Consider the following 72,089-nt stretch of genomic DNA (forward strand, 5'->3'; position numbering starts at 1 on the left):
GGGTGGAATTATGGTTTAATGAATATGCTCTAATTGTTCTTTTATACGAATTTAAGTATGACAACATTGAATTTAACTGTTCTATCTGTATAACATGTTTTTATATCTAGCTCACCCTTGCATTGTTTTGTTATGTGTTGTTTGGGCATGTTTCGTTGGCGATGATCATCCACTTGGATGGGAGCAGATGTTGTCGTGGAGTTTCCCTTGGAGCCATAGCTGGAGGTTGTTGATATTGCGGAGTAATCTTCTTAGAATTTCTTGATTAAACACTTGTAGTGTTTAATCCTTTCAACTGTTTAAGTTTAAATTTTAAGTTTCTTTTATTTCTGGATGACTGTAATACCACATTGAATTACCCGTCAAAATTCTGACTGTTCTCTATATTTGAATGTTAACGTCCTTATCATATAATATTGATTATTATATAATCGGGATGTTACAAAAATACCCGTTACCCGTTACCCGCGAATAGTAAATATCTACAGATAGTTACTACCTACCGCGGATTTTATCCGTGGATATCCATGCCCGCGGGTAAAATTGTCATCCCTACTCTATAGGTTATAAACTTATGCTAGATGATCTATATTGACTTATAAATAATGCCCAATATCTCCATTTTGTCATCCATCCTCAACTTTTATTATTACTAGTATGTATGATGAAATAGAACTGGTTAATTAATACTTAGTGTCACTTGATAATAATTGTGATAGTGCATTTTTGGTAATAAAAATTAATAGTTATGAAGAAGTAATGATAATAATAATAAATAATAAAAAAAAATTTAAGACAATAATAAAAATAATGTCATTTAAAGAAAACTATTTGGATGAATTAAAATTAGTTATAAAGAAAATAAATATACAATGTAGAGCTATACAATACATTATCTAATAAATTTGTGTTGGTGCAGTTTCATTTTCAAAAGGTTTATATATATATATATATATATATATATATATATATATATATATATATATAATATATTTTTTTATAAATTAATTATATTTATAAACCCATAAAACAAGTATGTTTAAGTTCATTAATATAGCAAATTAAATAAGCTATACTATAAAACATTTTACTTTAATTTATGTCAGAATTTTTTGTTTGAATTTTTCAAGCGAAACCCATCAAGGCCCATTTTGAATGAGGGGTATAGTTCTCGCAATTATAGGATGGCTAACTAAATCTAGCATTTATTGTACCAACAAATATCATATGAATAACCTTTTTCTTCTATATTCTTTCCAAAGTCCTTATTAGTTATTCAGACACTTGATCAATTAAGTTAGAATAAAATAAAATCTAAAACAACAAAAGGCAAATATGGAAATTGCTTTTATATTTTAAAGACACAAAAATTACATTATTAATATATATATATATATATATATATATATATATATATATATATATATATATATATATATTATTTAATCAGCAAAAAGTTAATAAATTAATATAATAGAACACTAGTGGAATATTTTATTTTTTTACAAAAAAATATGATAGCCTGTAAATAAGATATGCAAAAATATTAATATATATTAATTGATTGTCCAGCAACATAACATATAAGTTCATATTAACTGCCAACCTATAGAGATAGTCTTTCAGATACATTAACACACTTCATTTAATAAGAAATAGGCGTATGTTTGTGGATTAGAAGATAATAGTCATGCCACAATTTTAAATTTTGAGTTTAATTGATTAAGATTTTAAATAATTATTTTTATAAAAAATTATGGGCAAATATTACTACTTATATGATTTTTTTAGAGGGAATTATTATACATATTATATATATATATAAGAATTAAAAAAAATGAGAAGACTCATATTTATATAATTTGAAGGAATTCAATGAAGTTTTAATAAACACTCAAAATTATTTGAGTAAATAATGATGGAAAAAATATAATATTTTGATAACAGAAATAATGAAATTAATCCAGATTTACACTCCTATTTACTTATGGAAACGTGATTGCATAGAAATAATTATTAAAATTTTCAATCATTTTAATTTAAATATAGGCATGTGTATTATATAATAAGTACATGTTTACTTATGTTCTTTACCCAGCTAACAAACTAAAAGTTGGAATTTATTTTATTATTGACATTAAAGTTATCTAAAATCAAGGGTGATACATATGTATAAATAAGAAAACAAAATAGAACCATTAAATACATTAAATCTTAAAATAAGTAATACATTTTCTTTAATTGTTAACTGGGACATTTTCTTACATAAATGACAAAAAAAATTCAACCTAAAACATTATAGAAATTACTAAGTTGACTTACCACTATATTTTCTCAAACATTATATAGGTCGAGTTCTCATATTTATAATTTTGTAGTAACTGTATAAGAGTAAGCTGCTTTAAGTATTTCATCAAGTATATATGAAACTAAACCACCACACAGTATCCAATTTTACTTTGTATATCAATGGATAAATCTTCAAAAATGTGATTTTATTTTCTCTCTTCATTAAACATTTCCCATGGTTAAGATTTATACCTCCAATATCATGTAAATCAATAAGAATGATATTTTAAAAGTAGGACTTAATTTTTGTGTGAGACAAATAGGATTTGTTTGATTGACATGTAAAATAACCAGAGAGTAAATTAAAAAGATTTATAATTTTATATGAAAAAGGCTTTGAATTTGGTTTGTGTTTTAAAATTTATAAAAAATGAGGTGAGAAGTGGACAAAGGTGGTGTCAGAAATTAAAGTATGATCTTTGTAGAGAGAAAGAAAGGGTTAAAAGGGGTAAACGGGTAGGGGTATTTAGGTAAAATGAGAAGGAACTGTCATTCAAGGCTACAGGGTCAAGAAACAGAATCATGTTATTCCCTAATTTTTACCCCTTCAAACTTTTTCCTGTCTCCATCCAAACCTACTGTCCAAACTTTCTTTCCTATTTCCTCCAAAGCCCTAATAACTCTCTTCTCCTTCATCATCTTCTTCATCGTCTTCTTCTTTCTTTCTTTCTCTCTCTCTACCTAACACACAACACAAGAAAGAATATTAATAAAACCATTAACAAGAAACGATGAAAATTTGAGTTTGCTCCACCCTTTAAAGGAAAAAAACCCAATCCCTCAGCAATATCAGAAATCAAAGCTACTAAAAAAACCACAAACACCTACCCTTGTGACCTTTCTAGTATTGCTCAACACACACTCACAACAACGGGCCACTCACTCCCATCAATCTCATCACATTCTCAACATCAATAAATCTTCTTTTGCTTCACCATTTGCAGGTACATGTCTGTCACCTCTCTCTCTCTCTCTTCTCTTCTCTTTCTCACCCATCGAATAAAAAAATACAAAAAACCCCATCAAGTCTGTAACACCAATCAACAATTAATCAGACTTTGTTCCCTTTCCTTTTTTTTTCTTTTCTTTTTTAATAATTTTCCCCTTTAAGGTTGTTGTTTTCATTTACAGTAACTTCTAAAAGGAAAAAAACATTAAAAAAGAAATTATTCAAACAAAAGGACATTTCCTCAACTGTTATCCAAACTATAAGTATAGTAATTGTTTATCTCAATTAACCTTCATCTCTCTCACACTCCTCACTCTGGTCACTGTCTTGGGAACCCTAGAACAGCAACCCAGATACACTATTCCCAGACACACACACACACAGAAAATCGAAACAATTAACCTTGGATCTGCAAAGCGACCACGAGGGGCCATGGATTCAAATATTCAAGACTTTATAGACACATGTAACTCCGACAACACCTGCAACCTCATCACCAATACCACCACCACCAACTTAACCACAACTGCTTCCTCTTCCTCCGCTGCTTCCAACTCCATCGCCAGCAGCAGCCGCTACGAGAACCAGAAACGCCGTGACTGGAACACCTTCGGTCAATACCTCAAGAATCACCGACCCCCTCTCTCCCTCTCAAGGTGTAGCGGTGCACACGTCCTTGAATTCCTAAGGTACCCACATACAATACACACCCTTTTAACCAGTTTTACACACCATGCACCTCTTCTTTCTCTTTTTTTTTTTCGGATGAAGAAGAACATATGTATCTTCCCTGAGAATCAATCTTGCTAGAACCAGATAGTTTTCATCTGAGTTATACCAAGATTGTTTTCCTTCCATTATACATGTGCCTGTTTGTTATGAATACAAACTTTTTTTTTTTGGTAATTACTGCTGTGAGTGTAGGTACCTGGATCAATTTGGGAAGACGAAAGTGCACACACCGATCTGCCCCTTTTACGGGCACCCGAACCCTCCAGCACCTTGTCCATGTCCTCTCAGGCAAGCTTGGGGGAGCCTTGACGCTCTGATTGGACGGTTGCGTGCAGCTTTTGAGGAAAATGGAGGAAAGCCCGAGGCAAACCCTTTTGGAGCTCGAGCTGTGAGACTCTACCTTCGCGAGGTTCGTGATCTGCAATCCAAAGCAAGAGGAATTAGCTACGAGAAGAAGAAAAGGAAGCGTCCACCACCTCAGCAACAACCCATGCCACTGCCTCATCATTCTCTCCCTCCTCCAGGTGCAAGTGCAACTCATTAGAGGAATTCAATTCTCACTCCATGCCAAATTCTACTCTTTTTCTCCCTGTCAAAACTTCTTCCTCCTCAACTGGGGTCTCTTCTTTTAATCCAATAAGCTATTAGAGTTATGGTCTAATTTAGTATCACAACATTTAGGGTTTTTTTTTTCTTTTCTTCTTTGTCATTTTTCTTTTGTGAAAGCTGCTATATCTGGTCTATATAGACTGTTTGTCTTTGGATCCTGTTTGTTCAGGGGGAAGAAAAAGTTTAAAATTAAATTCTGGGATATCATGCATCTCTGCTTAAAAAGCAGACAGTGCGGTACTGGTAGTAGACTGATAGTGCGTGGGAAGTACTGAAAAGTGGAAGTGAGACTGTGAGAGTGAATGGATATACATGGAAGCCATGATCCTTGTGATGAGAAACCAAAAGTATGGTATTATTATTCATAGTTCTACATATTTGTACTTTTCGATGTTGTCAAGCTTAGACTTGTTTATTAATTATGCGTCTTAATTTTATCATGCTTAGCTTTTGGAATAAATATATATTATTTCAATTTTCTATTTTCCAAGGATTCGATTTTCCTACATACAAAGTTGCTAACAATTTCATTCCACAAATAGATGATTGTTTTTGAACCAGAAAACTACAGGTAGGAAGTCACTTCCATATGTTGGATAACATTCTTTTACATTTGGGACATTGATGATCATCATTTTCTCATATCTACAAATGAGTGTTCTTTCTCGACCTCCTTTTTTCCTCACACTTGCCACTTATATATATATGCTTTACTGTCTGCCCCAAACATATTTTTGTGTGAAAAAACAATGATAGTGCCTCTCTAAAACTTAATCATAGCAATAGCAACTTCTGTTTCAAACTGACAAGATTTATTCCCTCTCAATCCCTTCTACGGCTGCTGTTAAATAGATCAAGTTGATTGATGATACTGATTCATATTATATGCTGTAGTGCTGTCATTTCGAATGAAGTGAAATTATAAAAGCCAAGCAAAATTAATGGCAGACAATGTAACAAAAAACTTGTATATGCTTTCTTTTATACATATAGTACCTTATACCTTATATAATGCTTAAAGGATGCATGTCATTAATTCACATGTTTTCGTTTGAATTTGGTTATGTCTGTTGCAAATGGCGAAGTGAGAGCTATATTGAAAAGAAATAACATTTTCTAAAAAGTCTTGAATTTGAATGGTGACACAAAATGGTGGAACTAGGTTCTTATAGTAGAAGACTAAATTATGCAAACTTATATTACAAGTTAAAAGACTACAAATAGGTCATCAAAAGAAAAGGAGAAGAAAGTTACTTTGGAAATTTATGTATTTTGAAAGGAACTGGTTTTATGGTTGACGAGACAATATTTTTGGGAGAATAGTGAAATATGTATAAATTATACTGCAAGTTGTTCAAACGAAACGCAGAAATAGAATCAGTAAAAAAGAAAAAGAACTTGATAACGAATTTGGCCGACAAATCTGTGTAATATTTTTTTGTATTATGCAATTATTTGTTGAAAAGGAAGAAATTTGCGCAATCCCTCTGATGACGAAGAGGCACCTATATTATAGCACCATTTGCACAAGCAAATACCAATAAGACAGTGGGTATATGGTGGAAAGATAAGCTAAGCTTCTTATTTTCCTTTTTGAAGTGATTCTAGTGGGGCATATATGAGACTACCACTTCAGACATAGAGGATCTATTCTTTCATATAATGATTTAGGTATAAATTTCATAAGTACTTTCGCCTGTATATGAGGGCCATATAATTAAAGCAATTTTTACCTTTATCATGCAATTTTTTTTAATAACCACTGCATAATGCAGTTAACATCGTACTAAATTAACTAAAACTTTCATGTTTTATTATTAGTTTTTTGAACTGCAAAGGACTTTTATTCATAAAATATTTTATCATGTAATAATACTAAAGATTTGAAAAGCATTGTAAAAAATAAACTGCATTGTTTTCTTTTGTTGGAGTGAGAGAAAAATAGTTCCGTTAGTTTTCGTCTCCAATTTGGTTAACTTTCTTTTGTCCGTTTAATTTAAGATCATTAAGACTTTAAAAATTATTTTTAATCATTCATACCTTTTAAAAATATCGAAATTCTACTTAAAAGGAAAGATAACACAGATTAAACAAAGAGGTATAAGATGATGAGAAAATTTTCAAATAACAATTATTTCAAACGGATCATGCTTTCTTTAAATAACAACTCTCTCATTCAAAATAGTTCTTTTAAGCATGAGAAGATAAATTTTTTACACTTCTTTGAAAATTTATTTTTCTGATAATACAAAAATTTAATTAGTAGTAAATTTCAGTTACTTATATTAGAAAACTGATTACAAATTTGACAATTCATATTGTTTTTTTTAAAAATAATTTTAATATATTTTATTACTGTTTTTTGTGTTGCCAAATTAATATCCTAAATTAGTAGTTAAAGAGTTAAAAATATATAATGAAAATACGAGGAGTTGATGATATTAAATAATTAAAGGAAAAATATATTGATAAAATATAAATAATACTGGAATGAATCAGATAATAAAGTTGTTTATATTAAAGATAGAAAAGACAGGAGAAACGTCTAATTACAGTAATTAACTGATAGTAGCTTACCAACTTGAATCACTACAGCTATAAAATCACAAGGTTTCTTTCATCAATTCCCAAATGGAACAAACTTCATTATGATCAGAAGCCACAAGGTCCCAAGCAACTTCCATCCACTACTTTTTGCCATGCAAATTTTGTCCTTTTTCATTTTATTTATTTTCGGAACACAGCCCAAGATGTTGAAGATAATGCTCTAAATACTTGCAATAAGAATTGCATAAATAATAACCTTATCAAGCACAAAAGTCAAACCAAACATCTCTACAGTCCAGCAGCAAATCAGCAGAGCGTCTCAGTTTATCAAAACAGTAAAGCACAAGACTCATTATAATGAGATCATAGATATCATAGTGCTTTTGATTTTAACTTCTGCTTAATTAGATTTGTGTTAAAGAAAAAGTTCCATGCATTTAATGTAGAGTGATATTATGTGTTTTTATGATTGCATGTGAGTGCCTATCAGATTTTGCTGTTTGAAAAAAATAATTAAAGAGTAATGAAATGCATGCATAACTAAGCTTAGGTAATTTTTAATAGGCTCTTCTAAGTCAAGTTAAAGATATCTAAGAATGATTATATTATTACTTACTTCCATTAAGTCTTCATTTGAAAAATTAAATTGGTTATAGACAACATATATTTTTTTTGGTAGAAAAATTTCATGTGGTCATACAAAATCGAGTGCATCTAAAATTTCCCTTTGATATAATGAGAGTGAATCATTGCTATAACTATAATTATAAGACAAAAAAAAATTCTAGCGATTTTTTCTTCTCAACAAATTAAGCTCTTTCAACCTTTCTGAATGTCACAAAACTGGAATTTATTCTTATGAAATATGAACTTAGCTTGAATTTTATTATTTTATTAATAAATTTTATTTCACTAAGTTAGTGGAAAAATTGTTAAAAATTGAAATGTGGTTTGAAAATTTAACATTAAGTAAAACAAAAAAGTTGAATAATATATAAAAGATAAATTTTACTTTTCAGCATAGTAAAAAGATACATCACTTTTCAGTCTTTGTTTGTAGTGTTGTTTTATTTGTGTGATCTTTTCTCTTAAAGGGGATTTAGTATTTAAAAGTTTTATACTTACATCTCTTACATGTATTTATTGATTTTGTTTCAACGGTAAAAAATATATTAATAAAAAAAAAACTTGAAGTGCTCTATATACAAAAATTTATAAATTCTAATCTAAATATCCTTTTAAATTCACGAACAAACTTGATATAAGTATCAACAAATTGTTCTTAACAACGTTCGAAGCATGTTTATAAAAGTTTTATACTTACATCTCTTACATGTATTTATTGATTTTGTTTCAACGGTAAAAAATATATTAATAAAAAAAAACTTGAAGTGCTCTATATACAAAAATTTATAAATTCTAATCTAAATATCCTTTTAAATTCACGAACAAACTTGATATAAGTATCAACAAATTGTTCTTAACAACGTTCGAAGCATGTTTATAAAGACTATTTCTTTTTGAAATTAAAAAATGTTTCAATCTCATTGTCCCTGTTTACATTTTTCAAACCATTTCTTAATGTGTGACCTAGCTTCTCTATTGATATTTTTGTATATGATCCCTCACTCCTTATTCTTTTATTTGTGTATTAGTTATTGCTAATAAAGAAAAATTACTCACATGTAATGATATCAAGTCTTACATCAACCAATCATTATGACATCACTTGTATTAAATCTTCATTTGAAAAATTAAATTGGTACTGTATTCGAAACTATTAGTAGAAAAAATTTCACTAACCAAAAGATCATATAAGACAGAGTGCATAAAAATTTATCTTTGATCTAATGTAAATGAATCATTGCTATAATTCTGATTATAGGGAAAAAAATATATAGTGACTTACTTTTTCATACAACAAATTTAACCCTTTTAATTTTTTCTAATGAGAGAATTGGAAAGTTGAAGTTAAGTTTTGTTATTCATTGATAAAGTTTATTTCACATAGTTGATGAAAGTTTTATTACTTAAATATTTAATATTAAATAAAAACAAAAAGTTGGATGATAAATGAAAAAAGTAAAACATATATACTTAATCTTAACATTAAGTTGAAAGTGATTTAGTCATTTTTATATGATTTACTCTAATATTAGAGTGAAAGTAAGCAATTAAGTAAACTATTCTCTCAAATAAATAATAATGGCTTAAGCTAAAAGTTAAAAAGAAATTACAATAAAATAAATAATAAATAATAAATTTAAATAAAGAACATACAAGATATTATTTTAATTTTTTTTAAGAAACTTATTTTAAAATACAAAAAATATATGGAAGGAACTAATACACAAAAAAATACAAAAAATAAAAACACTTCTCTACATATTTTTGGAAAGAACTTGAAATTAGTGTAATGAGAAAGCCAGACATGGAAAACATATACATGTGTTAAGACTTTTATTGAATAAAATTATCCCACAAATTTCTTAAGGTGCACAACATTTTTTACTAAGGAATTTTCTCTTAGTTATCTTCTTTTCTCTTTTAATTAATTTTATTTTATATTATAGTTAATGAGTATATATCATTTTCTGTTTGAATAGAAGTACTTTAAATTTTTTTTTTATCAAATAAGTTTTCTTAACACAAACATACTCATAACAAATAACAACACAAACAAAAATATGAAGAAAAAATAATTATATAATCAAAATATACTAGTACATAATTGATTATGTTTGCACTATTAAATATAATTAAATAATAGTTTTGAATTTCGCATTCTTTTTGTTATTTTTCTATTTTTATAATTATTAGATGAAAAAAGTATTTCTTAAATAAAAATGTAGACAAAATTTTAGAATACTTTATTGTCAAATTAATTTTATCATGCCTTAACTTTTTTAGAATATTTTTATTTATAATAACTATTGATCTTAAAATGATATTAAATTACTTGATAAATTTTCCTTTGTCAAATGACTTCAATCCTTGAAATTGTTTCATTTGTATGCCTAAAACAAACAAATTATACTTTTTCTAATTATTTTTTCTAAATAGTTGTTAATATCTTTGGGGTGTATGGCTCATTTAATTCCTAATTCTCTTAATTAATGCTCAATAAATTGCCATAAATATTATTGATTATTTAAAATATATGGATAACTAAAAAATATTTATGATTTGTCTCTAAGTATTTTTACTATTTTATCTTATTACACATACTTTTAGAATGTAACATTCAGTTAACTGTTAATCAAATGTTAATCTAAATAAAATATAATTAAATTATATTTTCAATAACTTATTACATTAACAAATTTATTTTAATCTAATTATTGAATTTCATACCTTTATTTATTTAGTATAAATTTTTTTATATTATTTCAAAATTGGATTAATATTACAAAATTCAGAATTGATTAAATATGCATCATGTAAAAAATGATGAATGGATAACCTTACTAACATTTTAAATAATTGTGATTATAAAAAGAAAGTACAAAGAATCTCCATATTAAAACCATCTGTCTCTTGATTTATTCCTTTGTCGTTTTGTCACAGATATAAACACGTTGGAAGTTCTTCGGTAATTGTGTATTCGATCTTTATAGCCAACCGAATACAACAACGTTTATGTTTGTGTATACCATTCTCTTTCCTTCCTTATCATTTATTTTAAATTCTTCTTAACATTGAAATACTTTTATATATAATATTGATTTTGGATTGTAGTGGTTTTGATACGATAATATATTATTTATATTTTTATTACGTGAGAATGTTATAATGTAATTTTAGTATTAGGCAGTTAAATTTTATTTATCCAACTTGAGTTAGGTTGGACATTTTAATAATTTAATAAAGGGTTAAAGTATGATTTCATTATATGAATTTTGATACAAAAATAATATTTTTTTAAATAAAAAATTTGGATATATTTTGATATTTAAATTTTAAAAATAATTGATTTAGTAATTTTAATTTAATTATATTAATTGTTTTTACGTATTAACTAGGAATGTCAACAAATGAAGTATTTGATTATTTTATCCTTCTTACCATCAAAATTTATATCCTTTCTCATTTCCAAATACAGTAGATATACAACTTTTATATTATTCTTATTTCCAGTGAGTAACAAATATATTTGTATATCCATACCCATATCTATTTTTTATTGTTCCAAATATCAATTAAATTATTTTTATAAAAAAATCACACCAAATAAATCATGATAATATCAAAATATTCAATATTAAAATAACATATTTTTTCTACAAAAAATCAAATATTAAGAAAAATATTATAGTTACATAAATATCTAATGAGATGTTTTTTTATACTATTAAAAATTTATAATATATCACAAAATCACTCAAATAACAAAATTAAATTAATAATAATTTAAATTTTAACATAGATTCTTCATATATTAAGTTTGAATTAAATTAAATTAAATTAAGGATTTATGTCATTGAACATTTAAAATTAAAAGTCAAATATTTACATAAAATTAAAATAAATAAATATATTATAAAGAGGTGAAAAAAATCTAACCCAAATTTAATTAGATGAAATTGAGAATATTCATTTGAACATAACACAAAAGAAAAAATATGTAATTAAAATTGTGATAAGAGAAAGGGTATTTTGTGTTAAGGAGTGAACTTTAAGCCTAACTCAAGCTCACAAAATTGGCTTGTAAGGTGAGGTTTGCACTCACTTATATACTATAAATTGATTTTATCTCTAATCGATGTGTGACTTCCAACATCTTGAAGATTAAGAGTTTATGTTATTAAATACTTGAAGTTTAGAGTCAAACATTATTATAAAAAATGAATAATAAATAAAAATATTATAGAGAAGTAAAGATAATCAAATGTATAACCGAAAAGTTATTCCATAAAATGAAATTGAGAACTCTTATTTGAACATAACCACACATGAAGGAAAAAATGTGTTATAAAATTGTGATAACAAAACGAAAAGTACTTTGAAGATTTGATTAAACCTTGAAGAACAAACCAAACAATTAAGAGAGTGTGTAGCCAAAGATATAAAAAAAGAGAATTACAAAACTAGGAGTGTGTAGTCTAAATTTGTCGAGTGACATTGTTAGAGTCAATCATCATGCATTCCAGGTATTATCTGCTTTGGAGCGTGAAACTTTGTCATGGTTTTGTTCTTAAAAAACATCTTGAAGTGTGGAAGGCGAAAGGAATACAAGCCCCTCAGTCGAGGTATAAGGGGAATGATTATGCTTATCCAATGGAGGGCTTAAGAGATCAATGATTCGTCTTAGAACCTCGTTATCAGTCTCACATATGGGTGTCAATGTTTTGATCCTAAGTTTGTGGAGTGACACCGTCAAAGTCAATTACTCCTCATTTGAGGTATTGTCCATTTTCGATGGTGGTGCTAAGAACAACACAATAAAACAGGAAAGAGATAAATAAATAAAACAAGAATTTAACGTGATTCAACATACAAATACCTACGTCCATGACTACACTAGGAAGTATATTAATTATTTGGTGTATCTTTCAAGTTTTACAAAGGGTTGCTTATATAGCTAAATAAAGAAAAACATCTCACAATATTAAGTGATGTGAGACTAAATTAAACTCCACAATACTAACAATTCTTCCGCTTGGAGCTTGATTTACATTATCACTTAATGTAGTTGTCTTCATCATCAATTACTCTTGAAGGTCAGTTGAGGCAATACAAAGTCTCGACTTATTTGTTGTGACAATCTTGGTTAACATATTAGTTGGATTCTCTGCACTTAGAATCTTGGACAAAGACAGGTCTCCATCATTTATCAAATTTAAGATAAAATGATAATTTAATTCAATGTGCTTGCATCTAGAATGAAGAATTGTATTTTTAGCAAGATATATAACACTTTTAGTATCATTGAACAATAGAGGGTCATCTTGTTCTTTCCCTAATTCTTTTAGAAGGTTCTTCAACCATATCATCTCGTTCGCTGCTTCTGATATGTATACTCAACTTCAGTGAGAGTGACTCTTCCTTGAAGTTTAGACTTTCAACTGATAGTTGTACCACCCAACGTAAAAATGTAACATGTTGTGCTTTTTCTACCATCTAGATCTCCTCTCAAGTCTGCATAAGAGAATCCTTGTAGAGTGAGATTGTTTCTTCTAAAAGACAAATTCATCTTTGAAAGTGCCCTTCAGATATCTCAATATCCACTTCACACCTTCCCGATGCTCCTTTTTGGGATTTGATAAGAACCTACTCATAACTCTCACTACATGTATTATGTTATGTCTGGTGCAAACCATAGCATACATCAAGCTCCCTATTACAGATTCATATGACACTTTAAACATATAAAATTCTTCTTCTTTTGTTTGAGAAGATTGTTCTTTTGAAAACTTTAAGTGAGTTTCCAAAGGTGTATTTCTAGTTTTAGCATTTCCAACATTGAATCTACTAAGCAATTTTTGTATATATTTCTCTTAAGATAAGTTCAAAATACCTTCAGATCTATCCCTGGAGATTCTCATTCCAAGAATTTGTTTGGTTGGGCTAAAATCCTTCATTTCAAAGTTTTCTGATAATTGTTTGTTCAAGTTGTTAATTTATGCAATATTAGCTCCTCCAATTAACAGATCATCACATACAAAATAAGGATGTTATAGTTGTCAACATATTTTTTTTACGTAACAACATTGATCTTCTTCACGTATGTGAAAACCTGAGTTTGTCATAAACTCATTAAAATTCTTGTACCACTGTCTTAGTGCTTGTTTTAATCCATACAGGCTTTTATGAAACTTTCATACTATAAATTATCTTAGTCGTCTGCTTTAAAATATTTTGGTTGTACTATAAAGATTTTCTCCTCAAGATCCTCATGTAGGAATGCAATTTTGATATCTAACTGTTCTAGATGAAGATTTATGCAGCTATTATACTCAAGATAACTTTGGTGGTGAGTCATCTTGACAACATGAGAGAAAATTTCTATGAAGTCAAATCCTTGTTTTTTGTGGGAACCCTTTCACTACTTAACCTTATATCTTCTATTACCGTCTGATTCTTCTTTTAACCTATAGACACACCTATTTCGCAAAACCTTTTTTCCTTTTGGTAGCTTGGTTAAACACCTTGTTTTATTCTTCTAAAGAGACTTTATCTTGTCTTTCATTTCTAACTCCCACTTAACATATTCATCTTCCTACACAACCTCAACAAAATGCTCTAACTCACCAACATCAGTCAACAACAAGTAGTATAATGAAATAGAATACATTTGTGGTGCTACAATTGTTCTGCTAAATCTTTTAATCATGACTTCAAATGTCGTTTGCGACTATACTGTATTTTTTAAGCTTTACAAAGGGTTGCTTATATAGCTAAATAAAAAATAACATCTCACAATATTAAGTGATGTGAGACTAAATTAAGCTCCATAATACTAACAAGTCGAAGGATTAAAGAGCATTTAAAGTAATAAGAATATAAACCTCCAGTCAAGATCTAAGAAGAATGATTGGCCATCTCCAATGAATGACTTATAGGACAAAAGGTTTGTCTTAAAACCTCATTATCGATCCACAATTTTTATCATGAGTTCAGTATGGTCTTTATGTTTTCATGTTTGTTTTTTTTAATAAATGTTTTGAAATTACGATGATGATGCTTAACATGAGGTTATGAATAAAATAATAAATTATTTTTTTTAAATGAAAAACAAAATAGATTGGATTGGATTAAAATTTCATCTATCATAAGGATGCATTAAAGTCTCTCTTTAGGTTGGGTATGTATACTTTCAAACATGTTAATAATTTTATTTTATTTTTCCTTTTCAACATTATTTCACTTTAATTAGATAATTGTTTTTCATCAATCTCTCATAGTTATGTTTCATTTTGTTTCCCTCTTTTTATTTATTTCCTCGCAATGAAAGGTTTAGTGCCTAAAATAATCAATTAAATTTGTTTAGTACATACAATAATGTTCTCTTTCTATCATCGACGGAACAAATTTTAGATTTTCAAAAGCTTGAATTCAATAACATTTCTTTATATTATTTATCAGTTTTTACTTTCATTCACACTTTTAATTTTATGCTATGTTTTATTTCAAAAGAAAAGTGTATTTTAAATTCTATCATATACAATTTTACCTTTTTTATTAATTATTATTTAGCCAAATAACAAGGTAGATTCACATTCTAAACTCCATATTTTTTTTAAAAAAAGTTAACTTGTAATTTATATTAATGATGTTTTCTTATGAAGGTAAGCATTCCAATCATGCAAAAATGTTTGCTTAAAGATTATAATTTGACCATATTTATAATCTATGTAAGGCATAACTTTTGTGTCTATGAAATAGACTCCATATAATAATTGTATCGTTTGCTAGGTGGTGTAAATTAAGTAAGTAGAGAATTGGTGAATCCGTGAGTTATTTTGAATGGAGGAAGAAAATAATAATTTAAAAAAAAAAGAAAATTGAAAAGTAAGGAGGGAAAGAGAAAAAGAAGAAAATGGGGTGTGTAAAGTTTTTACGTATTGGTTGTTAGTTAAAGGAGAGAAGCATGCAGAGGGTAGAAGAAAAGAGATAAGAAATGTGGAGAAAAGGTGTCCAAAGTTTACCTTCCCCATAACTGCGTGATTTAAGCTAGTGACTGCTATTTCTGATGAACCAAACCAAAGACTTGCTCCAATCCAAGGGACTAGCCACTGAACCCTTCTGATCTCTGACCACCTCTCACGTTATGTACAGTATTTCACAGATCCAAGTGCACACTCTCTCTGCTCACACAATTATTGCCCCACAATTTCAACTGCTCTTCTCCCTTCTTCCATTTCATCGTCAACACCATCATCGTCATCGTCAACATACTTCCAACCTCTGTATCTATACCAGGTAGCATTCTTCTATTCAAATATCACCAACCATTCATTAATTACCCCACTACACATTAAACACTTATGTCTTTAAAACCTACACTTACTTACCCTCTCTCTCTCCTCCTATAATCCCCTCACTAATCAAACTTCGATCATCATTAATGTATCAGAATAAGTTATTCTTTCACACAGAGGAATGACGTTTTGGCCCCTCCAGGACCATAAAAACAAGGGTAAGTATTTTCTGACCTTATTAATGGACTGCGATTTCCTTTAATATTTTTGCACACAGTTTTATTACTTGGGTCCACAATGCTCTCTCTCTCTCTCTCACGCACTCTCTTTCATAATATATTAATTACCTCCAATGAATCACACAGACAGAGTGTTGCTTTGCTTTTATTTCTTTGAGGATGAAAGAGTATAAATACAATGTTTAATGGGGAAAATAAATTTTAAGAGAGTCAAAGTAACTATCGATTTTGTGATGATTTTTTTAATTTTTCATAATATATTTCTTGCATGTTTCACCTACTTTTGTGTAGTTTACTTTCTACTTTTTCTATCCAACGTACTGTTTGAGATATTTTATTTCATTTTTCTAAATCATTTTCTACCGTGTGTGTCGTCACACTGTAAATTCTTATTTGTTTTTCTAATGAAAAACATATCTTTATGACACGAAGATGTGATTCAAATTAAGTTTTTCCAACTACAATAGCGATACAAATTATTTACCATCGTGTGAAAGTAGTTTAAATTAGTATTTTATTATATTCAATAATTAATGATTATCATATTGAAACATACTACCTTTTCTGAAATTTAATGATTCATAGTTTATTATAAATAAACATAACAGTATATTATTAAGAAAATAATACTGTATATATAAGTTATAATTTATTTTAATGAATATGAATTTTTTTGTTGCACCAAACCAAAAAAAAAATTAGGAGATTTAAGTTATCTGGACATTATCTGTCTTTATTACTTAGACATGCAAATTGTACATGATTATGTTCGATCTTTCCTAATTGTCTTGGCAGATAATGTCAGTAATTACCCTCACAAATTGTGTCTTCCCACAGACAGACAAAGCATTAAGTTCTTTTTTAATTATTGATTATAATATTTTACTTTTATTGCAACATTAATCTCCATAGAGTAAAAAGAAAGCTGCTTTACATAATGATTTTATTCAGGATTACAATGGAGCCATATAAGGTTTTACGTGTGAGCATTCAAAATTCATACTCAGGCATTCTTATAAAATAAAATAAAATAAAATATTAAAAAGGAATAAAAATAATCAAATATATATTTTAAAAGCGATTTATCAGAGATTTGTATTTTGGAAGTACAATACATTTGTTGAACAATATATATATATATATATATATATATATATATATATATATATATATATATATAAAATATATATATATATCAGTTATGATGATATAAAAAATACCTTTAATACTTTTGTCAATTTGATGAATATCAAATAACTAAAACAATTGACAGAGAATGGAAAACATAACATTAGTCTCTTCTTTGATCCTTTAATTATTGATTACAATAATTTACTTTTACTGCAACACTAATCTTTTGGTGTTTCTCAATCTTTGAAAGATTTGTATATTGACTTCTTTGAACAACTCACAAACTGCAACACGAGAATGCCAACAAAGGAGGTATTGCAGCACACGAATTTTTGTATAAATGAAGGAATCATTTTACAAATCAATATATATTTTTTGATTGTAGGGACATGATAGTGAAATGACACGAAAGAACGAGGCTAAACAAAACAAAGACTCAAAACTGTGTTGAGCAGTTTCAAGAAATGTGCATTGTAAAACTCAAAAAAGAGGTGTGACACTTGTTGATGATTGAGAGCTTTGCAATTTCAAGAAATGAAACTCCAATATACAAAGTCAACTACTATTGAATACTAAAATAAAATGTATAAAAATTTCAAATTTATGTTATTTAGATGTGATTGTTTTGGAGTTGAAGAGCATAAATACATATTGATTTTTTGTATACTGCAAAAACAGATGTTACATAGATGATCCTTTTGAATGATTTTTTAAGATCATCAATCTTTATATACTCGATCATTTCAAAGAAAAAAAAAACATTTTATGGAGGCTTGCACAGATATCTTAACTTGCAATAAGAACAATAAAATCTAAAATGTTTATCAACACTGTCAAAGTGAGCCCAAGAGAATGCTGTAAAACTAAAAAGATGAAAATTATAAAGTTGAATTGGTTCATAGTAACTTATCTTTAATTATTGTTGAAAAAACCTTCCCCTCTTATAAAGAGGAGATAATAATGGAAGTATTGTACATTCCTAAACTAACATATTATTCATTTGACAACTTATATATATTAATTAGTGTAATCTATGTATGATTCCAATTACTAGATCTTCTAATGGTTTACTTATTTACGTATATGTATAACTACCATCAATATTAATGTTACGACTGCAAATAAACAATAATATAATATAAATAATATAAGAAATAAGTAAATATTAAAAAACTATCTTAATTTATTTAAATTAAATATTTTTTCTTTTCATTTTATTATTTATTTATTTATCTTCTGCATTAGGGACAGATCTCCATATGACTTCTAACCCAGGCATCGCAATAAAATTGTCTCAGTAAAATGTGTATAAAAAAAACTATTTGATCTTTTGAATGTAATAAATTTGCAGACATATTTGACCATATTCACAAAGGTAAAAAAGATTCATTCACTAACATACAAACATAGATACGGGAAGAAACATACTCTATCAGATATTTACACGCGTGCAATTTTTATACTTGACTTTATCACTATAACGATAAAAAAGAACTATAGAACTATTAGAACACGTGTTGAAGGCTGAACTAGGTGGTCAAATTTCCGAGAGTAACTGAATCGATTTTTTTCTACATTTATTCTTATGACACAACTCGAGTTTGAAACACTTTAAAATAAACTTAACTGCTCACATTTGTTCCGACATGTTTGCCCGATTACTGAACTGTCGTCTACTTCAAACACAGAAAATTCAGCTTCTTTCTTTCTGAACTTAAATGCCCTAAACAACAGTTGTTTTGGGCCTGGACATCCTCAATCAAAATCTAGTTTACAGACATAACATCATTGGACCCTTTGTCCAATGTTTTGCAAAATCAACAACCTCATTTGATTTTCCCTTAGTATAAGATTTAAGGGTATTACTTTGGCACAACATGAAAAATAAATGAAGAAAACAAGCATTGAAATTAAATTGTAAGTTGTAAATGATGCATGAGGGGACCAAGCTATAAGCCCTATTCTTGCTTGTTAGTAATAGTTTCATTGTTGTTTGAATAATGGAGTTTGAAAATGACGTTACAAAATAAAGAAATGCCTGCAGATTGTTATTTTTGTTTTCGTACAAAAAAGGGTAACTTTTATCGAACGCGTGTGTTTTGGAGAAGACTTTTTCAATATCTCTTGTGTATATATATGTAAAGAAGAACAGCCCCTACGACTTCAACTATTTGTCCTTGGCCAAAGTATTAAGTATATCAAAAGTACATGAAGCAACATGCAACTTGCACTTCAATTGTCTTTATTTCTATTAAATATATATTATTTAATAATCAAACTGTAAAAAAAATCTTACTTCTAACCGTACAATGCATGCACCTTTATTAACTATTAGTTTTGTTTTGGAGATTTTTTTCGTGATAGAGCCCTTTTGCCAGAAGTTGGACAATTTCAAAGCTTTTTGGTCACAAAATGTTTTTCTCTCCTGAGATGACCCATTACTAAAGTCCTGTTTTATTTCAAGTTTTATTTAGTTAAAAAGAAAGAAGATAGAATGGAAGGAATATATAGGTAAGAAAGTATAAGATGAGAAATAAAATATGCATAGTGTAAATTTAAATATTGTTGATTTTAAAAATACAGAAGAAAAATAAATAAATAATTTAATTTTAATTTTTTAAATGACAATTATTATTATTAATTTTATTGTTAATCACTATTAGTAATTATTATAAAAATATAAAATAAAATTGTAAAAGCAAAGGGTCACCATGTATTTTGATTCTCATAATAGAATATGGACCAAATTATATATAAAATGAAATTCAAGTTACACCATCAACTGTGTTATATCATATAATGATTGAATTTCTTTTTGGTGCACATTGTTTTTGCTAATTCGTGCAGAATTTTTTAACTTTCAGTATAATTTTGATATATTTTTTTATCAAAACACTTGTTTATAATCTAATAACAAAGAGTGTAAAAAAATTGTTATTGATTTTGGATCTGGATTATTATTAGAAGTTTTGAGACTAGGTATTTTAATTTAATAATAATTATTTTAGAAAGATATTTTTTTTTACTTAAACTATTTTCTTAGTGTTTCTAGAATTATGAGACCGATTGAGTGAATGGATGAAGCAGGGTTTCATGTAATGAGTAAAAAAAATGAAATGGAGAAATTGAATAAGAAAATACTTATAAAGGTAATATTAAAGTTATGAAACAGATTATTTAGAAAACATAAAAAAAAATTCAAATTAATTTAAAAAAAAATAAAAAGTCATTTGGAATAAAACCTAAAAGTATAAAACTATTTACATAATGAATAAGTTCAAAATAAAGTTTTTAACTTTGAATGGTTAGATTTATCTTCTTTATTTTTTAAAGAATGGTAATAAAATGGGATTTAGTATGAGGATAAAACATATAAAAGGATAAATTATATTTTCTTTTGTTTCTAAATAAGCACCAATGTTAGGTATTATTGTTATAATGTAAAGATTTTATTAAAAAACTAAAAATAAAACAATAAGGAATTACATCACATTCGTGATAAAAATATATAGTACAAAAAGGTAAAAATATCTATTATAAAAAAACTAAATAATTATATAGATGAAAAAAGAGTAAATTAAGGTTACATTAGGAAACAAAAATTTAATAATTAAATTTCTCAATCAAATTAAGACATACAATACTTTTAAAACTCATTAATATATATTAAAAATTCTTCTTTTTGAAAATTTTAGTATTAACTTTTTTTGGTACTTCTCGAACGTATTTCTTATAGTTTAAATTAGGGTTAAATATATTTTTAGTTCTTAAACTATCAAGTGATTTTGTTTTTAGTTTCTCTTTCAAATTTTGCTACAGTTTAAAAGAGAGACTAAAAACAAAATTGTTTGATAGTTTAGGAACTACAAACATATTTAACCCTTTAAATTATCATAATATTCCTCAAAATTATAATCTTTTTTCTCATCAAGTATATTATTTTATTTAGACTTTAGACAGTCATGGGCTGAGCGGTCAATCATCCAACAATGAAACGATTAGTAAACCAATCAGTCGGACCACAAACAAGACTAACTATCGAGATAGGTTAACCCTAAGTATTGGTGTATGGGTCGCAATTGGGTCAACCCTAATCAGAAACCCATTATGAAAGTGTATAAATATAGGTTTGATATTTAGGTAGTTGGTGACTTTACTGCGTATTTATTGCCAAAATTTTCAAACAAACACTGACTTGAGCCTTAGGGTGTCTTCTACAGGTGACACCCGATAGGACCAAACAGTGCAAGGAAAATTAAGGATCATACCGTGACTTAAGCTTGGAGTTAGAAGATAATTTGTTAAGAAGACTTAGCCTCGATTCTACAAATTGAAACAAGGTGAATCTAAATGCTGCAAACACTTCAAACTATTAACAATGGGAATAACATCTTTCAAAGAAGCCATATCAGCCAATGAATCAAAACTCACTCACACACCACTACCATCATCTCCTACAAGACCCACTAAAGGATCCACCATTATACACAAGATCCACAATAAAATTAACCACAGAGTCAACCACAGGGTCCATCACCACAACAAGCTCCAAAGCAAGCTTCACAATAGGTTCTACAACAGTCTAGAAGCTTTAAAACCGAAGAGAGTAGTTATTCTCATCTTTGACACCAACCACCTTAGAAGGATAAAATTATTGTATTTTTATGCCAACTATTTTCTCTTCACCAAAAACTACATTGATATTTTATTATAACTATTTATAATTAGATAGATCACGACCAGTCATTTACAAGGGAAATAAAATAGAAACACCATTTTCTATTCATAAAAAAGATTTTTCGACAAAATAAAAATAGCTATAACTATATCACAAAAACACTCTAAGTAGAAAGTAAAATAGGAAAATAATTTTCTATTCATATAAAAGAAAATTTTCGACAAGATAAAATAGGTATAACTATATGAGTCGAAATTAAAAAAACAATCCATTAATAATGCCTCAAAGTAATTAATTGCATAGACTATTTGCAATATTATCCTGTTCACCCATTATAATAAAAAGCATAATATTGAAATTAGAATAATTTAATTTAAGACGTATAATTTGATTGCACTATTCAGTATACATGTAGACTTTCATATATTATAGTTATGTTTTGTTTTCTTGAAAAATTTGAATTACTTGAACTGAAAATACAAGCATCCTAATTTTAGTTAAAGATGTTTATACAAACTTTTTACTTATGTGATATGGGATCCACCCGGAAGTGTCCTGTCAGTGTAGCAGACAAAGATGACAGGTGTGCACGTGGGGCTTATATGGGATCCACCCGGAAGTGTCCTGTCAGTGTAGCAGACAAAGATGACAGGTGTGCACGTGGGGCTTCTGCTTTTGGACTGACTTTGAACGGTCCTATCCAATGTGGGCCTCTCTCTCTCTCTCTCTCTCTCTCTCTCTCTCTCTCTCTCTCTCTCTCTCTCTCTCTCTCTCTCTCTCTCTCTCTCTCTCTCTCTCTCTCTCTCTCTCTCTCTCTCTCTCTCTCTCTCTCTCTCTCTCTCTCTCTCTCTCTCTCTCTCTCTCTCTCTCTCTCTCTCTCTCTCTCTCTCTCTCTCTCTCTCTCTCTCTCTCTCTCTCTCTCTCTCTCTCTCTCTCTCTCTCTCTCTCTCTCTCTCTCTCTCTCTCTCTCTCTCTCTCTCTCTCTCTCTCTCTCTCTCTCTCTCTCTCTCTCTCTCTCTCTCTCTCTCTCTCTCTCTCTCTCTCTCTCTCTCTCTCTCTCTCTCTCTCTCTCTCTCTCTCTCTCTCTCTCTCTCTCTCTCTCTCTCTCTCTCTCTCTCTCTCTCTCTCTCTCTCTCTCTCTCTCTCTCTCTCTCTCTCTCTCTCTCTCTCTCTCTCTCTCTCTCTCTCTCTCTCTCTCTCTCTCTCTCTCTCTCTCTCTCTCTCTCTCTCTCTCTCTCTCTCTCTCTCTCTCTCTCTCTCTCTCTCTCTCTCTCTCTCTCTCTCTCTCTCTCTCTCTCTCTCTCTCTCTCTCTCTCTCTCTCTCTCTCTCTCTCTCTCTCTCTCTCTCTCTCTCTCTCTCTCTCTCTCTCTCTCTCTCTCTCTCTCTCTCTCTCTCTCTCTCTCTCTCTCTCTCTCTCTCTCTCTCTCTCTCTCTCTCTCTCTCTCTCTCTCTCTCTCTCTCTCTCTCTCTCTCTCTCTCTCTCTCTCTCTCTCTCTCTCTCTCTCTCTCTCTCTCTCTCTCTCTCTCTCTCTCTCTCTCTCTCTCTCTCTCTCTCTCTCTCTCTCTCTCTCTCTCTCTCTCTCTCTCTCTCTCTCTCTCTCTCTCTCTCTCTTCTTAACACTCTTTTCACTTTCTTTTTCAAAACTTACGATGCAAAGTACACAACAAAATTTGCACCTGGATTTCATTTTTTCTTTTGCTGCTATGAAAATATAAATCCAGAACTTATATTAGAAGTGAAAGGAGATTTATATTTTTAAAAAATAAATAACAAATATGATAAACAGATAACAAAATTATCATTTTTACTACCGGTAATGTTTGACAGAAAACACAAGCAATGTGTTAAACTGCCCTAAGAAAATTGAGCATGGAAGATTTTTCCAAATATGTTGGACAACTTAGGGTTACTATTTTAGGGAGGTTGAGAATTTTATTAATTTTTAAGAATTTCTCTAAAAAAAGGAGAAATATTGAGAGTAGAGAAATGTTACCATAACATAATCTTATACATACTTTTAATGTGTGAGATGGAAAATTTATACAGTTACTTAGCCCAAAGAAAACGAATATGATTTTGTACCTTTAAATAGAATAACTCATCATGCAAGTTGAACACTTTTGCCATATAGGCCTTTCTCCATTATCACTTGGTGTCCAAAAGTAGGAAAGATATTGACCAAAAACACACTAAGGTCTATTTGGCTTCTACAAAAGAATTTTAGTAAAACTTGAAACGATAATGGAAAGATCATTTAGAAATATTTATTAAAAATAAATTAAAAAACAATATCGCCAAATTTATTGAGTGGGCCGCATGAAAAGTACTATATGTAATTAGGCGGGCCTTGGGATAGAGGATGGGCCTTATTACATGGTCCATTTGTAAATAAAAATAATTTAATTTTAATTTTAGTTTAACGGCACAACCAACGCTCGTTTTGTTACCGCGTAAATCAAAGGCATCAGCTTCCATCAATGCTATTATATGAATCAGAGAAAAAGGGGAAGAGAAAAAAAACCTGTTTTTTGTTTGATATTCCTTTCTTGTGATCTGAAGGAAAAGCAATAGTCCTTCGTCACAAGATCGTCGCGATGGGTTCTCTTCCTGTGCCGGCATTCCCAGCCGCGGCGGCGAAACACGGCCTTGACGAGAGCAGCCACATTGACGAGAGCGCCCTCACGACGCTGTTCAAGTCCCAGCAGAGCCACCTCAACTTCTTCTTCGAACACGTAGACCACTCCCAAACCCTAGCCTTCACGCGCGCCCTCCTTAACGCCGCAGGCACCGTCTTCTTCACTGGCGTCGGCAAGTCCGGCTTCGTCGCCCACAAGATCTCGCAGACGCTCGTCTCGCTCGGCATCCGCTCCGCCTTTCTGTCGCCGGTCGACGCGCTCCACGGTGACATCGGGATCCTCACCGACCGTGACGTTCTCGTCCTCCTCAGCAAGTCAGGCGCCACCGAGGAGCTCCTCCGCCTGGTGCCTTGTGCGAGGGCGAAGGGCGCACTCCTCATTGCGCTCACCTCCGTCGAAGGTAACGCGCTGGCCGCGGCGTGCGACATGGCCGTGCATTTGCCTCTCCAGAGAGAGCTCTGTCCTTTCAACCTTGCGCCGGTCACATCCACCGCCATTCAGATGGTTTTCGGGGACACTGTGGCCATCGCGCTCATGGAGGCGAGGAATCTCACCAAGGAGGAATACGCCGCGAACCATCCCGCCGGAAAGATCGGGAAGAGTCTCATCTTCAAGGTCCTCCTCTTTCTGTTCCTTTGCGTCTGCATTTGTTTTCCCCTAATTTGTTGTCTGATTCGAATTTGAATTGCAGGTAAAGGATGTGATGAGGAAACAGGACGACCTTCCGATTTGCAGAGAATCGGATTTGATTATGGATCAGCTTGTGGAACTGACGAGCAAAGGATGCGGATGCCTCCTTGTGATCGATGACCGGTACCGTCTTATCGGAACGTTCACCGACGGTGATCTTCGTCGCACTCTCCGAGCCAGCGGGGAAGCCATTTTCCAACTAACTGTGGGGAGGATGTGCAACAGGTAACAATCATCATCATATCATTACATGCGTACATCCTACCTAGAAAACTCAGAATCAGAACAGAAGTTCACAGTTAATGTCAATCATTAGAAATAGGTAAAGAGCAAACTCTAATTTTAATCAGAGAATGGTGTCAATAATACATATTCTGCATTCAAGTTATGTTTGATGCTGGTTGAGGAGACGAGTATGTAACAGTGATGTTTTTTGTTGATGTTAGGAATCCAAGAATTATTGGCCCGGAGGCTATGGCGGTGGAGGCGATGAAGAAAATGGAAGCACCTCCGTCGCCTGTTCAGTTTTTGCCTGTGATAAACGATGAGAATATTTTAATTGGGATTGTGACCTTGCATGGATTGGTTTCTGCTGGGTTGTGAATTGTGGTGTTTTGTATTAATAGATATATAATTGCTTCATTCTTTTTAGTTTTTACTTCGATTTGCATTGAATCCCACTCAATTTCAAGTGGGTTTTCTTGTGTACTGTATAATCTCTAATAGGATATTCAGAACCATTTGTATTACCCTTTCTTTTTCTCCGTTAGGACTTTGATTATTTTTGGTATGTCGCACCTGCCGACATTGCGGGCATGTTTATATTACTTGTTTTCGTGCTGGAATTATTGATGTAACTAGTTTCACCTTTAATGTGTTTTATTTTCTTCTCAAAACAAATGGGGTGGTGGAGAGGGTAACAGACAAATTATGAAGTGACAGCATAATTGATGTTTACAAATTTTTTCCCCTATTTCGGGCTTTTTAATTTGAACAGAAATAAACTGAGTGCAAGTTTTAAACTGTTGATTCGCTTCTGTCCGAGTGTCCGAGGGTCTTTGGTCCTTAGTTGAAAGTAACGTTACTCGAAGAAGAACGTGCAAAAAACCAACGTAAGGAATGAATTCTTATTTGTCGCTAAACATAAAGTGACCCTATTGAAGGAGACTCAGACATTACAACTAATTCTGAGAAATTAAAAAACTACGAAGCATATATTTGACATTCTTGAGACATCGGAGCTCAATATCTAGTTCTCAAGGATGCTATGAGGTAGTTTAAAGGACTTGAAAAAGAGCCCGTGGCCACTATATACATAATATACTAGTACTATCTATTATGTTGCCATTTCTGATGTCTGATGACTCTAAGATACTTCGTGCTTTGGGTTTTACTCATTAAGCACCCTTCAAGTACTGCAAAAATGGTTGTGCACAACTCCTGTTGAACAGAAACATATATAACTCGTACAAGCAGAACAACAGCCTAATCAAGTTTAGCAATTTAAAATTCAACCATAGCCAATCTATAGAAGAAAAGCAACTTCGGCTGAGGGTGCAGAAAAAAGGAAGAAACACCAAATTTACGAGAAAGAGACAAGAATGACGTTACAAAAACTCAGGATACAAAATGAACCAATGGACCTGCCGTTCTGTTTAGTAGCCAAATAGTGTTGGTTCTTGTCAACAGTTGAATATATTAGGTTACAAGCCAACTTTTTTGTAATTATATCTAGAGTACACTAAGATGGATGTCCCATCCAAATTCCTACAATGATAAATCTACGAAGAACTACTACTATCTTTTCCGGTTGTACAAGTTAGCCATTAGCTATTTATGCAACTTCAGAGTCCGATGAAGAGGTACTCGTACTATCAGATGAAACATCAAGTAACACATGTTCTTGTAGAAAAGACAAGTACCGTAAGTTTGTAACTGAAGAGACTTTCGATGCTTTTGGATCTCCTTTCTTTGAAATTGTTACCTTGCTCCCAACCATCTCCGTATCAATTTTGGTGCCAACAGAACTGATTCCTTTCGCACCACTTGCACAGCTTGACTGAGGCAAATCTGTCTTCGTTTTCGAATGAGTGTCATATGAACTGTGAGTGCCACCAGAAGTCTGCGAGACCTGGGAAACCTCTTCATTTTGTTTTTTCTTTGATGCATTCAATATTTCCTGCAATTGACGTAGTTTCTCTTTTGATTCATTTGCTGCTGTATGGGATATAGATTTTTTCGTATGCAAGTCTTGGGAAGGGAAGGTTGAACCACTAACGTTTTCTGAGCGTGCTTTTGATCTCTTGGAGGCAGCAGAGTTCAGAGTTAATCCGAGATACTCTTTGGCCCATTTAAAGACTGCACTTAATTTCCCCTCCAAAGCTTGACGAAGAACATTTAACTCACTGATTTCATAACGGTAGAAGAAAATTTTGTTGCTCCAAGTGCAATAACAAAAATGTTTTGCATGATCAAGACATGCAAACTTGTCATTTGAACATGAACACCCAACAGCAGATAGGTGTAAATCACACAGGCAAATACTGCATTCCCTCCTACAGGTGGCATAAAATTTTTCATCCATTCTTTGTGATAGTAATGAACTCGTAAGAAATTTCCTCTTCAAAATTTCACTCTGAATGCGAAACTACACAAAGGAAACAAATATAATAAGGTATGAATGCAACCTGAATGAAGCAAAATACGTAGCCCAATTTTAACAAGAAAAATAAAATGAAGGAAGGATGGATAGAAGACCTTCAGAATTCTCTAATATTATTAATACGAAAAATGTGTGCCTCTCCCGTTATTTCAGTTTATCAAGATAAATGATTGAAGAATTGTTGATGATCAATGAGATTTGAAGTTGATAATAAACAACTTTAGAAAAACTAGGATTTCGAGCTGAATGACTTACGTTGAAAGCTTTTGTTAAGAACTCATTTTTTATATAGGCACCTTTATATGTTAAGCTGTCGGAGGATGTGCTCTTCATGCATAGACCAGTTTCCCACTGGGCCCTGACAGCTTCATTTGCAGCTCCTAATAAAAGCTTGTCATATGAAAATAATGTCTTCTTCCTCTGTTCACGATAAAGCTCTACAACGTTCTGTCCATGAAGCAGCCACTCAAGAGGAGCAAAACTTACTGATTCAGAACAGTTGAAACCACAATCAAATCCTGAATGATATGCCCCAGGGAAGACGAGAACAAATTCACGAGGATACTGAACACAACGATAGACAGGTATACCCTCTGCCTTCAATATGGAGCATGATAATTGCATCTCCTAGTAACAAAAATTAGCATAAAGACCCACCTCAGTTTCACATACAAAAAAAGTGTTTCCTTTGGAAACAACAATATATACCTAATATTTGAGGTGACAGGAATTTATCCATTCTGAATAAAACTAGTTGAAGAATAAAATTTTACACTACTACTTTCTCTATCATAAATTGATAGCAACAATTAATAAAGTTTCAACAAAGCCAAAGAAATATTACTGCAAGCAGCAAAAACAAGCTTTGGCAAACTTGAAGCCTAGATGAGATTGGGCTTTCTTCTGAAAAAAAAAGGATTGTGAATGACAAAAGTTTCAACAAAAGGTTGAGCTGCTGAGGTTGAACATTTAGCAGAAAGTGTTCTTCACATTTTTCAAGGTAAAATGAAAACCCACGACTCAAGGACATTGCATAGAACATTTGGTATTCCAATACCATGTTGATTACAATAATGTAAGCTATACTTAAGCAAGGGAAAACATAGATCCTATAAGTGAAGCCTTTGCTTTCTTCTCTAAGTGCCCGTTGGCCTATTGAATATCAGCTGACAAAACAAATGAACATACAATTATTCTTCCTTGAAACCTAGGAATCAGCTACTACAAAAGACTGATACTTTGTATTGTCAATGAAACTTTTGACATTCACTAGATGATATAAAGAGAGGAAATATGACAATAAACATGTGGGATGGAGAAACATGTTCATAAATGGCAATAGATGGGAGATATCGACAGGAAATGAGTGAAATTAGTATACAAATAATCCCGAAGAATCAAAATCCACTTGACCAGCAATATGATGTTTATCAGAAAAGCATGCATGGATTCATATTGAAAGGGTTAACAGAAGTCACATGAGAAATAAAAGGATGTTAGGTGTGCATCGCAGTTACTTTTTAAAGAAACACAATTGTTCATAACAAGCAATAATATTCTCACCATAGTATCATGCATATGATGCTTTCCTGCAAGCAAATCTGGTAGATACTTTTTCCAAATTGTTTCAAAGTTAACAGCAAATCTTCCTGGGACGCTATACCACACTTTTGGTTCACCCAGATGTATGTACGATAATGAGTATAAGTGGTGTTCTTCAACTTTCTGTTTATGTCAAGTGATTAGATAGAGAAGTAAAGAAAGAGGATTCATTAATCAAATTTGAAAATCAGTCTGGAAGTTTCCACCAGAAAACTATTAGGATAGAGATATTGAAAATAAAGATGTGATATGCATGAAAATATAAGGTAATAAAGCGATAGTATTACCCAGTTGACAGCAGAGAAGCACATTCCCACACTAACATTGGGATCTAGGTTACATAAAACATCAGGGCTTTCAAACGAAAGAAGGGAACCTGAAAGAATATTATTCAAGTTCCATCCAGATTTCAAATATTCAGGGTAAGCGTTTGCCCCCACAGGATCAGAAACTGTAGGAAATCCACTGCTAAAAACTCCAGCCTCCAATTTATTACAACAAAGCACCTAGCATGTGATCAATTAGAATTTTCAGAACGTATAAAAAACTGAAGATGGAAAAGGCAATGCATATTGAATTTATTCATCAATATACCTCAATTTCTTCAGATGGATTTTGAACAATTCGACCATATTCACCCTCAATATTCTCCACAGATGGTTCCGACTGCTCAGGTATAGCTAATTTTATACTGGAACCTATGAATTTCTTCTTATCATTGTAATTAAAGTACTGGTTCTTAAACACATCTGCATATTCCTTAAATGTTTTGAGACTGAATTTAGGACCTGGTTCAGACTCACAATCACATTCTTCAACATTATGGTTATTTGGGTTGCTAGTGTTTCTTTTACAAAGCTGAGAGCCCAAAGTTACTTCTACATCTCTTTTTCTCTTGGTTTTTGTATTTTCACAAGCACTGGCCATAATTTCTTGATGTCCATCAATTCGCCGAACTTGGTGTCCATCAATTCGCTGAATCTGAGCAACAAATTCAGACTTTTCCCATATGTGTTCTCTCTGAAGAAAGCATGGTGGTTTCCAGCAAGTAGGAGGAACAATTCGGCAAATTCCATAAGTTTCTGCTTTGGAACGTACACTTGCAATATATGTAAGCGTGTCTTTGAATTCCTTCATAACGTACACAATTACACAGATATTTTATTCAAAAATCACAACAATCCACATTTGACAACATAAATCAAGATGTACACAAGGTGACACAACGAAAGCATACAACTAGACCTAGGTGGTTGGTACCTCTTCTGTTGGGTAGAAGATAGGAGCTTCTTCCAAATCTTCTCTTATTGCATCCTTAGGATGCCACCTTGCTGTTACCTGATTCAAGACTTTGATAAACAAACAAAAATAAAGGATCAATGTGGATAGGTAAAGTGAGGATACATACCTTCACACAATTATTGCAACTAGGACATCCCCGTATGGTCCCCTTTGGACGACTAGGATTTATAGGTAGGTTCTAAAAATGAAAAAAGGAAAACAAATATCATTAAATTTCTTTATGGTTAGAAAATAGAAGAGAAACCAGTCACAATGAGATTGTGCTCACAAAAAGAAAATGAAAAATTATCAAGTCCTGCAATCCAGAGCCAAACCAACACAAACTTCAAACAAGAACTTAGACGTTTAAATACACTATCTGTCTCTAAATGAATCCTAATAACTATGTAGAACTCAAAGAAGATAAAATCAGAAAGATTATGCTCTAATTGTTGCAGGTTACCAACCACCTAAGGACATATGATGTATCTTGATTCTAGTATTCATTGTTAAACAATTTGAATCATACCATTCAATCATTAAATGAATCTCAAATGAATTTGAATCTCCCAATCAATGGATAAACTTCATTTTGTATCATTGATGTGAATCACTTAAAAAACAAATATTTTTGCATTTACTTTTCTTTCACCAATTTTCACAAAAAGAAAATGAAAAATCATATAAGTTTAAATTTTTAAATCAAAAGAACTTGAAAGAAGGCTTCTAAACTTATCCTATTTGATTATTTCATTACTTCATTTCTCACTCACTCAGCCAATGCATGCACTCTATTTTGTTGTTTCATTGATTCATTTCCATTCTTTTAAAATGAGACTTCAGAAACTTAGATAAAACTAGTAATTTGTTCTCAGACTTATTACATTAAACACTTAAACTATACATCATGTCGATATATTTAAAGTTACTTTTCATTAACTTCAAATATTACAATTGAAAACAAACTATGATTACAATTCCAAATCAGCTTAGTAGTTCCCAATTTGAATCTCAATTTAATAACCTAGTCTAGGACTATGCCTTTCTGGTTTGATTTTATTAGCATTCTAACCACTAACCAAAAAAATGCAAGATTCCCAACTTAACCATAGGAAGATGCTTTGTGTGAGATTCCTTAGGCTTGTGGTTGTTGCTCGGGTCCATGTTTATCCATGGCCGACGTATAAGACCCTGCCTATAAGCATCAATGCCATTCGTCTCAAGTTCAGTCTTCATACAGTTTGGCTCTTGTTCAGATGCAACTGGAAAGGCTGTAGAGTTATCATTTTTCTTAACATTTCCACTCTTTCTCAAAATGAAAGATGTGAGGGATACAAAACCCGGGGGCACTGCAAGATTTTCGTTCTCCTGAAATTTGGGGCAATCATAACCTGCTTCTTCCATTATCACTGCAGAAAAAAGCCAAACAACATTTTCTAGAAAACCATTCTTGCACCAATAATTCTTTGAATAGAAAATGAAATATTAGGATAATATGCATTGCAAACAATTTGCTATCCCGATAGAATTTTTTATCATTTAACAGACTGAACTTCAAACCAGTACAACGGCTCTTTAAAATACCCAACCTTACAGTAAGTAGGATAAGAGAAGAAGTCCAGAAAATAGCAAGGTGTCAAACTCAGGATGTTACTCAAGACTCTGGAAGGGGAAACAGAGAACAATAAATTATGGAGTCATATCCTTCAAGATTCATAAAATTCCTATATTTGCATATAAAAGCATAAATAAGAGAAGAAAAAAAGCCTTTATAACACAAATCAAATACTTAATTAATTGTAAATTCATAATCGTAGATTCACAAGTTTAAGAATGTTCATAAATAAAGTCATAAATGAAAGACATGAAAATATGAACACAACCTACAGCCCAACTAGACAAACAGAAGCAAACAAATTGCTCATGGACAAAGCAAAACAGAACCAGACATACAGAGTTGCATAAGAACAGAACAGAACTGGCTTAAACAGAGACGAACTCAAATGTGGCTGAGAAGAACTCCGAATGTGACAGAAGCTCTGGTCACGATGGATTTTCATCCAGCAATGTGGGAAAAGGCTTGAGAGGTTGAACATGCAATCACAACTAATAGAAGTGTTTTTCTATTTTCTTAGTGTAAGGGTTACAATTGGAAGGGTTTGGAAATCACTTGCTTGGAAAAAAAGGAAAGTGTGGAACCAACTGATAGTGCAAGCCCGCTCATTCTCACTCAGGCTAACAAATTTACACCACTCCTTTATAGTGTGAATGAAATTGAGCTGAAAATTAGGGGCGGGTTATTCTAATTATGAATTTCCCAAGGTAATGTTGAACCCTACCAACTAAGAAGAAAGTATAATGATTTCCAATCCTCTCCATATTTTACTGTCTCAATGAATATCCAAGATGAGAAAGTCAAAACCCATCATTTTCAGCCCCTCTCCACCTTTTTTTAATTCTACCCCTCTATGACATACACAGAATGAAACATAAAGAATCAGAGTCATATTTGTTTCTGACTACTTCCAATAATCCTTACATAAATAGTCATGAACATGGATTTCAAAGAGAACAACCCTCAATGGCGATAAATAGCGTAAAACACTGGCGTAGAAACACAAAATGAAAAACACGAAAAACTGAAGTAAAAGCTTACAACCAAGAAACATTCAAACAATGTACAAAAGAGAAAGATTGTAATTTTTTAAGTACCCAGAATGTCGAAATACAGAGATTGCACCAAAACCAGACCCTACAACAAAACTGAAGAGACTAAAATAACATGCAACCAGAAGATAATAAAAAAAAAATGAATTGAGAAAGGCGAAGTTACCGAGAGGAATTGCTTGAATGATTAATGATTTGTGAACTAGAGATTGAAAATTAAAAATTGATAGGAAATGGAGTCTTTTCTTCCTATCTTGCCCGAACCCAAAGACTGCGGATTATCAAACCCTAAAACTAAACATTAAAATGTTTCTTTTAAATGAATACAGTAAGTTGTTAACAAAGGATTCGCAAATCAGAAAATGAAAAGAGTGAATAGCAGTTAGTAACACACATTGTCCATGGATTTCATGTGACCTACCCAAAAGAATTGCTTTGGTAAGTTCTTCTGTTGATAAACAGTATGTTCATTATTATGGCAGGTAACACAAGAAGAAGTGACTGTAAAATTAAAAGTAAGGATAATTTGAGAACATTTTTTTTATAATATTTTAACATTATCTTGTATATTTTGTTATTGATCTATATTAATGTTTATGAAGTAATTTTAGATGACACATAACTGATGTTGTTAGAATAATGTCAAAAATATCATTATCTTAAAAATAATCACTATGAATCAATGCACTGATGTGAACATGGAGAGGATCCCAGTTTTTAAGTAACTTTTCTCCATTTTTTGGACCCACAATTTTCTACAGTTAATTATTATGTTCCAATAAATTCTTATAATATTTAATTATTATTATTGTTATTATTATATTAGTCTTGAAAACAAGTTATCAAGTGGTTTGAGTTTCAAAACACTATTTTCACATAATAAAGCAAATAAGCCAACTCTTGTTATTCATTTTTAATAGATTTGATTAATTTTATCTTCACTTAACAGAAAAAGATTAAGCAACTAAAATAGACTGTTAAACACTCCTTTTGTTTAAAAGTAGGTTACTAGCTTACTGACTAAAGAAGATTTACAACCGAATGTGATTAGCTGAGAATATAAATATTTTGACCCATGCTTATCTAAATTTAAATATATTTATATGTAACTTCGTTTGTTTCTCATATAAAAAATAATTGTATTTAGAGATGCTTTGAATATTTTAGTTAAGTAGGGAAATTAACATTAAACTAATTTATTTTTTAGCATAGGCACTAAAACCTATAAAATATGAAGAATGATCTTCCACATTGTTAGTACTCAAATTCAATTGACTAATTGATCAAATCAATTAGTTGTGGAACATCTTAACAAACATAATTTTATCTATTTAATATATATTAAAAGTGCATATCAAGGAAAAAGATATAACTATTTATAATAAAATATGAACAAACCATGTGTTATTAATTATAATAAATTTATAGACAAAACAACTTGTAATATTAATTTTTAGGTTTAATGTCTCGGTAGGTCCCTATTTTTGACGTGAATCTTAAATAGGTCTCTTTTCTTTTCTTTTCGGCGTCTTAATTGAATATTTTTTTTTTGTAAAATTGTAGCAATTAAAGGTCTACCGTCAAATTGGACAAACGACAACGGTTTGGGTTACGTGGCATTAAAAATGAATTTTGTATTAAAAATTTGGATTGTACAGATTGGATTCAGATTTAAGAAAAGGCAAAGTGGGCAAATCTAAAATTTTAAGTGCAGCTCCTTTAGTTCAGAAATGCAAATGAAATTGGGGAAAAACCTGCGTTCTTTCTTCTATTTGATTCGAAGCACATGGTTTGTGGGTGAAGAACATTGGCTTAGAAATAACGAAAACCCTGCATGTGTTCCCCTACTACACATCTCGACTCCTTCCGATGCAACCTACACAAGAACACTACCAGCAACAACCACCACACAGATTCCTACCCCTCCAATCGCCTCAATATGCGCAGACCCGTGATAAAGAACTCGCTTGTGAGGATCGGAGGCGTGGAGGGTGAGTGGGTGAAACGTGCCCTAACTGCGCTTATTCGACCCAGTTCTCATCAGCAAAGGAGGAGAGAGCGGCCTTCGAGCCCAGGCTCAGCCGTCTTTGTCATGAACAAGGCCCAGGATCTTTGATTTTTTTTTCAATTTAATTTTATAGGTTCGTTCTCCATTTTACTGCTATTGCGGTGGTTTACCTACCCCTAGCGCCCTGATCTACTGTTATAGTTGGATTTCGACGAAGCGGTTGGGAGGTAGCGGCGAGTCCTCTCCGGCGAGTTTTGATTTCGTCGTCTGGAGCAAAAGATTGATGAATTGTCAACTTGGGCATTTTCCCATAGATCTATGACACTGGACCCACACACATAATTGCTACTGTACATAACTTTTGCTATCGAAGCAAAGTTTTGGACCAATTTTCATTTTTGCCTTTTCCATGGTTAAATTTCAGAAAACATATATATATATATATATATATATAACTTCCCTGCGACTTCTGCATTTCATGTTTTTCACCCAAGAACCCTGCTCTTTGAATCGAATCAAAGAAAGAACGCTAACCCTAGTCTCAATTTTTTTTCCCAATCTCATTTGCATTTTTGAATTGCAGGGGCTGCACTTAAATTTGTAGATTTTGCCCACTTCACCCTTCTCTAAATTTGATTTCACATATGAACAATTCAAATTTTTAATAGAAGACTCATTTTTAATGCCACGTAACCTAAACTTAAACGTCAGTTTGTCCAATTTGACGGCAAACCTCTAATTGATACAATTTTACAAAAAAAAGGACCCAATTGAGACGCCGAAAAAAAAGGACCTATTTGAGATTCACGCCGAAAATAGGAACATACCGAGACATTAAACCTAATTTTTATCATAATGATTAGTTATTTTATATTAATAAAATCAAATTTTTCTTTAATTTTAACTCAATTAGTCTCTTTTTAAATTCTTATATAAGTAATTGGATATTGGCTCATGACAGTGTCAAGAAATTTATGGAATTGTTTGTAGTTTTTTATATATTTTCATTCAATGGTAATATTTTTGTGTTTATATTTAATATTTGTTATGGTTTTATTATCCATTACTTAATATTTAATTTATTAAGTATTGAAAAATATTTTTTATGATCTAGGACTCATATAAAATATTAATGAAGGTTATATCTAATTATAGAGTTTGTTGTGTTATACCAAAATTTTGACATACACTCTAAATTACATAATCCAAAAATATATTTCATATTATAGAATCCAAAAGTTTTCATATCTATAAATAAGATTGAATAAGACGAGACATATTTCTCAATTTTACAATACCCTATATGAAATATGGATATTTTAGAGCTTTCCAACACCTCATGAAGATGCAGAAAGAAAACATGAGGGTGCAAAAAGTGATTGACCGTGAACTTTATTGACTGTTACTGGATTGTAAAACCCTCTTTTGTTGGGCAAGATCAAATTGGTTCTAGCCTATGTGTACACGCACATTTTTCAAATCTTATATAGATTATTTGGTAACAGTTTTAAGTTTTTTCGAATAATTAAACACATTTTGTAGTAGGGTGTAGCTTCTTCCACCACCACACCTTTCTCCCTCCACCTCTCCTTTACTATTTTGTTCCTCAGTAAAATTTTATTTTTAGGGTTATTATTTTTTAATTTTACTCATTCACAACCTATTTCACTAATAACCTATTCTAGTTCCGTACATGAGTAAAATATTTTTCTTTCATTTTAACATTATATTTCTTCCTCTCTCTTTTTCGTCGTTGTGAGATACTACAAGTTGCAAAGGTTGGTGGTGGTGGAAAGAATTATCAAGCAGTTTCCCTCTCGTGGTGCAATATCGCTCTCGTGGTGCAGTGCGTGTAGTGGTGCAGTGCGTGTCGTGCTTCCTCGTATTCGAATAAACCTTGAAATAAAACCCTAAAATAAAAAACGTAACCTTTAAACGGAGGTGACATCCTTCAACGGATGTCAACATCCTTCAACGGATGTCAACATCCGTTTAAGGTAAAACGGATGTCGACATCCATTTTACCTTAAACGGATGTTGACATCCGTTGAAGATCTGGTTGATGCTCTGGACGCTTCTCGATGTTCCTCCACACCACGGCGGCGACGCTCCTTCACACCACGGCGGCAATTGAAGCTTTCAAACCAAAAAAAAACTGGGAAGAAAAAGGAATGGAAGTGCGGGAGGTGGGGAGGTGAAATGAAAATGGGAAAAGGGGAAGAGAGTTACGTGGGTGGGTGCTGGGAAAGTAAAATTAGGATTTCAAATTATTTAAAATAGGATAAAAGTAAAAATCTTTTTAATTTTAGGATATAATTGTATTTAAAATAATGTGGGGAGGTGGAGGAAGTATAGGGTGGTAGTGGAGGGAGCAACACCCTTTGTAGTATTGTCTTTAGTGTTCAAGCCCTTTTCTTCTTATCATTATTAATAATGTTAATGGATTTAACCTAATGATTAAGAAACTTCACTAGTATAAAAATACGTATAACGTCATTATTTTTCGATTTTTCACAAATTTGAGATCGACGTTATATTGGGGGACGTTAAATTGATGTCGAACATAGAACAATTCGATGTTAATCAAATTAACGTCGAATTTTGTCAATATTCGACGTTAATAAAATTTTTTTTTAATTAATTGTGATCCTTATTTACAACTTACGAGACCTGAAAAGCAGGAGAAAAACAAATTTCAATTCTTGATATTTTATAAAGCATGAACTATGAACGTGTAGTGTAGTATCAACAACAAACAATAACAAACAACAAACAAGTTCAATCAAACAACAACAACAACAAACATGTTCAACTAAACAAAAACAACAAACAAGTTAAAAAAAACAAACAAGTTCAACAAATAAGTTCTTCAAAACGAAAATGAAAACTAACCTTCAAAAGTGGGTTCGTCGAAATAAAGTATTGCCACCAGTGAGAGAGAAAGCAAAATGTGCCTATGAAGGATAAAAACACGAAAATAATCGGTCAAAACAAACGAAAATCATGCATAAAGTAGTTAATTAACGTGAATTTGTAACACATGAAAGAAATATTTCATGTGATGGTCGTCAATCTAGAAAAGTTTGAGCAGAAAAGATGATATCGCGTGCTAAGATAAAGTGAATGAATTTTCAATCTCCCGCTCAAATTTGTATTGAATTCACTAACCTTTTAACGTCTAACGCTGGGACATTCGACGTTTTATATCCTTTTGACGTCGAATTTGACGTCTAGGGAATTCGACGTCATAGGTAAATATATTTTCAGCTTTGCGCCAAATATTTTCACAAAATTTACCCAATATAACAAATTGACGTCGAATTACAATTCTAAACGATGTATAATAGTTGCATTTATTTACAAAAATGTTACCGGTCATTTTTAACGTTGATTATTCAGTGGTTAGACATTGAACGCAGGATGTTATACACTGTTTTTGCACTAGTGTTTGTTTGAAGAAGCTTAGGCTAAATATTTATAAAAAGGACAAAAAGAAATCGAAAATAGTGATGTCATTCGTTTATATTTTTATAGAAAAATATTAAATTAGTTTAATTTTTTTATACTTCTCAATTTTCATTCTTATTTTAAAAATTTTGATGTAATCAAATCCTTTTCAGTATTATACTAACAACATTAAAGATGTGTCACATGTCAGTTTATGTTTTTTATTTTTATTTTTTTAATTATTAAAAAAATTACCATATGTCATGTTGATGTTGTGCCAAGTAGGATTAATAATGTGATGTAAGAATAATAATGCCATGTGTCACTCTTTCAGGTATCATTATCTTAATCTCAATTTGATTTTATATTTTGTCTTAATTTAGTCATATTCTTTTTCAAAATGAAGCAATTTTGTTCATTTTCAAATTGAAAATTTAATTTTTGTATAAATGCCATACAAATATATTTTATTAAAATTGATAATTTTATTAAATATTAAATATTTTTAACAAGATTAAGTTTATTTATATTTATATTTTACATTAAGCTTTATTTAAAATTGCTTTTAAATTTTAATTTTTTTTTTAATTTTTATAAAATTATTTAAAATTATTTTAAAATTTTACATTTGAATTTATAAAATTTTTTATTTTTAAACTAACTCAAACATTTTAATAGAAATTATTGGATTTTAAATATTTTAAAAATATACAATTATTTAAAAGAATTGAAAAAGTTAATAAATTTATTTTATTTTATGAAATACTATTGATAAACAACTATTAACATTACTTTTTATTACCAACTTTAAAATAATTTTAATAAAATTTAATGTACAATTTAAATTTAAATAAACTTAATCTTATTAAAAATACTTAATGAAATTATAAATTTTAATAAAAATGTTTGTATAATATTTATATAAAAATTAAATTTTATTTCAATCTAGACAAAATTGTTTAATTTAAAAAATGAGATTGTATTAAGACAATAAAAATAGAGTAAACAAATTGAGACTATAAGATAATAACACCGGACATGACAGTAACACATGACATTGCCACAACCACATCATTGTTGATGTTATGTGACATGACGTCATATTCACTCGTGACAATTTTTTTTAAATAAATAAAAAATTAAAAAAAATCACAAACTAATATATTATATCTCTTTAACGTTGTTAGTATTGTTAGTATAATACTAGTGAAAATGGTCTAATTGTCAAAATTTTCAAAATAAAAATCAAATTAAAATACAAAAAAAGCAAGCTGATCAATTTTAGATTTTTTTACCAAAATGGAAATAAATTCATGATTTAACCTAAAATTAAATAAAAATGATTTATACACCGTTAAAAATTTAAATTTTTGAAAATTTAATATGAAAATAGCATTTAGAAATTAACTTTTACATAAACTAATTTTAATTTAAAATGAAATTAAAATAATTTTTCTTTATATTTATGATTTTTTAAACATGTTAAAATCTATAGATAAGCTTATCAAATTTGGTGTCATTAATTCATGTACTTATAAACTTTTGGTTTAGTGTATATTATATCTCTCAAATTCTATTTAGTTTAACCACAGTAACTTAGTGATAGGTTTTCCAAGAAAGATTCATGCGAAGAAATATAATACTAATCAAATCTAATAAAAAAATTCACAAGAGAATGATATAATCTCTAATCCAAATGAATTTATAGTTTTTTAACTTTTTTATTTTTTTGTAATATGAAGCTTGTATTCATACTTAGGATTTTCAAAACTCAGCAAATGAATTTCTTAAGTTTATATTGAAACATTAACCTGACAAAAAGAAAACAAAATCATTGGCAACTAGACAAACTAATCACGAAAAATTGAATAAGTGAAAACATACTCATTTGTGTGATTTTGTCCTATTATATTCATCACTGCTATGTGGACTATCCCCTATATATTTATAGAATGACACATGATTGCAATATAATTTAATTTCACATAGGTGATAGGGTTGAGTAGAGATCTACACACATATCTAGAAGATTTTAAGACAACAAAAGAGGATGCTGAGGATTCAAAATCGATATAAATTCATTGTAATTATTCAATTTGGCATCCTCAAGTAATGCTAATTGCAACAAGAACCACCATCACTGTATGTATTTCTACTGTTATAAGTGTCGTATAATTTCTTGTTCCCCTTTTTAGTGTTACCTAATGGACCAATATAACTCATAACTTGCATAACTTCTCGATCACACCAGATTTTTTTTTTCAAAAGTTAATTTCCTTGGAGAGATTATCTTAGAAATTATTAAAAAAAGATCTTATTATATTCATATCATCTCTCAATTACGGACCTCATAACCTCAATTATTTAAGTTTCTTTTGGCCATTTGATTAGTCTTTATCATCTGAAAGCATGGTACGTGGATTAAGCAGTCTCAATGTAACATTCAAGAAACGAAAGCCTTATGAAGTGAGAAACATAAAAAGGAAAACAAAGCAAACCATATCTGCGATGTTGAATGAAAGAATCTTCTTTTATCTGGGCCTATGGTAATAGGCTTATAGCCAGACATTTCAATGTCAATCAATTATAGTACCGACAAATAACTAACACACAGTGAAATACGTTAGAAATAATGAAAGAATCATATGACTAATCCTTCACTCATTAATGTTGAAGTGACTAATTACAGAAATAAAGTAAAATTGGAGAGACAAAGTAAGATCTGAACTGAAGCTCTGTGTGTGCCTTGATCTCTGCCCCTTTATTTTACTTTAATAATGTCGTCCAAAAGTTATGTATGTTTGCATCAACCACGTGCACTTTTTTCTTAGTGTTTTGATTTGTCATGCGATGATGCACTTTCATTAGATGTTGATCACATATTAATTAATAGAATTAGCATAGAGAAAAAGTCTAATAAGGTGTCCAATTTGCGTCTTTAAACATGAAAAGATGGAAGATTCCGTTTCATTTGTCAAGCTTTTTTCACATGGTTAAAACATAAATCAAATGTACTTCTTTTCAAAGTTGTTTGACGAAAACATTTCTCCTTCCTATGGTCGATTTACACGTTATGTCTTCTGCATAGTTGTTTATGAAAACTTAATTAGAGCCCTAATATTCTATCTTATCCACGACTATGATATTTTTATTGGTGAGATATTGGAGAAATTTGGGATTTAAGGTTGAGAGGTTTATCGTGATTGTATGTAAAAAGGATTGTGTGACCAAAATCTTAAATTGAAATACCTTGACCACTCTGTATAATTAGTGTATAATTCAAATAACTCAAATTAAAATAAAATATGAGATTACATTGTGATGTCGCTCAGTAAGATGAGACTCCAGTGTCTATGTACTATATAAGGATTTGTAAGAGACATAGTGTTCATAGCAACGATAATGTTGGAGGATAATGGAAAAACAGTTTTGGTGTCAAATAAAGACAAAGAGGCATGCCTCAAGAAGGGGAAGTTCAACCTCAACGATTGCAAGGAATAGACTAAGATAACTGTCAAAAAGCTACAACAGGAAAAACAGATGAATCAAATGAACAATTTGAGCAGGATCCACTACACTGATTATGTCCACTAGAAAAACTTTGATAGCTGAACCCAAAATGATTATATTATAATCTCTAAATGTAATACATGAGAAAAAGTTCAAGTAAATGATCTAGTGTTCCTTGAGATGTAGAAGCGAGAAGCCCAAAATATGAATCAAAATTGGGGTTTTAATCCCTAAATTTGAAGTGTTAAAAAAAACCTAAAATGGTAAAACAAAGAAAGAGTGTGTGTGAAACTATGAAAGTGTTTGATTGCGAGAGGATTGGACAACAAGAGTCTTAATGGCACGAGGGCTCAATAACGAGCAATCTGACTAGATTTAAAGAATTTGGCTATGATTGAGATAATTTTTTAATATTAAATATTACCATATAAGAAATATTTTATAAAAATGTTTTAATTTATGGGTAGATTGACTTTACCCATGAACACATATATTTGGAAAAGGGAACCTAGAAAATATCCTTTTTATCCACGGAAAAAATTGTTGAAAAAAGACATGGAAAATTTTCACTTTATCCATAACCGAAAATCTATAAAAAAGAAAATACATGAAAAAAACAACCTTTTTACCAAAAAAAAAAAAACTATGGAAGTTATTCCATGAGAAATATCCTTTTTATCCATGAAAAAAATTCGTGAGAAAAATTCCGTGGAAAATAACATATGGCTAATAAAGCTTTTTGTGGTTGAGAACAACCGAAAACTCATTTCTAACACTTTCGTGTAACTTAATGGGAAACAGAACAAAATTTGGAAGGCAATATGTGTAGCAATAGTTTGGGCAATTTAGGATTATAGAAACAATGTGATATTTAAAAAAGGAAAAATATAGAAGAAATCTTTTGTATAAGACATTTGAATGCATGACTACAGATTAATCATAAACAAACTAATGTTAATTTCTCATATTTGGATTGGTATTAATGTCCGCTTAAATATTTTGTAAAAGGGACAACCATCTTAACTCTTGTTAGCCAACAAAGCATTTGGGATAATTATGAGTGTTTGTTTAGGGTTTGTAAGGATAAATTGCAAGAAGCTTGAGGCCACACTGGAATCTTATTTTTTCTACAATTATGCAGAGAAGAAAGCATGGTCTGGGGAGCTGTTACAACCATAACAACAAAAGATATGGACATACTAACACATAATACCACATGTCCACTCCATTGGGCTGGGAAGGAAATCAAAGCAGAAACACTAACACAATTACACCACAAGGAGTTTTATGACAACGAGGTAGTTGTAGTGTTTTTTTTTTTTTAAATTACACAATCTTTTATTAAAGAATGCTGATGTTGATGGATAGATTGGTAAGTCACTTGGCGTGTAAGACAATTTTGAAAGTTCATACATGTTTTATCTACAATCAGCAACGTAAACAATGTTTGTATATAAAGTGTAAAGAGTTTGGACATCCCAAATATTCTATTAAACATATTCTATTATTTATTGATAAAATAAAAAAATCCCAAATATTCTGTTAAATATATTCTATTATTTACTGATAAAACAAAAAAAAAAATATAATGAAAGATCAAGTTATGACTTAAAAGATAATATTATCAATTTCATTTAGGAAAGATAAGAAAAAGTAAATAATTTAGTTTGACTTTACATCAATTTAATCTAGGACTAAATTGTTTAGAACTTTTTAATTTTTAAGAATGAAAATAATAATGTTTGTGTTAGGTACTAATTTGGCTTCATTTGAATCTTTCAATATTCAATATAGTATTTTTTTTCATGTCAGACAAAAGAATAATTTTATTACCTAAAGATATTAATTTATGGTTAAGAAAAAACATATAAAAGTGAGTATTAATGTATCATGTTTACAAAATATTAGAGACAAATCAATCACTTTACATCATGCTTCCTCATACTATTCAATGTACAGTATCTGATATTTATAATGTAAACCACATAAAATTCGTCATTATTAATTGAATCTCATATATAACTTATTACGAAAAAATGTCTAATATAAACTCTAAAAGTATGAAGTATTATTGTTGCTTTTAACTCATCTAATTCAATCTGACATTTCCTTTCAATTCACAAAAAAAGATATCTTAAGTACGACAAATGAACCATTCTTTGAAGTACTAAATAAAGATTTCGATGGTTTTTTGAAACATATGAACTTTCAGTCTGATCGAAAAGCATTCAGTGACAACAATAAAGGAAATTATAATTAAAAGAAGGTAAAATATATATAACCAATGCTAATTACATTACAAGCTGTATACATATCATTAATAGTTCCTAAAGTAATAAAAGTAAATAATAAGAATTAGGAAAAGAACCTAATGGACCACAGTATTATACCCTACTACTTGAACAATATACCACAAACCTTGTTGTAACAAGTAATCCCACCCAATCTATCATGTGACTTGTTCCTCAGACCGAAACACCATAAATACATCACAAATAAACGAATCTTGACAGTTTCCGACATATGAACCACATATATGTACACACGATATGACTCATCCTTAACTATAGGAATACCATATTGTTTTCATGGCTATTATTATTATCAACCTCGAAGGTTATTGCATCCAAGTTTGAAGCCACGCCATCTTGTAAGCTATTTTCTTCCAAATCCATGTCCCATAAGAAACCATATCCATCATCACCTTTGGAAGTAATTTGAGTAACGATGGTGTTGTTGGTGTTGGTGTCTCGAGAGAAGTGAAGAAGATCCATGAAAGAAGAGTTTTGGTTTGTGTTGAAATGGTGATGATGGTGGTGGTTGGTTGGCAATGGCATAGAGGAAGGGAAAGAGGTGGAAAATCTGTTCATGGTGGGAGATGACGACGGCGCCATGGTTAGGGATTGAGGTGTTGTATCATAATCGTACATGAGTTTCGAACTGTTGTTATCTTCTTTGCTTTTGTGGAAGACTCTACACAGCACCCAGTCCTCCTGAAACAAATGTTTTTAATTTTATTTAGTAGACTTTATTATATTAATCTCTCAGGTTAAGACATAATTTAAAAAATACAACAAAATCTATACATAATCTGAATAAGTAAACCTAGAGTCTTTGATTTAGAAAACAATATTAATTTAGGTTAGGACCTTACAAAACTTGACCTACCTTAACTTATTTATATTTATATATATATATATATATATATATATATATATATATATATATATATATATATATATATATATATATATATATATATATATATTATCATCATTTGTTCTGGAATTGTGTATCTGGACAAATCACATTATTGATGAATAAATCAAATTAAAAAAAAAGGTAACGTTTTTGTATAAAATATATTTTAGAGAATAAATGTTGTCTCTCCTCCTCTGTTGCTAATTAAAGTACACAGGGAAGAAACAGATTTGAAAAATTTTTCTGGTCCCTTCAGGGAGAATCTATTCCCACTTGTTCAGTCAACAACTTTAACAAAGCATGTCAAGTATATCTTAAAACTAAGGTATAATATTTAAGCATCCATTACAATATATTTATAGTTAGTTTAGAACATTTTATTAAAAACTCCTATAGTCTCACATTATAATTAAAATATATATTATATTATAGGTATGTATTGTGTGTTATATAAAATAAAAATATACTTTTATATAAGACTGAAAGGAAAATTAACGTATTTTCTTGTACCATAATAAATGATTACGTCAGTGTGTGACATATCAAATAAGATGACCTTTTGTGTAAGAAAAAAAAGTATTGACTCCAAATTTGTGATGAATGATCAAGAATAAAACATACTACTAGTTAATAGAGTGATTTTTTCTAAGTGTTAAAAATTGATATTAATTATTCATGTCTATATAGATATGCAATCAAAATTATTTATTTTTCTCTTTTTCATATATATAGACAAACAAACCAGTGTTTTAAAACTTTTGATTATCTTTTTTCCGAAACCATTGATGTGATTTTAATTTTAATTTTCATAAAATGTAATATTTTGTGTAAAATCGTGATCTTTTAACGCATTTTTCTGTTTAAAGTTTTAAAAGCTTCAAATAAAGTTATCGATATCAAACACATCCTACTCAATGGCCAGTTTTAGGCTTATAAGTTCTAGCACGAATAATAACAATTTGGCTATAAAAGTGTAAAATTTTCATATTACATCAACATCCTATATCATAAACCTTTACAACTAGTGATCAAATATTAATTATAAAAAAAATTATTAAAAACTTTAAGATGTGGCAATTCAATTTAGTGTTAACGATGTCTTAGTAATGTTTGAAAACATTTATTTTATGCTCAAATCACAAAAAAGATGTGTTATTGCAGAAAAAATGTTAACCTTACATATTAATATACAGTCTTTATCAACTCAAAACCAAATTACTGTATATCCATAAGATATCTACAACCATTTGATGCAAGTGATAATCTTTTTATGTGAATTTTTTTAAAAAAATATTGGCAATTAAAAATGATAAAATTTCAAACACATAATTCACATTTTCAAATGAGTATATGATACTATTTTTTTAATCCTAATACTTATAGTTGTAGGACTAAGATTTATTCTCATTACTTTAATTAAAAAAATTCTGACTATCTAGATACATCTTATCTACTAGTAAAATAGTAAAGTTCATCTTAATGTTATTAGTATTAATAATTTTTTGTGAGAAACCTAATAGTTACATAGCATGTAATCATGTATTCTCAAATATCTCATATCATTGCAAAACCGCTTTGGAAATATACACCCTAATAAAGCAAACCAACGACAAAAAATCTTTTCCTAGCTTTAGCCAGAAATCACCTCCTAGATTTGACCTTAATTAATTACATCAATCAGTCCAAGCACAACACACAAGAAACCAATTTATGTCCAAAAGCTATATTAATAAAGATCATTCCAACGACAAAAAGTTTTAGTAAAGGACAATTTTCATGGGAGCAACCAATATTAAGAGAAGTGAAATAATTGGTAAAGAACATCTTTTACTTTTAAACAATACCTTAAAATAGTAGTTATATTTTTTTCAATAACATAAACATGTTTATACAAATTGCACTTTCAGAAAATTAAAGTTATAGTGAATTGTTAAAAACAAAAGAAAGTTGCACCCCACGAGCAAAAGCCATATGATGAGTAGAAAGTAGAGAAACGAACCTTTGGAGGCATGTGTGGGGTCTCCAAGCGGAACTCATGCATGATCCACCCAGTTTTTATGCCATTTGGAGCTCTGTTCCTGTAGAACACCAACGTTTTCCTCATCCCTACAACCTCTTGCGTGGTCGGATCCACCACCGTTCGATCCTTTCCCGTTGCTTTCCAATACCCTGAAGTGGTTGCTCGGTTTGTTCGAAACCCCGTCGCGTATTTGCGGTCCCGGAAGCTGAAGAAGTACCACTCGTTCGCATTCAGCTTCGCCACCTCTGTGACCATTCATATCAACACATGCATATGACTCATCAATTTCTTGTACCAGCAACCAGACAACACATGACTAAGCTAAGGTTAAATTAGGTGCAATCAATTGTGTCCCCGAATAATAAATAATTAGGTGTAATGTAGAATCACCATCACATGTCGGCTAGTTCATTAATGACACGAAGTTTTCAAGTTTCCAGTCCTACCAGACAAACATGACAGCAATTTGATGACACTAATTGCCACTTAGAAGTTTCAACGTATTTGTCTGTTTGCCATAAATATGATTTCGTGGTCTGGTTTTTTACTCCCTCTTTTCATAATATTGTGCATGAAAAGAGGACTCTATAATCTAATCAAGAAAGATCATGCATGTCCTTTCATGCATAAAAAAATAGCTTTTCGTGTATTTCACTAAGGAAAATATAGTTAATAATTGCTAACGAGTAAAAATCATAGAGCTAGATCGATAGCGAGTCATGTCCAAGAAAGGTAATGAATGGAGGTGCATATATGAACACGTATGTGTTGTGTGCGTCAGTTTATATTAACATCATCAGTGTTTGTTGCTTGGTGAAAAAGTATTGCTTTTTCAACTTTGTTATAATAAAAAATAGTTACTAAGTATGTGTGTATCTATCCCATAAGCGTGAAATTAAAGGGACATTGTGACCTAAGAAATCATAAATAAATTAAAGGACTCGATTCTGTGCATGAATCAAACAAGCTACTTCAATCTCCAGAGTTATATTTTTGGCCACCCTCTAAATTACTGTTAGGGGTTGCTTCCTTTATTTCATAAAGAGAAAAACTCATGGTCACTCCCAGACCAATCCAGCTATGTAAAATGCATATTCTTAGAAAAAATATATGATGATACTCTTGAACTTTTCTCAGATATGATGAAAAATATAATTTTTTTATCATATAAATATGTATTTCAATAGGAACACTTGAGTTACTCCAAGCCATATACACAATCCCCACTATATTGATTTTCTTACAAGAGTTAATTTCTACAACCAAATGAAGAAAAATAATAATTAAACCATGAAATGAATAGTTCTACGTACAGCAGAGTTCATGTGCTTTTTGTATGTGTGGAGTCTATATTTGAAATAAGAAATAAGCAGGAACATAGGAAGGGAATGGATTTAATAAATGAAAAACAGATAAAAGAATATGCTACTAGTTCGATATTTTTAAAGAGTAAATAGAGAGTAAGAATGTAAAATAAATTCTAAAAAGAAGAAGAAGAAGTGTATAAATTGATTTTTAATTAGATGTGTTAAACTCAGTTTCTTTCAATTTCTTATTTTCTTTTCTTATAAGTAATTAAAGAGAATTTTATCCAAATAAAATTTATCTTGCCTAGAAAAAACAGAGAGAATAAGGAGACTATCACCTAGTTCTTTGGACTAATATTTAGTTCAGGAGAAGTTTGAAGAAAATTAAGTATCTGATTCATAATTTACATGTATGAAAGTTTTACTAATTTTCAGTTGAAGAAAATATAGAATAGAGCTTGTAAAGCAATTAAAAGCTACTAAATTAGTTCCAAGTTTTTTAAAGTATCTAATTAATTTATTTCCTTTATTTCTATTGGGAATTTTATTCTATAAGTAGCATATAAACCATAGTCATAAAATATACAGACCAAAGGAAAAAAAAAGTTTGGTAAGTGCCAACATGGAAATTAAAATTAAATGATCCAACAACATATGCAAAAGACAAAAACCCTTACATAGGAAAATATATCGAGTGGAACATACGTTAATTATATAAAGAAATAAATTAATATTATATAGAAATACTGGATGTTGTTTTATTTAATTTATTGACAGAAACACACTATTAAACTATTCATCACCAAGTTGGCATTGCGTTAATGATTGAAGAACTGAATGCACTGTCGTGTCTGCGAATGGGATAACATCATAATATCAGAACCCTCTCCTACCTTAACCCTTTCAGTTTCGTGCATTCTCATCTCTCTTTCTCTCTCTCTAGTCTCTTCAGGAATCAAACAAGCGTGTTTGTCGCTTCTCATATTAATTTGACAACATATGCTGGACATGTACTTTGTATAAGCAAGTTTATGAACACAAAAGCAACAGAGACAAAGGTTTATGAGCAGAAAAGGACCAGTGAATGTGAAGTAATTAATTTCTGTTTTCGCAAAACAAACACGAACAGAAAGACAAACACAACAAATGGGAAACCGTGTACGGAACATATATAAACATAGGTTTTTCAGAAATTTTCGAAACGAATGAACATGAACTGGAATGATTATGTACCTGGAAGTTGCCACGGTTCACATATATGGAGGTCGATTTCCACCAAGGTACCCTTGAGAACTTCCTCATTTGCGATCTTTTTGTAGAGGTAATGGCAGACCAATTCCTCGTCACTGGGATAAAAGCGAAAGCCAGGAGGCAGTGAAGCACCAATGTCTCTGAGACCCATTTGTGAAGGAGATCTAAGATGTGACACAGTTATGTAGAGGAAGAGAGAGGGAAATCTAATGAGTATTCAGTGGATATGGATAAAGCTAGGAATGTGGATAATGTATATAATTGAAGATTGGAGAGATTACTTCCTCTGAGTATTTGAAATATTAAGGTACAGAGGCACAAAGGTTGGTGTCGCCTATATATATATAGTTAGAAAGATATCATGCTTTGCCGTTTAATCAGAATTTCTTTATTCATATTCCATAGCAGGGGCATGCTTGTGTAAGTGGTTAGTTATAGTAGGAAGTTTCAAGAAAAACCAAAGTTACAAGAAACCTTGACAAATAAGGGTAGAACAATAATACGAGTAATAGACACCATCCAAAAAGCATATTTTTTTTTTAATTGATATTCTTGAAAATTTTGTGTCTCCTTTATCTTTCCTTAATTCCAGGAAAACCTATTACTCTATAGTAATAACTAACTAGTAGTAACTTTTGGACGACACTTGCGTTTCGTATAGAAAATCCTGCTAACTTTCTTACCCTATCTCAGGTTACTAGTTTACTTTGTATATCTTTTTTACATATTTATTAACTTTTATGATGAAAATCGATTATAAATAAAATTAATTTAAAAAATATATATCTAAATACAAACTTCACTTTATAAAATAATTTTATAAAATAAATCAAATTTAAAGAGATTTATTATTTTTATTTAGACTCAAAATCTGTTTCTTAACCTTTATTCTTAACATTATCCTTATTAGCATACAGTTTTTTTTTAAGATTTTGTACCTGTGAAAAGGTGTACCTTGCTACGTCTAACGTTTTCATGATCTATATCTATCCAAAACTTTTTCAATAACTTTCTCCCTTCTTTAACGAGGTTGTTTAATCTCAACATTTGTTTGTTTCTAGTTGGATAGACTTTAAGTTTAAGTTTTGAGGTGTTTTTGGGAAAATCTCAACCTGGTTGGAACTAGTCCAACACTTTGATGACTTTGGCTTTTAGATGAGGCATGGGCATCTTAACAAATGAAATAGTAGAGTTTTTTAAGGTACATACAATGAATCTAGGTTATTTCTTGTAGATGGTCCTAACATCACGTTTTTGGTCTTTTTTTCCAATTTCATGCACTCTTTTATGCCTGTGCCAAGTCCTTCTCTGTGATGCACTTTTTGATTTTACTCGTGTTTGTTCCCCATGGTAGGTTAGGAAACAAATGAAAAGCTCCACAGTAGTGGCAATGAGAGAGCTGGGAGGTAGTTTATTAATTTAGAATTATCCAGATATGAGATTGCTTTACATTAAATTAATGCAAGTCCGAAGATTGAACAGGGGAGCACACGTGAGCATTTGATAAATTTCTGGATGCAGTTTAAAATGGACAACTCTATATATAAAACAGAGGAAATAATTGATGTAGCTGGATGTAGAAATTAATGCCAATGATGAAGTTTTAAGTCCCATCTGTTCTGTTTTGGATCACAGAATGATAGTTTGGAATGATGCGAGTGTGTGTGGTGTAACCTCATTAATTGTCTTTTAGCTGGGGTCCCCTACCCTTGTCAAGGAGGACCCAATTCTTAATTATAATTAAGCCTTGTAACGTTAGTGTGCTTTGTACACATATCTCAAATGGATTTCATATTTGCAAGGTGAAATTTATATTTAATGAGCATATACCAAAAAAATATCCTTAATGAAGAGGTATTTGACACCCTTTATTAACACTAGTACATAAAAACAAATTGACACCAATTATTTTTAGGGTTTTATTTTGGCTCTATAACCAAAATATATTAAGCTAAGACAAAAAAAATAAAGGATTTAGGCTTTGGTTCTTAACCAAAGTTTATATGTGATATAAAAAAATTTAAAAACTGAAATAATAGTGTTTCAATCCATGGAATGCATAATAAACAATTCCTAAATAATCAAAGAAAAAGATATGAGTAATAGATCAAGACAAGACCTTGACGAAGCTTTTACGAAAATCAAAATGTGTCAATGTGTGTCTCTTCATTTCAAACAGAAAGTGGGCTTAAGCCTAACTCATCCCCACAAAATCGGCTTGCAGAGTGAGGTTTGCACCCACTTTATCTCTAGTCGATGTGGGACTTCCAACAACAAACATTAAAACAAAGCAAAATAAATACAAGAAAAAGGAAAACGAACCTCCAAACAACAAGAGATGATTTATGACGACCAAAAATTAAAATGGAGAGGAGAGAAGAACAAGATGCTTCACTAGAAGAAAAGTTGTGTTGAGAGAAGATCAACAATAGAGAAAAGAGAGTGTAAATTTTTTTCAATTGTAACGGAGACTACAACCATTGTTGTGACAAGAAAATAACTTTTTTAAAAATTTAATCTTATCCAAAAGAATAAGTTTTAGTTCTTTAAATAAATAAAATCTATAATTGTATAAATAATTTCAAAAATGTTATCGTATTTTGAAAGACTTTGTTTTTCTTATATGACGGTAAATGATCTTTTTACATTTGTTATTTTGTTGTTAAATTCTTTAGACAATCTCTTTATAATGAAAGTGATTGTATTTTTGTATTTATTGAAGAAGTAATATTGAAAACGAAATTATCTTTTATTCACTTTATTAGAAGTGATGCTTTAAAGAAAAAAATTACACCTCAGACTATTGTAGTATAAATATGTTATTGCGTATTACTTATAATTTTTCAAATCTAATCCGTGTGTAAATAAGTTTGTTTGTATTAATTTGTGTAGGAGTAACTTGTGGTGCAAAATATATTTATAAATAGATTTTTTTTATTAATTTGGATCAACAGAAGTCATAAATTACTTTACTTTTTAACTTTTGTGTATTAGGGGTGACTTTAATTTTATGTTTCCTGTGTTTTGGAAATGAGATATAATATTTAAAGATTTATTGATGTTTTTGTACATAAATTGAAACATCCTATTCTTTTATTTATATATTAATTATTGTCGATATGCATGAATTTGTATAAGTATTTCCTTACAAATTTTAATAAATATATCTACAAATAAATATAATTAGAATATTTAATTAAAAAAATAAGTATATTATATAATTAATATAAGAATAATTGTGTATTTTCACTTACATATGGGTCAAGGACTCAAGGTTATTTTAACTGTTTTTAATGTTATGTTTGGATTATTTTTTTTTTAAAGATATGTTTAGGTTAAAAAGTGAAATTTTAATTGTTGTCAATCTAAAATGATATTTTTTTTATTAAAATAAGATATCAACTCTAAATGAAATATATGATTAAAAAATTGTACTACTCGTGTATAAATTAACATTTGAAGAATGTACCAATAAACAAATTACTCACATGCTGAATTTAATCATAATCAGATACCATAACATTTCTGAAGTAACTAAACAAATATGTATATATGTTTTACATGTTAGAATACAAAAATAAGTGTATTAAATAATAAAAGTATATTTTTTGTGTAAAAAAGATTTGGGCAAATCAATAAATATAACATAAATAAATAATTACCTTCTACTATCAAAAAGTGATTATTTTTATATATTTTTAAAACGTTAGTTTTTTTATTAGTTAATGATAATAATAATGTAGATGAGGACAAAATGAATGTTTGTCAAAAACATGTATCATCTGAGTTACATAATAATTAGAAGCGTACGTGACAGATGATGACGATGACATCATCGAGATTCCTCTGATCTTTCTTCCACTATTTGACCACACACAACAATTATGAGTATCACTGTTCATATTTACGTATTCCATTTAATCACACCAAACCCTTTTATTTACACATTTTGTTTATATATAAACAGGTCAAAGTTGTGTATGTTCTTTAGAATATGTGCAGACCTTTGTCTTTTTTCATTTTTGAATTATGTATGTATCTTTAACTATATCGATGTCATTATTTATGTAAGTTAAATTCAAGAAAAAGTTCGTGTTTATGAGTGTGACAAAAGTGGTGAAAAAGGACTTAGAATCTTACATTAATATAAGAATTACTTGTGAAATCGGTTACTTTGGCACATTCAGATGAGGGGCCTCTTTCGCCATTGCAAGAAAGGGGGAACTGATCAATGTGGTCGCGTTGTGAAGTTATATATATGTGGCAAGGACGATGAGACAGTTTTTGATGAAATAAGAACTTGGTCATTATTCGTTTATATGACCCTGTCGGAGAAACAGTGATATTCTTGTAAGTGGGACTCGCCACTGGGGCCATCAAATAATTGCTATGGCTAATGCATAATTAATATAATTAATACGCTAATTAAACAAAACTAACGAAGGTCTATAAGTGTTACTATACCCCATAGGCAGCAACAGTAGATTAATCTATAAACCTTGGCTAAATCAAGATTATTTTTGTCTCACTGGATCCTTGTGTGCAATGCAGAGTGAAAATGACTGATGAAAGGGAGAGATATTGGTGGGGAACATTTAAATTATAATAACAGTATGTTTTGTTGATGATATATTTTGTTTGAAATGAAAACCCTAAATCAACGGGTTTTGGAGACACATGTAATAAGAGTGCTTGATATTGAATGTAAACGTGATTTTGGGAGGGCGTGATGAAGATTATTGTTTATAGAATAAAATTATGAGTATCTCTGCCAAAGGAAAAGATTATACGAATGATTGTGAAGGTTAGGGATTTGTGATGGAACATTTGTTGGGTTAAGGATGATGATGTTGGAGAATGAGTGACGGCTTAATATTCCTCCTTCTCCTCTCTTTAGGACCAATAATTTCATCCATGGTGTGTGTTTTAAGTCTTTTTGGCATAACAAGCTAACTAATATAGTTAATTTCACTTCCATAAGCTACATTACATTAGGGTTATATATCTACCTACCTAGCTAATTACTCTTTAAACAAAGCTTACAATCTAACCACCTAGCCCTTATATTAACTCAACTAAATCATCTTTCATTTTCTAATAATTTGCATTATTTCTAGATCATTCACTCAATCCAATTTGATGTGGGGTATGAATGATTATTATTATTAGTATTAGTATTATTGTTAAGTTTAGGGTTTTTTTTTTCTCTACCTCACAAACAATTAATAATCAATCCATTCATGCCAAGTAAGCATGAACCCACGTGGCGTTCTTCCATTTTCAATGCCCTACTATTTTCTTTCATGTGGGATATCGTTTTCATGGTCACTTCTTAAACAGTGTTATGTTTTTTTGCAGCCTATTTTAACATCTAAATTACTTTTTCCAAAGATTCGTGTGATAAAACAAAAATAATGTTGGTTTATTACTGTTTCATCTTTTCTAGTTTCTTGTATGATTAATAGAAGTTTAATGGAGGCATAGCTCAAAAATCCCCTTCCTCTCTCTACGATTCTCTTCTACTTTTTTTTTATTTCTCAAAAATCGTATTCAAATGTGAAAATCAACATTATATAGGTCGAATATTCCGTTGAAGCTATATTTTTACGCTGAATGATTCTCAGATCAGCTTCATATTAGAAGAAAGATCCCAATTGAGAAAGAGCTTTTTTTTGGCAACTAAATCCGAAATTGGAGTATATGATATATATATATATATATATATATATATATATATATATATATATATATATATATATATATATATATATATATATATATATATATATATATATATATATAAAAGTGGAGTTTATACATAGTAAGTTTTAGAATGAAGAATGGGAGAAGGGATAAGGAAATGAATGTGAACAGTTGGAATCTAGCTTCTATAAAAAAATTGAATCATACACAATGACAAAAAAACTAGATATGCTTGTGTTTGTATGAATTTTAGTGCCATCGTTAACACTCATTAGTCTTTATATTATTAGAATAAATTTGGAGATTAAACAATTTACAAATTTAAGTATCAAGCAATAACTTATCCTAAAAAAAAGTAGGGAAAAGAAAAACTATGGATGAGTTAGAGTTGAATGCGTGCATTAAAGAGATAGCCTGGAACGACAACTTTAAGCATAAAAATGGGATTTTTGGCACTCCAATTCCAAAACCCACTTTTAAAAAGAGAAATATGTTGGTGTTCACTTTACATTTGACGCTTTTTGAAAATCTTGGTATTTTTCCTGATTTGATCGAGAATTCATGACTCGCCATTACTTTTACCTTACTTTATCTTCTGAAAGTAACTTGCTTTCTTTTAGAAGAAAACTATCCATGAAAAATAGCAGATTGCAGTTTCATCTTTCCACAAGCAATTTCATGAATCATAAACAAAATTTCTCTTCATTTAAGCTAATTGTAGAAAGTGTGTTAAAGTATCTTTTATCGGTTCCACAATAAATAATATAAGTTAAATCTTTAAAACATTGTGATTAATATAAAATTAATTAATTTTACTCATAAAGCATATGAATTTAATCATTGTGATGGTGTGATTTAATCTTTAATAGTATGATCTACAAAAGGGTGAGAATCTGTAGGTATTCTTGTTTGTCAACAAAGGTAATGTAGCGTGTCGTTTATTAGTTTTTTAACAAGATTTTGAGGAAATTTATCATTTTCATGTGAAATTCACGAATGCACCTACAAAACAAAAACCGATTATTTGAGCATGGGATATTGATAGCTCTCTGAAATGGATAAATGATTCGTGTCCCACTTTTTAAGACTTTATGTCATTTTCTGTTTAATAATTTGGTATATGATAAAAAATAATTATAGAAGGGAAAAAATAAAATAAAAGGAAAGCACATCGAAAGATTCTTGTGATAGCTTGAAAACGTAGGAAATTGATTTCTACAAGCATAAGCATCGTCAATCACGTACGACCATAAGTATAATTAAGAAACACCATAGCCATCATATTTCTGGAAGGAAACTGTATAATCGTACAAATATTATTATACAATAATAACAATTTACGCTTGTATTAATACATCTCATCTTACTTAATCAATTAAAATTTTGGAACCACAGGAAAAGGTTAAGGATGTTAATCATTTGCTAAGCAACTAGTTTGACAACGAGAACCAAGCCGCCACCTTATTCAAAACTAACCATAGTTCAAAAAGAAAATGCAGTCACATAATAATATTTGTTTAAAATCAGTTTTATATACAATTTTATTCAAAAGATTTTACTTTTTTTAAAACTAAACCGTTCTTATAACTCTTTAATGGTAAACTCAAACTTCTCTCACCTTCTATTTCAACTTTACCATGCTAACTTCATATTTCCATAAAAAAATATATAATCTCTCATTAATATAAAAAAAACTTAAAAAAGTATATTACTGAATAAAAATCCTCATTTTATGAATCAATGTGAGATTGATTTCAAGAAAAAAAAATTATATATATATATATATATATATCATAATTAAATTAAATTTAATAATAATAATAATAAAGAAATAATAATAATAACAAAAATAATAGTAGTAGTATTGGTGGTAGAAATAGAAAGTAAATCATATTGACTCACAAATTAATTCATCATTGAATTAAAAAGGGTTAAATAATTTTTTATTCTATGATTGTAAAATTGGAATTTGTTTATGGGATAATTGATATTATCATGTTTTCTATAAGGTATATTTTTATTTTATATTAGTATTTTTATTAATATTTTTTTAGATAATTAATGTTTTATTAAATAATTTTGGAAAAGATAAATATTTAAAATTTATTTGAGATATATATGTAAATAAGTGAAAATTTCATCAGATTTGAAGAACATAGAAAATATATAAAATCTCATAAGATTAAATAGTATATATCTAGGATATTCAATTAAAATCAATTGAAGTACAAATTTCAAACTCAATCCAGTTTGTTCTATATGTCCAACAAGCTAGTTTAACTCGCCAAGTGAGAGAGGTTAAGTCGTCCAACGACTCTATTCATCCAAAGAGTACACATTGTGGGAATTATTAAATAATGTCATAGATCAAAAATTGGAGGATCTTCTTTGATTCTCACAACTAGAAATAGTCAGGATGTTAAAGAGAGACTCTTAGAGGTTGTTTGGGTTGTTGGAAAGATCTCCCTAGGTTCTCCATTATGGATAACTGAACCTATTTGTTGATATTAGATGTAATAAATTAATTACTTGTGTCTTTTTTTAGGATAGTATAAATGTTTTTCCTTTCAAACATTAGTATTTGATTTCTATGTTTAATCATTAGTGCAAAAAAGGCTTTCAAAATCGTCCAATATACTTTAATTTTAAGAAAAACAAAGTCTATCAAAACGAGGTGATATTTTTGAAATTTTTGCACAATTACATGTTTCGTTTCTAAAATAACTAAAGTCTATACTCGTATATGTTTCAGTTCTTTAAAGAATCGTTGCCTATAGTTTTAAAAATAATTTCAAAAATGTTAGTGGTAGCATTTTTGAAAATATTTACACAACTATAGGCAGTGATTCTTTAAATAACTATTGTCTAGAATTTTTGCAGATAATTACAAAAAGGTCACTATTGATATTTTTTAAAATACATGCACAACTATAGACAATGCTTCTTTAAAGAATCGTTGTCTATATTTTGAAAATATCTACATAGCTACATATAGTGGTTCTTTAAAGAATGTCTGCCTATAGTTTTTACAGATAATTACAAAAATGTCACTAGTGGAATTTTTGAAATTATATGCAAAACTATAGGCAGCGGTTTTGAAATTACAAAAATGTCACTCATGCACTCTCCTTCCTTCCTTTCCTCGGTCAACACAAAGTATGTCGCCGCGTTGTTGTTATGAGCATTCATTTTCTTTCCATTTTGAAATCGACTAGAGGTTTTTTCTTTTGTCTTGCATTTTTTTGTTTAATAATTTTTTTTCTTAATGCAAATATTTTTTTAATCTCTTTTATTGAATGTGGAGGTTAGAAAGGTGGTAGTGACTTTGTTTATTAGTGGGGCACATGGTGGTTCTACGATAAATACGTGAAGAGTAGAAGAAATTAAAACAATATATATATATATATATATATATATATATATATATATATATATATATATATATGTATGTATATGAATACGTTTCGATTAAAAAAAGAACTGAAACATAAAGTAATGAATATAGGCTTTGGTTACGAACCAAAGCCTAAAGTTATGTATTTTTTACCTTGTTTGAATATACTTCGGTTAAAAAATTGAAACATAAATTCTAGAACGACTGGTGTAGAAGCCCTATACTATCTAAAGATAACATTTTTTTTCTCTTAGTAATCTTAAGACTCTTAAACTTATTAATGAATGTTTGTTGTGGATTGAACACTCATGGCTTGATTGTGGTGTTTGTGTGTTGGAAAATGTCTTTTTAACCTAGAAGTAAAAGTAAGTACCTAACGGAAATTCTATCTAAAGATAACATTTTTTTCTTAGTAATCTTAAGACTTTGAAACTTAATGTATAATTTCATTGGTTCATTATCCAAAGGATTATACTTTGATGTGTTATCATAGGTTCAAAGTCTTTAAGGATATTTGTGAGTTGATTTTAAGATGAAATTGAAATTGAGATGTTTGTAAATGCATGAGAATGGAGTGAATGAAATATAGTCTTGACAATTGTAAATACTCTATGCTAAATTTATGTTGTGCACCAACTGTTTGATAAAAATACAAAAAAAAAACAAATTCTATGTACTTTTATGAATTTTGTCGTCTAATTTAGTTGTGAAAAGCGAGAGTTGTCGAGTGTTACATAAGTCTCTTAGAAAGATAATATCTACAATTTTACTTTATTAATTGTGCAATTTGATACACTTGTCAATATCATAACACCGTGTCCTAAGTTTTGATACATTTGGTTTTCAAAGTTTAAAAATGAATGGATATAGTATTTTTAACTCATTTTCGTTCAATATTTTTGACATGTCAAATGTGTTTTCCAAATACCTGTCAGTTTCTGACTAATCGCAGTTAACCATGGGCCATTAAGATTAAGTGTCCTATGTAATGTAATGTTGTGATGACCGAATAGGAATGAGCCAAGTACGGATTGACTTAGTAGTCCGACATATACTCGGTCATGAACATATTTTATATTGGTGTGATTGAAAGATACACAATCATATTCAATACATTTTTCAAAGTAAAGTAAATAAAGTGCACTAATTCCTAATTAATAATATTTATTTAATTAAAAAATTATTACAAATTATTATTTTTACCTCTATTTAATATTTATTTCTTATTTCATGATATCAATTTAATTACATAATAAAAAATATTTTTATTTTCTCAATTGTATTTTATATAAACTAACAAAATACGAAGTATAAAACAATTACATTAAGTGAAACACAATAAAGTCATGTTAAACACGATTTGAAAAACACAAAAGTCGCCACAACATCATATTACTTTAGTACACTCAGTAAAACACACAATTTGTCTATGATTTCAATATATTTTATAATAATGAAGTTATCACGACATTATACAATTTCTAAACATTATGTAAAACACAAAAGGTGTCCCAATTTTCGCGACTTAAGTATATTTCATTAAAAAATTAAAACCATGTGAACATGATAAGCATTCCTTTTTGTTCATAAAATTATTATTATGCTTAATAAAAATTGTTTTAAACTATAATGACTTCAACATTTTAAGGAAAATCATCTTGAATTAACACAATTTCTTTTAACTTAAAGTGAAATTGCTCCCGCATAACACGACTTTTTCGTTATGAAATCATGTTAACTTGGCAGAATTCGCTTAACTTCAATTTTTTTTAAATGATTTCGTTTCGATAATTTCATAATGAAATTATAGTAGTAAATTAAGAAGAGAAATGAAACATGATTGGTTAAAAATTAAAAGACTACCGAGATAACAAAAGCAAATTGGATGTCTTTAAAAAATAAAAATAAAAATAAAAAAGTAAATTTGATGTTTTGAAAAGTAAAAAATTAAATTAGAAAAAACAATAACTAAAATACGACTAGTATTAAAGGATGAAATAAAAAATTTAATTAATTGATGATACAAAATTCCTAAAGCAATGTGCTGGAAAGATCATTGATGTGACCTTTGTCTTCCCATAGAGGACAAAATTTAGGTGTAGCTATCGGTGGCATGAATGTATATATGGGTAATAGTTGTAACACTTTATTTTGTTGTTGAGGCTATAACACCTGTTTAAGCCATCTTAACTTACTTCTACTGTTACTTTTGTTCGTCAGCCTCTATCCACTGTTTGAAACACTTGGTGTACACAATTTTATATATACTCGTTACTATGAATAACTTCATTTTTAGTCATATTCTTAACTGCATTTTTTTTTTATCATGATAGAAAAATATTTTTATTAGCATCGCGTAGGGTATTTACTTCTTATATTTTTAAGTGCATTTAATTATGGAAATACATTTAAGACCACCAATGTAAAATTAAATCGCACTAGCTAAATTTACATATATTTTTTTTAAAATTAAAGAGATGTTTTCTTCAATTCACCTGCTTTTAAAATTTTCATCTTTTATATTAAAATAAAAAATTAACATTGATTTTATACTCTGGAATTTGTTTAAATAATATCCCAACAAAAGCAAATGAATTGATTTGATATGTATTAAAAATAAAAATTAAAAGAATTTGTTTCTTAATAATTGAACCAGTGAGATTGTAACATCCCGATTATATAATAACAATTATTACATAATAAAGACGTCATCATTTAAAATATAGAGAACAGTCAGAATACGACGTGTAATTTAAGTACAAATTACAGTCATCCGAAATAAAAGAAAACGGAAATTCAAACTTAAAAGTTCATATATTAGAATACTACACGTGTTCAGATATGAAACTTCCTAAGCACACTACTCCGCAGCCACATTATTCCCAAGCTCTTGCTCCAGAGGACTCTCCTCGGCATTCTCCTCGACCATATCTGCTCCCATCCAAGTGGATGATCATTGCCGAATAATATAATCCGAATAGGCATACAACACAAACAATGCAAGGGTGAGCTAGATATAAAAAGCATGTTATCTCCTAGTACAGTTAATTCACGTCATCATACATAGATTTAAATATAGAAATACTTAGGCATGCTTATTAAACCACAATCTACATACTCATACGACTCATCCGGATTTTTGTATAATTGTCGAACTATTGGTTGTCTCTACACTTGCTAGCTCTGCTGGTCTTTCTCCAACGCTAGCAATATAAATCCCCCAAGCTGCCTATGTCTAAATTCAAAGACTATAGACGAGGATCTCCCTCTACTCTCACCACTGACATTATTCTTCTCTACTTGAGTGTGAATAATGCTTTGAGTGTAGGGATAGACATACCATTTCGAAGCCCCTACAATTATACAGACACAACCACAATATTTCACATAACTACTTCCATCCATCTCTCCCTGAGATTTTCGAATCATACTCACATTCATCATTTTCATCATATAATCACGGTAATTTATCATAATTCATACATGCTCACATTTTCAAATAAATCACATCGTATCATACTTTCAACATTTTACATATTTAATTCAATCCAAAACAATAGCAATTGAACCCTTTGCACACTCTTGGACGGACACTATTCACCACCAAATTGGACGAACGCTATTAAGGATCTGGACGAACGTTATTTAAAAAAAAACGGACGAACGCTCAAGTTTAGGACGAACGTCCACTTTTCACAGTTTGGACGAACGTCCATTTTCCGGACGGACGAACGCTTGCCGAACACTCCACTGGACGAACGCTCTCTGGAGTTGAAGGACGAACGCTCTCTGGAGTTGAAGGACGAACGCTCTCTGGAGTTTGAAGGACGAACGCTCTCACGCACCAAAAACGAACGTATAGAAATTCTAATTAACACAGGAGCGAATGCTCGAACGCAAGAGCGAACACTCGTCAGGCTTGAAGAAAACGAGTGCTCAACTTAGCTGAGCCGTGAGGACGAACGTCTATTTTCTCATTCGCGAACGCTCGCTCAGTAACATGAACGAACGTTCAATTCGTCCAAAAAGGACGAACGTTCAACTTTGTTTGGACGAACGCATAACCAAAATACGTGAACGAACGCTCATCGGCTAAGGGAAAAACGAGTGTTCAAAATGACAGGGACGAACGTTCTATTTCCGGACGAACGTTCATCAGATTTAAACAACCGTACTTGGAAGTGCGGTGCTCTAATCTAAACAGTAAACGTGCACTTTGAAGTGCGGCGGGTTCTTTTCGCATTCCAGAAACGCTTAAACTCAGATTTTTCATGCTTAAACAAATTCTAAATTTACTTTTAAGATAGTAAATTTTCATAATCAAAACGAAATAACTAGCTCCCCTTACCTCTTGTAGACTTCCTTTTGTAAAACTTTGAATCCAACACTTGCAGAACTAAGCTTCTTTCCTCTCCAGCAACTTCAAACTTCACGTTCTTCACCAAAATACAGCAGCAAACCTTCCCAGAGCAGAACCCCTTACCCCGTTTTATTCTCCTACGCGTTTGATTGGTGCCAAAAATCTTGGCTGCTTCCATCCCCAAAAATCCGGACGCTGCTCCGAGAAAATTTTGGACGCTGCTCCCCACTTCCAAATACCAACAAATTAATCCCCTGAAACCCGGATGCTACTTTTCCTAAATTCTCAATGCAACCAAAAACACTACAGCAGCTTGTCCTCCACTTTTATTAAAATAATAATAAAATAATAAAAAGTAAAGGACACGGTCCTTACAAAGATCATCATCCTATTTGTATTTCTTTAATAGATTATACTATGCTGTATTCCAGCAACGCCAATTTCTTTTGTTGGAGTTCAAAACAAATGAAAAGCTTCAGCATTAACTCTTTTAAGTTTTATGAGGCCAATAAATAAAATAGGTTTAATTGCTTGCATTGTCCACAGTTTAGCTACAACGTGTCAAGTTAGTCCATCTTTTTAAAAAAGTTTCAATTACGTCCAAATTTGGTTTAAAAGTGTCAATTTTGTCCAAACGTATGTAAAATTTGTTTCAATCAAGTCCCTTCCGTTAAATCCACATAAACGGACGTTAATTTTTTTTTCTCTCTCCTCTGCTTCTCTGCTCTGCTACTATGCTCTGCTGCTTCAATCAAGTCCCTTTTCAGTACATTGCTGCTATGCTCTGCTACTCCTTTAGAAATATATATTAAATAGATAAATTATTTTTTCTAATTAATTAAAATTTTAAAATTTGTAAATTAATATGATTAAACAATATATTATTCCATTTTTTTGCATGCAAAATCTAATATATTATATCATGTAACTATTTTGAAAATATCACTATGTTCTAATAAACAATACAAAACTATATATATATATATATATATATATATATATATATATATATATATATATATATCCTACACAATCATATATTTGTATTGAATGTATCAATAACTAGTAATTATTTTGTTATATTGTTTCTTATATAATCTGATTGATTTTATGGTATAATACATTATTTTAAATATATTTTATATTATACCAAATAAATATAAAAATCAAGAAAAATAAACAAATAGATTATTTGTTAAAAGTATATTTATATCTGTGAAATTATAAGAAGTCTACGAATATCTTAATTTTTTTTCTTTACACAATTTGATTCTTTTGAATATTTTATTTTATGAAATGTTTATTTACTAAGAGAAATTAATAAAATGTAAAAAACGAATCAGTAAAAACTATTAAATAAATTTTATAAAATATTTTATATTACATGATGCAAATAGAAAAAAAAAATAAGTCACGTAAAAAATAAACGAATTATCATTTGATTTACAGTATATATATATTAGTCAGGTTCTAATTAATCTAAAAATTATCTTAAAGGAATATATTTTATTTATCCTTCTTTCAAAATCTATTATCCATGCTAATCTTTATATAGAAAAATAACAAAATTCTTAACTCTTTTAATATAGTTGAAACAAAATAATGTACTGAAAAGGGACTTGATTGAAGCAGCAGAGCATAGCAGCAGAGCAGAGAAGCAGAGGAGAGAGAAAAAAAAATTAACGTCCGTTTATGTGGATTTAACGGAAGGGACTTGATTGAAGCAAATTTTACATACGTTTGGACAAAATTGACACTTTTAAACCAAGTTTGGACGTAATTGAAACTTTTTTAAAAAGATGGACTAACTTGACACGTTGCAGCCAAACTGTGGACAATGCAAGCAATTAAACCAATAAAATATTAATGAAGAAAATTAATATTAAAAAATATTTTAGATTGAACATATTTTAAAATAAAATAATTAAATTATTTTGATTCGAAATTTAGTTAACTAAGCGATTAATTCATTATTTTATATAAAAAAGGTAATTACATCATCTAATTTTATGATTTATTTTTAATATATTATGTTTTTTAATATTATTCTTATATTTTAATAAAATAATTTACTTTTAACATTAAATTAAAATAATATAATCGTATGCACTTAAAATTTAACTTTAATACATTACTTTTGTTCGGAAATAATAAAGTTCGATTAGAGATAAAGTATATGAATTTTAATATCTTCAAAATTATATATGAATTTATATCAAAATTTTATTCTTAAATTATGCTTTTTTTCAGCTGTGTTCAAGCCAATTTGTACATATTTTAACTAATTCGCTTCCTCCTTTGAGTCGAAGATGGATAATAATGTCTCACCTGTACTATTATTATCATTATTATTATTATTATTATTATTATTATTATTATTATTATTATTATTATTATTATATATATATATATATATTACATATTTTATTCAATATTATCATTCAAGTAACTTTTTCTTTTTAAATTTAATCATTTTTCTATTTAATCATTTTTTATAAATTTTTTTTTAAAAGTTATTCATATATATTTTTATAATTATAATTTCATTATATTTTTTATCATTGAACATATATGTTTTTTTAGTTTTAAATAAAGAGACTAAAGAGACTTATATATATATATATATATATATATATATATATATATATATATATATATATATATATATATATATATATATATATATATATATAAGTGTAATAATCCATGCATGCAGTTGGTGATTGAGCAGAAGTTTAGAAATGAATATATCCATGGCATGTATACGAAATAGGGTTTTGTTTTAGTTGAGTATCTATCAAATAATTGTGGAGGCTTCATAATATTAAGCTCTAATTGATTGATAGTGATGATTATTGACTATAAGGTGTTTGTGAAAAAGTGTTGATAGCCAATGAGAAATGGATACGAGTCAATGTGCAGCACCACATAGCAACACTCCCACTGGTTGGTAAGCTGATGCTGTCTTCCTTCCCAACACCATCTTGCTTTCTTCCCCAACTCTAGTTATTTTTCATTTTTTCTATTTCAACCATAATTCAATGTCTATTTCCTTTCAACATACTTTAAAATTAATAATTCATAATTTTTTAATTTACCAAGATGCTTTTTAAGATTAAATTCTAAAACTCCCAAACTATTATTAAAATAAAGACTTCAATTATAATTCACAAACAATCAATTGAAAGTTAAAGTCTTCATAATTAATATTTAGAATCTAATTTAAAAATTAATTATTATTATTATTGTTTTTTACAATAAAGATATATCTACATATAAAAGGATTTTTTTTCACATTTGTTTTTCAATTTTACTCTTTGAATATTTTTTTTCAAAATTAAAATGATTATTTTTTTCAATATTTTATCTTTTTAAGTGACTATTTATTTAGATTTAATCATTTTTTTTAATAATTTGACCATTTTTAATCTTAACTATTATCTTTTATAATTATAAAAAAAAAAACTATTTTAGATACTGAAATAGAAAGTATTTTAAATACTAATATTTTTAATTTATAAATTAATATCTAAATTTGTCATTATAATGACTAATTATTTTTATATTTAAAATTAATTATTATCTAAAAAATTTCTTACAGTAAAAATAATTTTACTGATAATAAAAACTCGTCCATATATAACATGAAAAGTTTGTCTACATATATGGTCATTACCAGCAAAGTTGTCAATAATTATGCTGTGACAACATTACTAACAAATTGCTATATTGGGGAATATTCACGAACTTTTGTATGTCTCGAGGAATAATTTTAACCGAAATTTCCCCATATATAATAATTTATTGGCATTATTTAAATAAAAAATTCCACAATGGTAGCCAATTAAGAACTAAATGTCAGTTGCAAAATTCGAGTGCATAAAATATCATTAGATAAATTATGAATGTTGACGAATAAAGTAAAAATTAAAGAAATAAGAGTCTTTTATTTTTTTTTACTATTTAGTATCTAAATTTTCGATATACTAGTGGAATATGCTAGCATTATTGTAGGTAATTTGAATTCTTTTTCAATTTATGAATAAAATGTTAATTTCAGATAGTCAATTCTTAGAATATCTTAAAAAAGTTGTCTACTAAAAAAAAAACGCTGTCTATTAATTTTTTTTATAATAATGTGTAAAGTACTTTTCAACTTCTTTTCAGTGTAATTATTTTCTTTGTATTGTCTTAGACCAACGCATCTATAATCTTTCTTCTCGTATTCCAAATAATTTCAAATCTATATGACAATCAACAACAAAAAAATCACCAACGAGACCCATAATTGTAAACTTAAAAGAATTACTTATAAAGTCACCATCGGTATTAATCTCAATTTGTGAATGAATAAGTTATGCATAAAAGTAATCACAAAATTATGCTTGTATAACACACGATTTCAAAGTATAGTCATATTAAATCTACACGCCTATGGCGTAAGAGGAGAAGTCGCGTGAGTTAACCACAACTTTAATTATGTTTAATCTGATGTTATTTTTTTTTTAATTTTAACTGAAATTTTGTATGGTTGATGACGCTAATGGAGATAAACTAGTATCGACTAACTCTAGCAAAATTACTAATATAATTTTATATTATTTTTATTTTTATTTTTATAAATTAATATCGAGTTAGCATCTTTTAGTTAACGCTAATGAGGATAAACCAGTGTCAACTAGTCGAGGCAAAATTGCTAATATATTTTTTACATCATTGCATTGCAGTGGAGGTCGATGCTATCTTTTAGTCCCTAATATCATGTATTCTTATAGCGACTAAAGTTTCTTTGTTGTGTTTAATTTTAACAAATTGAAAGATTAAAATTTGCAATTAAAAGTTTATTAGATTTATTTATAATTATATTAAATTTTATTCATTGTAAAATATAAATGATTATGGGTGATTCATTTTTACTAAAAAAGATAATTTTTTTTTAAATTCCGCTGCTTATTTAAATTTATCTCTTGAAAAAAATTAAATTTATTTTTATTAATATTTTGTTATGTAATTTTATTTAAACTATATTTTAAATAAATTTGTATCTTAATTTATATGTTAAAGAATTATTTTATATGATTTTATTTTGTATTAAAACAATAAAACAAAAATATTCACCCGCATCATTAATATCCACGTGTATTTTTTTTTATTATGTTATCAGGATAATAACACAAGGACTCAACTAAAATAAATGATGAAAATAAAAAAACAAAACATAACAGGCAAAGAATGGAATTTCACTAAAAAAGCAAAAAAATATATATCCTTCTTTTTAGTTCTAAAGAGAAAATAACGACAACATCTATCTTAAAAATAGTAAAAACAAATATAGGAACTTTAATGAAAAATTAACATTCTTTTAATTTTTCTCTTAAATATTAAAGTAAAAGAAAGAAAAAAATATATTTTGAAATGTGTTCCTAAAAAATAATGAACTTATTTTATAACCTATTATAGGTCCCGAAATAAATTCTCATGTGAAATTTTTTAAAATAAGTTCTATCTATATGAGATTTCTCTTCATAGAATATTCAACAAGTATTGTATGGTGTAGGACATGAATCAAACGGTTAGAGGTTAAGACCATTCGATTCATCCTCTACAACAATGATAGTCAGCTAGATAAATATGAGGCCAACACTCAACACATTAATGTTGGGTCTATGTTGTTAATGTTAGGTCATAATTGGGTTAGCACTCAAGGTATTATTGAACCAATAATTTTGACAAATATCTGAAAGCAAATAATAGAACAGTTAAAATATTAATTAAAAATATTGATAATTGATACGAAATTTATAAATAAGTAACACACCGAATTTAAAAGTAAGTTTGTTTTTTTGGACCTGTGACAGTGTTAGGTCCATAGAATAATTTATAAATACAAAAGTAGACCACAAATGGAGACACATTTAACAAAATCCTAAATACTCAATTTTGACAAGTATGATATTTTATTGTTAATTTTATATCTAATTGAGAAATAATATATATACTTACAAGTTAGAATTTATTAATGTATTGATATGAATCATAGCTTAATATTTTGAAAAATTGATTGATTTTGAAAAATTAGGAAAAATATTAGAGCAGTTTAGGAAAATTTTGACACTGCATTGCATGCATGTCCGTGAAAGTGGAGCAGTTGTAATTCCTAACTTAGGGATCACGGATATTGTAATCGGTATCAGTCTGTGTCATAGCTCTTCCTTCATCTATCTACATTATTGCCACATGAATTGAGAGAGAGAGGAACATTTTAATACAATAATATATATACCTCCAAAGACCATGGTCAAATCACTCATTAATGATGAACCTCTATTAATTAACCTACAAAAATTCCCAACTTCATTACTAATTCATATATACTTTTCTTAGCCTTCAAACCCATTTATGTCGGTAGTTGGTGATCAACAACAACCACCATCAAATATCTCTGCAAATCACTTAACATTAAGTGAAATATATAACTACTTATTAGTCCATTCACAATTTCTTATTCCAACCAGTTTTCAGATCAAATGCATGAACAATCTACTTCACCATAACTTTCGTACCGATTTCATTCTCGATCAAACGTGTTTCTTAAAACTTACAAACAAACACTTCATATTTTAGTAAAAATTTATTTATATTTAAAGTTTAATTTTTAAGATGATATTAAAATTATTTAAAACTTATACAAGTTATATATTAAATTTATTTAAATAAGTACAAATTTTATTTTATAAATTATTTTTATAAAATTAAATTAAACATAAAATTCTCTTTTTAAAATATTACGATTCTAACATATTATTTATTTGATGATTTCTTTTCGAATGTAATACAAGTATTAAAGACTATTTATGTATTGTGGCTTTTTTAGTTCAATTAGTGATTAGACTATAGTTTAAAGTATTACGTTTATCTTTGGAGACGAAATTGTTGCTTGTAACAAATAAACTATATTTTGACAAATGATTGGAGATTTGTACGACCTATTCACTCATTGCTACTGAAAATGTCATTCTCTAAGCTAATAAATTATATGCATGAAGCTTTTTAAAAGGAAATTGGCTTGTGTTGTGAGTTCTTGAATGCATCATTTAATTGAGGAAAATCCTAAAATGTTAGAAGAGGTTACATCTATTGTACTCTATAATCTTCTCAAAAACACCAATTCTAACAAGTCATTATTATCATCATTCATGTAGGAGCTTAATTGCATGGTGTGGATATGTATTACGAGATTTGTGTAGGCAACATCGTTCAATTTAGAGAAGTCATCAAAATAGTTGTTTTCATTTGGACTTCATTAATGATGTCAACGAATCTTATCAATTAAACTGCATCATTAATTGTAGGGTTTATGTCTAATTAAAATTCAATCCTTTCCTACTCATTATATATAAAATCCACGTGTGTCCTAAAACGACTTTCATGGTCATTTTGACCTTTCTAAAACTAAATAAATATTTGGAGTTTTAAAGTTTGATTTTCCTAACTTCTTTATAAATTGATGTTTTGAAAGCTAAAGTTAAATTATGCATAAGCTAATAAGTAGAAGAACTCATTATATGTTTTTTAAATTTTTAGTTTTATCACGAACATAAAATAATTTAATGAATAAAAAAACTAGTTTAATTCTTTTACTTTCATTTCCAGAAATACTTATATAAAATTTTGTTTTAACATTTCCTAGTATCCAAATAAGAAGTATCACCTCTTCTATCTTCGTATACAGTTTAAGATATTTAAAATAAGATTTTGTTTGACTTTTGTTGAGAAAAAAAATTCAAACTATATTTTTTTTTATATGTGACAAAAAATCATTCCATTAATTTATAATTAGTTCTATTAATAATTAAAACATGTTAATGGTTAAAAGATTCCACAAATTGTAAGATCTTTTTCCCCCAACTTAAACTTTTTCCTAGGATATTCAGCATCATCTTCTCTTTTATTTATTTATTTTTAAAGTAGATCAACTTCAACCATTCACCCATGAAAAGGTTGTAAAAATCTACAATCATTTGCTATTCTTAGTTAAATAGACTTTGCTTTTATTCTTGTACATGTGATTTTGAAAAGTCCACAATTCGGTTTAATATTTAATTCTATATATTTTTCATGTAATTAATTATTTTGGTTCAGTTAAACTCTAAATATATTATATTAATGTAGTATGCCATAAAAAATTAATTA

The 72,089-nt window shown here is 29.5% G+C and overlaps 4 protein-coding genes across 14 annotated transcripts; 2 read left to right on the forward strand and 2 right to left on the reverse strand.

Moving 5' to 3' along the window:
* The first annotated feature begins 3,533 nt into the window (after positions 1-3,533).
* LOC108323233 (protein LIGHT-DEPENDENT SHORT HYPOCOTYLS 4) lies at positions 3,534-5,074 on the forward strand. The gene is made up of 2 exons (XM_017555622.2): positions 3,534-3,987; positions 4,223-5,074. The coding sequence occupies exons 1-2, from the start codon at positions 3,731-3,733 to the stop codon at positions 4,572-4,574; spliced, it is 609 nt and encodes a 202-aa protein (XP_017411111.1). The 5' UTR covers positions 3,534-3,730; the 3' UTR covers positions 4,575-5,074.
* A 19,407-nt stretch (positions 5,075-24,481) lies between these two features.
* Positions 24,482-26,310, forward strand: LOC108323235 (probable arabinose 5-phosphate isomerase). 2 transcript variants are annotated; one of them, XR_008247240.1, is made up of 3 exons: positions 24,482-25,408; positions 25,485-25,805; positions 25,930-26,141. XR_008247240.1 is itself a non-coding variant. In XM_017555625.2 (3 exons), the coding sequence occupies exons 1-3, from the start codon at positions 24,752-24,754 to the stop codon at positions 26,084-26,086; spliced, it is 1,038 nt and encodes a 345-aa protein (XP_017411114.1). In that variant the 5' UTR covers positions 24,517-24,751; the 3' UTR covers positions 26,087-26,310. The 2 variants fall into 2 exon arrangements, 1 of the variants encoding a protein (XP_017411114.1); XM_017555625.2 differs by having other exon boundaries at positions 24,517-25,408; positions 25,485-25,708; positions 25,930-26,310.
* A 796-nt stretch (positions 26,311-27,106) lies between these two features.
* LOC108323264 (putative lysine-specific demethylase JMJ16) lies at positions 27,107-34,218 on the reverse strand. Of its 10 annotated transcripts, XM_052873100.1 has the most exons (12): positions 34,117-34,133; positions 33,862-33,983; positions 33,741-33,780; positions 32,618-32,690; positions 32,136-32,437; positions 31,156-31,227; positions 31,008-31,085; positions 30,342-30,878; positions 30,035-30,253; positions 29,709-29,870; positions 28,401-28,772; positions 27,107-28,130 (listed from the first exon to the last, which is right to left on the reverse strand). In XM_052873100.1, the coding sequence occupies exons 5-12, from the start codon at positions 32,430-32,432 to the stop codon at positions 27,318-27,320; spliced, it is 2,550 nt and encodes an 849-aa protein (XP_052729060.1). In that variant the 5' UTR covers positions 32,433-32,437; positions 32,618-32,690; positions 33,741-33,780; positions 33,862-33,983; positions 34,117-34,133; the 3' UTR covers positions 27,107-27,317. The 10 variants fall into 10 exon arrangements, with proteins under 10 accessions (XP_052729060.1, XP_017411150.1, XP_052729061.1 ...); XM_017555661.2 differs by lacking the exon at positions 34,117-34,133 and having other exon boundaries at positions 33,862-34,104; XM_052873101.1 differs by lacking the exon at positions 34,117-34,133 and having other exon boundaries at positions 33,741-33,791; positions 33,862-34,104.
* Positions 34,219-44,945: 10,727 nt separating this feature from the next.
* On the reverse strand, positions 44,946-50,795 carry LOC108323251 (protein CUP-SHAPED COTYLEDON 3). The gene is made up of 3 exons (XM_017555644.2): positions 50,422-50,795; positions 47,861-48,126; positions 44,946-45,653 (listed from the first exon to the last, which is right to left on the reverse strand). The coding sequence occupies exons 1-3, from the start codon at positions 50,588-50,590 to the stop codon at positions 45,225-45,227; spliced, it is 864 nt and encodes a 287-aa protein (XP_017411133.1). The 5' UTR covers positions 50,591-50,795; the 3' UTR covers positions 44,946-45,224.
* Positions 50,796-72,089: the final 21,294 nt, after the last annotated feature.

Source organism: Vigna angularis, chromosome 2 (assembly GCF_016808095.1).
Source record: "Vigna angularis cultivar LongXiaoDou No.4 chromosome 2, ASM1680809v1, whole genome shotgun sequence".
NCBI classification, from domain to species: domain Eukaryota; kingdom Viridiplantae; phylum Streptophyta; class Magnoliopsida; order Fabales; family Fabaceae; genus Vigna; species Vigna angularis.

What these genes read in the sequence shown, in the direction of transcription:
- LOC108323233 (XM_017555622.2), top strand. Translation starts at nt 3,731, where the DNA reads ATGGATTCAAATATTCAAGACTTTATAGACACATGTAACTCCGACAAC. An exon ending in CACGTCCTTGAATTCCTAAG is followed by an intron (nt 3,988 to 4,222) that starts GTACCCACATAC and finishes CTGTGAGTGTAG; the next exon opens with GTACCTGGATCAATTTGGGA.
- LOC108323235 (XM_017555625.2), top strand. Translation starts at nt 24,752, where the DNA reads ATGGGTTCTCTTCCTGTGCCGGCATTCCCAGCCGCGGCGGCGAAACAC. An exon ending in GGAAGAGTCTCATCTTCAAG is followed by an intron (nt 25,409 to 25,484) that starts GTCCTCCTCTTT and finishes TTTGAATTGCAG; the next exon opens with GTAAAGGATGTGATGAGGAA. An exon ending in GTGGGGAGGATGTGCAACAG is followed by an intron (nt 25,709 to 25,929) that starts GTAACAATCATC and finishes TGTTGATGTTAG; the next exon opens with GAATCCAAGAATTATTGGCC.
- LOC108323264 (XM_017555667.2), bottom strand. Translation starts at nt 32,432, where the DNA reads ATGGAAGAAGCAGGTTATGATTGCCCCAAATTTCAGGAGAACGAAAAT. An exon ending in TCTTCTACCCAACAGAAGAG is followed by an intron (nt 30,879 to 31,007) that starts GTACCAACCACC and finishes TACGTTATGAAG; the next exon opens with GAATTCAAAGACACGCTTAC. An exon ending in ATCCATCTGAAGAAATTGAG is followed by an intron (nt 30,254 to 30,341) that starts GTATATTGATGA and finishes ATCACATGCTAG; the next exon opens with GTGCTTTGTTGTAATAAATT.
- LOC108323251 (XM_017555644.2), bottom strand. Translation starts at nt 50,590, where the DNA reads ATGGGTCTCAGAGACATTGGTGCTTCACTGCCTCCTGGCTTTCGCTTT. An exon ending in TGAACCGTGGCAACTTCCAG is followed by an intron (nt 48,127 to 50,421) that starts GTACATAATCAT and finishes GAATGGTCACAG; the next exon opens with AGGTGGCGAAGCTGAATGCG. An exon ending in CCCCACACATGCCTCCAAAG is followed by an intron (nt 45,654 to 47,860) that starts GTTCGTTTCTCT and finishes CATTTGTTTCAG; the next exon opens with GAGGACTGGGTGCTGTGTAG.